Genomic DNA, 72089 nt, shown 5'->3' on the forward strand with positions numbered 1-72089 from the left:
AGATTAGGACTTGAGCTGAAACCAGGAGTCAGACATTTAACCGATGGAGCCACCCAGGAGCCCCGATTATATTTTCTTTATTGAAAACAAATTTGAGCTAGTCAAAACCTCCTGGCAAGGGAATGTATCAGTGGAGCTCAGAGATACAACCTAGAATGCATATGGTGAATGCTTAACTCTTGTCAAAGTGACTTATGAATTGTCCCTTATAATCTTTGTTACATTTAACTGAAGACTAAACCAGTTAACCAAAAAATGAGTGAATTTTTTGACTAAATTTTAATAATTAAAAAGATATGTAGGAAAAACTGATTCATGATCCTGACCTCAAGAATGTATTGATGTTGTCCAGGTGTGAACCAAATATAACATTGCCCACATTTCATATATATTTAAAATAGCTGGCAGAGGTTTTTTTTGTACACATTTATTCAGTAGGGGAAAAATAAATAATTTTAGTATCATGCAAATATATATACTATTCTATAGGTAAATATGTTCTCTAGATGCCATAAATACTCTCTTTAGATGCCAGGGAGGAATGAAGACTATTGTTTTAAAGATGTCCCTCTCCTTAAAATTCAGAAATTTTTGAACATATTTTTACACTTGGTACATTTTGAAACATTGATAACTTTTCGGAAATGATAACATTAGAAACTTCAAAAATAATCCTTCTTAGTGAATTTGACATATAATACAACTTCAGCAAGTTTAAATTATATATACCTATGTCCAACCACAAGATACATACAATACATATAATGCTGTATGTGTGTATGTGTATATGCACATACATAAAATTTTTATATAAAGCAAGAGAGTTGAACCTGCCCTGGTATCTAGGGAAATGTCTAAAAATTGACATCATAGTTTCTGAGACAGGCACAACCACAAAGCTAGAAACCTTTTATCTTTCTGTAGGAATTTGGCACTGGATCCAAGGGATTCCTTTGTAAACATCCTCGCAGACAAGTTAGTAATACCAGATGAGACTTGAATACTCCTAGCAGTACCACAAGAGAGAAGGTGGCAATTTGTCTCCCCTTCTTTCTGCTGCAGAGATAAAGAACTTAAATCAATCCACTCAAGCATATGAGAAGGGGAAAATTTAGTTTCACGACTAAAGCAATCAGATTATTATGCTGTGTCTCGTGGCACTATACCACAAAAAACAAATTTCTGCTTCGTTTTCAAAACTGAAATATGGCAAAAGTGAAATTCTCCCCCCACCTACTCTGTCCCTACACAACACAAACATATATATAATGATTGCTCATGAAATTTCCATTGCAGTTACTGTACAAATTCACTTTCCAGCAGAATTTTGAAAGCAAATGAACCCAGAAAATTGTCAGAAGCTTAAATCTGAATCATAACCATGTTCACATTTAAGGTGCCCAAGAATCTAAGACTTCTCCCTTGGATTTATGGTGAACTTGAATTACAACTGAGTTGAAATAGTATTTTTCTAGGCATCTTATAACATACATTCCAAGTGGGAAAGATGGAATAGGTCATTATTCAGAACAATTTGTTCCTAGATGATGGATCAAAGGAATCACTTGCTGAACAATCACTCATTCTCAGCCAAGACTGTCAGCATTTGGAATGCGGGTTGACAAGAAAGTCTGAAGTGACATTTGTACCATGCCAATGCCACCATCATCATGCGGTGCTCCTTTCTCATTTTCTTATAGCAGTCATGGAGACTGAGCACAAAGAATAAATGACTTGAGAGAAATGAAAAAAATAGGTTGTCGGAGCACCAAAGCTGGAACAGGGTGCGTAAGACAAATATTAATGCATTCCTTCTGTTGGAGCAATGAAAAAAGGGATTGATTCTAAAGACTTGGGATGTCATCACAAAATTAGGAGGCTAAAGACAACAAGATCAAAGCCAAAATTGCTGAGAAACACACCAAGAAAAAGTAGATAATTTTGTAAAAGAAAAGACCTCATCCAAGCTAAAGTTTAGTCTCCATTCTATACGAAGAACAACTTTTGGATCAGCAATCAGCTAGAACCAAGGGTTCAAATCCCAGCCGGGTTGATGCTGCACTCTCTTTCTGCCAAGTTAGATAAATTGAGTTTGGCATGGAACACAGGCCTTTTGGGAAAGACCTTAAAACCCCATCTGTTCTATTTATTCTAAAGATCCCAGTGCAGTTTTTAAGAGTAGGCATTTATTCTGAGGCAAAATTGGGGTAACATGTGAGAATTCAGGGCTGATAGCCATAGCCCTAGTGACAGTCACTTTATAACAATGATTGATACTGGTCACCATTGCCATCATCACCATCGCTGTCATAGCAAGCTTAAAAATTAAAAAGAGAAAATTATCAGAAGCAAGCAGTAGGAAAATAGAGAATAAGCCCTCTTAGATATTGTAAGACATGACTGAAAATAAAATCAAACACAAAACTATTCATATAATTTTGTATATCATTTTATTATCTTTAAAAAATTCAGATTGCTAACCAGGCTGCACTTAAGGAGAGAAGAAAAGGAAACCTTAAAAGACTAAATGTGCCCACTGCTAGTGTGGTTTCCATCATCCCCTTACTTCCTCTGCTGAGGTAGATAGTAGTGAATACACGTTTTAACCCAAACGGAGCTTTGAGGTGCAGTGGCATTTACAGGACAGAGCTAATAATGGCTATGGCTTTTCATGACATCTCTTTGGTACGCTTCAGCATGACCTTGTCAAAGTTAAAAGCTCATAAAATTCCTATTTACTTTTTAAGGCATTACGATTCTGCATAACAGTGCTTAAAACAAAAACACAGTATAATTATACTGTCAATCAAGCAGCTAAGAAAGGCATTTTCCACCAGCCTCATACCTAGCAAACTGTAAATAATTTATAAAACCAGAAGTCATGACTAAGTGGCAGTGTTCGGGGGCTAGTTAAGCACTTGTCATAGTGCCGTGGTTTAAGAGAGCTGGGCACAAAACACTGCTTGTTTACTTTTATCCTGTGAGTGTAAAAAATTGTTGTTTGTGCTTGTCGCCTTTCCATGCGGGCTCTAATAAAAATATCAAATTGTCAATAGAAATTTGAACAGGTGTACAGTGAGAGTAATAATGATGTTTTATTCATATGTATTTCCAGCCCATTTAACTTAATCCAACAAACAACAAAAAATATTTTCTTCATTACCTCCAATTAATGTAAATGTCAAATGTGTTGAATATATTATCACACTGATAATTTGTTGTGTTGATTGATTTGTGGAATGTTTTGGATTAAAGTAACAATTTTTCTTACTTGACTCACAATTGCATGTTGTTATCCGTCACCTCTGGATTATGTAAATAACAAATTTGTTTTCATTAGATCTAGTGCTAATTCTGGTAAACAAGATTTTCAAAGTGTCAATGATTTCTGAGATTTCCAGCTCCTTCATTATTTTGTTATTTTATTAATTATTAACAGGAATTTATCAGCTCTGGAGAAAATATATATATCCTTCATGCTAATGACCAGACAACCCTTTGCAAACCCTTTGTATTTGTAAAGCAGTAGCAAAATAAACTCAAAATAATTAAATTCTAGGTTCCATATTCCTCTTTTTGTTTTAAATTCTATTTGTCTCTTATAACACTCCCCCATAATAATCAAGATGTATATAGAGAAACATTTCTGTCATTGATTTTGTGCTAGGTTTTTTGTTTTTAAACTGCTCTGACCATTACTTAATCTTCTTGTTAAATATATTTAGAATGAAAAATTTGTGGTGAGTTCATAGACAAGATTTAATGGTAAGTTTAGTAGGTTTCTTAATATGATAATGGAGAATTTTTTTTTAATTTAGATATCAATATATTTTATGTTCATATTTAAAGTTAAGTGAGAAATTGTATTTTCTTCATGATTCAGGAGAAAAACCTAGTGTTTTTTTTTTCTTTATTTTACTATCTTCCATTATCTATATATTTCAATTAACTTTTCTTTGTTAAATGGGAAATATAAAGAAGGCTTGAGTATATATGAGCATAGGACTAAATTTTACCTTAGTCATTTTTTAATCACTCTGAGAAGTGGTTTGACCTCCCTATGCCTTGGTTTTCTATTCTGTGAAATGGGTATAATATTTATCATAAGGGGTTCATGAAAACACTAAATACTTGTGAAACACCTAGCTTACACATGGCAGGTAGCCAACAATTAATTTTTATGGGTCTTTCTTCCTTTATTTTATTTTTTATGTGTAAATATCATCTAAATCAGGACACTGCATTCTATAGAAATGTGAGATTTAAAAAATATTTTCTTGTATGTATGTAGCTGGTAAGGACTGCAACCTAACTCCTCAGATAGGTAACAAATAATATTATTTAATTTTGATTTTTTTATAGAGATAAATGAATTAATCTTCAAGTAGATTTTTACTTAAAAGCAAAATAAAATTAACATGGTGAAAAAGATATATGTCATGTGGTGGACATATTTTAAACTAGCTTAATTTCTAATATGAGCTCTTATGTGTTTTTAAACTGAATTGACTCTTGATTTTCTTCTACTTCCCCCATGGTCTGGGTATAAATACCTTGAAGCTTATGTAAGTGTGTGGGTTGATGGGAGTTTGTGTGATGGTGGAGGGATTTTTCCCTGCTATGGGCAAGGACTTCTCACTGCAAGCATTGCCCTATGTCTGTCATTCGTCCAGCTTACCCATCAGTTGTCCATGCTGAGTCAGCTTTCAGTTCTGTCTTCATAGATTTTTCTGGTTAAGGTCCTTCATAGCTATATTACTGCTATTTTTCTTTTTTTTTTTTTTTTTAAGATTTTATTTATTCATCTGACAGAGAGAGACACAGCGAGAGAAGGAACACAAGCAGGGGGAGTGGGAGAGGGAGAAGCAGGCCTCCCACGGAGCAGGGAGCCCGATGCGGGGCTTGATCCCAGGACTCTGGTATCATGACCTGAGCCGAAGGCAGACACATAATGACTGAGCCACCCAGGTGCCCCTATTGCTAATTTTCTACTACACTGGCACAGAGGAAGTCACTGAAGCTCTTTCAGACCCCCTTTATCTCAACACTCTATCCTGCCTTATGGTTTCTGGCATCTCATTAACTCTCCTGGGGTTCTACCCAGGAACGAAAGCACAGGTTCCCTCTAGTACCAGATCCCACAGACTTCTCAGGGATATTCCTCTCATCTCTCCTGAACTTGGAGCTTGGTCTATAAAGCAAGGAACAAGCTCCCTTTCTCAGGGACCCATATCCATTTACTCTTACCATCCTCTGCTTCTTTCCTTTTCCTTCTACCTTTGAGAAATATAGGTTACTGTTTCATGTCAGGTAGTGTCTTGAATGTATTGCTCATGCTTTGCATTTCATTCCAGTCTTCTAAGGCCTAGGAGTGAAACTCAAAGACCAAGAATTGCCTCTTAGTTTTCTTCTCACTTGGTGAAGTAGAAGGTGGCCTTCCTGAGGCAGTTCTATCAGTTTAAGAGGTAATGTAAAATACTGAGCTGATGACATGAGAAAATGGCCACATGGTATAAGGGAATAAAGTTTGAAAAAAAAAAATCCTACCACTAGAAAGGTATGAAAAACAATTGCAAGGGTGAATAATGGAGTAGCATTCATCCTTTGGGAGTCATTTATTCTAGCATCCATTTCTCATCCTACCTTATTTGAGCCTGAAAACCACAGAGTAGCAACCAGATTGGGGTCAAGAGTGAGAGGTATAAGTAGGGAGGTAAAGAGACCGAGAAGAGGAAGGAATTGGAACAGTCTGGGCAAATAAAAGGTAAGGGATTGAAAGAGGAATCTCTTTCTGTACAGCATTGCAGAAAAAAAGCACACTAAGGAAGAAGACACTGGTTTCTTGCCTAGGACATCCTGGACACATGGTATATCACATCACACTACCACGGGGACAGATATGGCAAAAATCACCACTTATTTTCCATAACTACAACCATTTGAAGAGTGGATTCTAAATTTGTAAGAATGCTTCTAGACTCCATTAAATAAAAATAAATATACTTAGAATCATTTAAGTGCCTACTAGCCTTCACATTTCATGTTAGCACACATATTCCAAGGCATATCCGTTGCATTTTCTTTACTCAAGACACACTGTGCCTGTTAGGCTTGGGATTAAGAGAAGGACCATAAAAATAACAAAACCCAACAGCTAAGCTAGCAGAAAATTCTGGCAGTGAGCATAGTGGCTTTCATGACTGGTAGTAGCATTAGGATTTCAGTCGAAATGCCTTTTGTAATCTGTGTAACTTATTGAAGTCTGGTCAAATTTTTTGTGTCACTGACTTAGTCAATCAGGAAGGCATTCTAAACACTTAGAACCCCTATGAACAGTATTCTCAAAGCAATATTTCTTCAAGGAATTCTAGAGACAGAGGCCAGTTATAACCTCTGGTCAGTAGTGTAATACTTATAAGAGCTTCATGTAATGAAGATGTTTGTCTCTGGTCCATATCCTGAGATAAGGGATGAACTGAGAAATTCAAATCAAACTTTAAGAAAAAAAACAATACATACGTATGTGCATGTATACACACATACAAATACACATACTTAATAATAAACACACAGCTGAGACAGTTAATATTTTGTGCTTCTTAAAATAGCACCTTAGTAGTACTTAACATTACTTTATATTTTTTCTACATTGCACACCGTCATCTTGTTGCTCATTATTCTAGGTCAGGTTATGAATGCATCCAAGTAAATGGATGGGCTGCCATATATCATGTATGTCTTATATATTCAGAAAATCTTTTTGTTCACAAGAACTTGCCTACCATAAGAAGTCTCAAAATAGTCAGAGATTCTGGAAAAACAAGTAGTTCCTTGTCACCCTGAAAGGTAAGTGATGTGAATAATCAGTATAGGTTCAAAACAACAACCAAAAGCAATTTGCCATTGTCAATAAATAGAATAAAGACTGTGCAATAAATGAATGAGAAACAAATGACTTTTAATTATTGCCTAGGTTGGGGAAAAACCCAAGGTTTATCTGGAAATTGACTATACAGTAATACTTCTAATATAGCCAATCAAGTGGAAATATTCAAATGCTCAAACTATGATATCAGTAAACTGACCTGCAGTTGAGACTGAGCATTATTAGAGTTGAAGTGCAGTTCACAACAAATATTATGTACCAAGCAGTAAGCCAGTACTTCAATAGGCTCTTGAGACCCACTGTAAGACTGACAGGCCCTGGTGGCTCCTCACTGGAGGGCCATTTTGCCAACTCCAAAATATTTAGAACAAATCAGAAACTTGCCTTTATTTTACCTTTTACATCCAGATTAAAAATAGTCTCAGAGATTTGGAATAAGACAAAATCACATTTAGAAGATGGGTGATAGACATTGGGGGGGGTATGTGCTATGGTGAGTGCTGTGAATTGTGTAAGGCTGTTGAATCACAGACCTGTACCTCTGAAACAAATAATACATTATATGTTAAAAAAAAAAAAAAAAAGAAGATAGCAGGAGGAGAAGAACGAAGTGGGGGAATGGGAGGGGGAGACGAACCATGAGAGATTATGGACTCTGAGAAACTGAGCGTTCTAGAGGGGAGGGGGGTGGAGGGATGGGTTAGCCTGGTGATGGGTATTAAAGAGGCACGTTCTGCATGGATCACTGGGTGTTATATGCAAACAATGAATCATGGAACACTACATGAAAAACTAATGATGTAATGTATGGTGATTAACATAACATAATAAAAATAAATTAATTTAAAAAAAGATGGTATTAAGTCATAACTTATTCATTAGGCCTGAATTTATATATTCTGAGTGTTTATTATGAGTGTTATAGTTGTCAAAATTTGCACTAAAGAAAATCAGATTAATTAGGAAATTTCCAGCATGACAACTAAAATAAAATGTATTTAAAGGTGATCAGAAATTGGATCTAATAGGAAATATGATGATAATGACCAAAGCCAGCTCTCTGAAAATTACATTTACTCATGGAGAAATTTGGAAATTATTTTTCCTGACTTGCATATAAAGTACTTTAAGAAAAGAAATCACATATAAGTCTTAGAAGTCAACCATGTAGTAAAGAGGTTCTGTAGTTTCTTAATAGCATATCACTTTGCTTAATAAAGATGAAAATGTTTAACGGATCATTAGAATTTTTCCTGTTTCTCAGTATATTAATACAAGATATTAATTATACAGTGTCCTTAACACTCTGCTAGAGTTTGTGGTGGGGCCCACATAAATAAAAGGGCCACTTCTTTGTGTGAATCACAATAAGGTTTAAAAGTCAAGTCAATTCATGGGGGAAAAACATTAATATGTAACATATAACAAAATAATAGACTACATGGTATTTTGGAAAAGAAAATAATCTAGAGAGGTAAAGTTTATAATGAGCTAAAGGTGATCAAGAAAATATTCAGGAAAATTCTATTAAAGGAAATGAAAAACCAAACTTTCAAAGAAATAGATGGGAACAACTCAGGCCAAAACATTTTTAAAAATCACGCTGTATAGCAAATATGATAAGGAGAACCTTAACACTAATTAGACTACTAGTATTCTTCTCCACAATATGTGATTAGAAAAAGGGAGATCAATCTGGAGTGGTAAAAATCTGTAATTTCATATAATTTCACATGTAAGACAAGAATAAGTGAAAATTAAAAAGCTAAGGAAATATTTTCTTTTTGAAATTTTTTTTAAATTTATTTATTTGTCAGAGAGAGAGAGAGGGAGCACAAACAGGGGGAGCAGCAGGCAGAGGGAGAAGCAGGCTCCCCGCTGAGCAAGGAGCTGGATGTGGGACTCAATCCCAGGACCCTGGGATCATGACCTGAGCTGAAGGCAGACACTTAACCAACTGAGCCACCCAGGCATCCCAAGAAATATTTTCTGATAGAGCTTTCAATAAGACTTGGTACTGACTTATAATAAAGAGGAAAATAAGTACAAAAATCAATGCACGGTCCCAAGTTTGGGGAACTAGGTGAAATGTGGTCCCATAGACAAAAATGGAATGATGACAAATTAATGTTAAATATGACTCATTGTAAGAGATATTTTCAAGAACGTGGTCTGGGTGGAGTTGAGTATTAGTGGAAGCCTTCCTGGGCAAAAGGAGTATGATCAATATTCTTATTATTTGAACATTTTGCATCTAAAACATGCTTTAATAATAAAAAATTAACAATTATTCAATGCTTATTCTGTGCTTAACCCCAAGCTAAACATTGTATCCATAATATCCCATTTAATCTAATTATACAGTTCTGGGGATTTATAGTGAAGGAGTAGTCAAAATAATTTTCTGGTTAAGCCTGATCTTAGTTTTAGAATAGTCAGCAGTCACCTATACCTCAGAGTATATGATCTGATTTGCATATGGTGGGGATTGGGAGGGCATAGGACAAGGAGCTTACGAGCAGAAGCTTTTACTTCAAGGAGCCTAGAGTCTTAGATGAAAAAAGAAAGGAAAATAAAAGAGTGGTGTGAAGTTTGTTCCCCAGCTTGGGCCCTAAGAATTAATTTGAACCCCTTTAAAAGAGAGGTTTTATGTAGAAACAGAAAGAACTGTTTATACAGTGATGTTCAAGAAACACAAGAAAATATAATTTCACTTAGGTGTTGTTAGGTGTTGACCCAGAATGGGAAGAAATGAACCTTTCACTCCCTTTAGCTGGGGACATAGAGCTTTCTGGCACCACAATAGCTCTAGAACACCTCTGTCATTGCTTGATTATGGAAAAATCTCAGCAGAGCACTGGTGGAGATGAGATGCTAGTATGAGATGACAGATGACTGTGGTGGGAGAGGGAAGGGAGAGTATCCATTTGGTGTCTGATAAAATATTGAAAATGCCTAGTGGAAATAGACTTTTTTGTTTGTACATGATAAATACCCTCTTAAGACCCCCAGAAGTGCCTGAGTGGGGATGAAGGGAAGGGGATGTTGCAAGGTGATAGAAATTCTTATTATTCAGGTGAGGGCAAGAACAGATAAAATTTTGTCTATTCATTTATTTGGCAATTAATTTCTGCATACCTGAAATGCTTCTGAAATTATTCTGGGAATTAGAGCAAACACAGTGAGCAAGCAAGACAATGTTAATGGTCAGTAAAATGGAGATACACATCAATTAATAAATAAATGGTGATATAAAGAATTTATACAACTCAAGAGCAAAATAAACAAGCAATCCTATTAAAAAATGGATAGAGGAACTCAGCAGACATTTTTCCAAAGAAGACATACAATTGGCGAACAGGAGCATGAAAAAGGTGCTCAACCTTTTCAACCACTAACCACTAGGAAAATGCAAATCAAAACCAATGTAAGATATTCCCTCCCACCTGTTAGAATGGCTATGATCAAAAACACAAGAGATAACATGAGGATGTGGAGAAAAGGGAACCCTTGTGCACTTTTGATGGGAATGTAAATTGGGGCAGCCACTATGAAAAACAATGTGCGAATTCCTGAAAAAATTAGAAATACCATCTGATCCAGAAATCCCACTCCTGGGTATATATCCAAAGGGAATGAAAACAGCATCTGGAATAGATACCTATACTACATGATCATTGCAGCATTTTTCACCAAGATATGAAAGCCTAAGTGATCATCAACAAAAGAATGAATAGAGAAGATTACTATATGTATATATTGGATTATATGTATTATGTATATATATGTGGTGTATGTATACATACAAACACACAATGGAATATTATTCATCCATAAAAAAGAATGAAATTCTGCCATTTAGCAACAATGTGTATGGACCTTGAGGGCATTATGCTATGTGAAATAAGCCAGACAGAAAAAGACAAATACTCCCTGGAATCACTTGTGGAATTAACAACAACAAAACTAGTCAAACCCATAGAAACAGAGTAAAAAAGTGCTTGTCAAGGGATGGGTGTGGAGGAAATAGGGAGAGTCTGGTAAAAGAGTACAAATTTTCAGCTATAAAATAAATATGGTCTGAGGATCTAATTAATGTAAAACATGGTGACCATAGTTGATCTGTATTTCATAATTGAAATTTGCTTAGAGAGTAGAACTTAAATGTGCTCATGGGAAAAAAAAAGATAAATATGTGGGGTGATAGATGTGTTAATTAGCTAGATGGGGGTAACCCTTTTACAATATATACATATAACAAATCACCATGATATATATTGTAAAATCTTATATTTTTATATGTCAGTTTCACCTCCATAAAAAAAGAAGAGAGAAAGAAAGAAAGAAAGAAAGAAAGAAAGAAAGAAAGAAAGAAAGAAAGAAAGAAAGAAAGAAAGAAAGAGAAAGAAAGAAAGGAAGGAAGGAAGGAAGGAAAGAAAAATATCAGAATTGTCATTGCTAAAGAAAGAAGTTTAGCAGAGAGCCAAAAACTCAAATGAAGAATGCCAGTGATGGATTTCTGAGGAAAATAATATTTAAACTGAGACCTAAAATATGAGTAGAAATAAGCCAAATAAAAAGATGGGAAGAGGGGAGTTCCATACATGGGAAAAACTTGCATAGATTCTCAAGAATAGAGCTGATGCTTTGAAGGAATCAAAAGCTGGATTAAATGGCTGGAGTGTATGAGGTCAGTAAAGGGAGACATGAGGCTGGAGAGTATAGATTGTGAAGGGCCTTGAGTTTAGACATGATCTTGAAGGCAATGGAAAGTGATTGACTTCTCATTTATTGCATTACATTTTTAAAAGATTATTATGACTGACACATGAAAAGATGCTCAACATCACTCATCATCAGGGAAATACAAATCAAAACTACAATGAGATATCACCTCACATCTGTCAGAATGGCTAAAATTAACAACACAGGAAACAACAGATGTTGGCGAGGATGCAGAGAAAGGGGAACCCTCTTACACTGTTGGTGGGAATGCAAACTAGTGCAGCCACTCTGGAAAACAGTATGGAAGTTCCTCAAAAAGTTAAAAATGGAACTATCCTATGATCCAGCAATTGCACTACTAGCTATTTACCCAAAGGATACAAAAATGCTGATTTGAAGGGATACACGCACCCTGATGTTTATAGCAACATTATCAACAATAGCCAATTATCAATAATTCCAAATTATTATAGCCAAGCTATAATGTCCATCAACTGATGAATAGATAAAGAAGAAATGGTATGGAATATTACTCAGCCATAAAAAAGAATAAAATATGGCCATTTGCAATGACATGGATGGAGCTAGAGAGTATTAATGCTAAGCAAAATAAGTCAGTGAGAGAAAGAAAAATACCATGTGATTTCACTCATATGTATAATTTAAGAAACAAAACAGATGAACATAGGGGCAAAAGAAAGGGAAAGGCAAACCATAAAACAGACTCATAACTAACTTAACTACAAAGAAGAAACAGAGTTGCTGGAGGGGAGGTGGGGGGGGATGGGTTAAATGGGTGATGGGTATTAAGGAGGGCACTTGTTGTGATAAGTACTGGTTGTTGTATGTGAGTGATGAATAAGTAAATTCTACTCCTGAAAGGACGATTACACTGTATATTAACTAACTGGAATTTAAATAAAAACTTGAAACTAGAAAAAAAAAAAGATTTCTGTGATTATCATATGGAGGGTGGATCTAAGGGATGAAAGGCTATAGAGATACAGGCACTGGTAAGACTGGGAGATTCTTTCATTATCATGGACCTAGATGATTGTGGCCTGAACTAGAAAAATGAAGAAAAGCAACAGGTTTGAGAAACACTTAAGTAGTCAAACAGAAGGGACATGGTAATTGATAGAAAGTAGGCAATTAAGAAGAGTTCAAGAAAAGTACTCATACTGTTGAGTTGGGCAACCAGGAGCAAGGTGGTGCTGGTCCCTGGGCTTAGCCCCAGTGAGGAATGTGGGACGAAAGAGGGTTGAATCAGAACTAGAAACCAAACCTACAAGGTTGTCTCCTTATGGATTCCATTGCACCACATTTGCCTGGTTTTTCTCTTAGCACTTCTCATAGCTCCTTGTCAGTTTCATTGTAGGTTTCTTTTCGTCTGTCTGACTTCCACATTTTGGAGAGCTCAGTCCCTGGACCTTTATTCTTTTCTACCTATACTCACAGCAAAGATAATCCATCCACTCTCATGGCTTCAAATACCACCTATAAACTGATAATTTCCAATATCATATTTCTTGCTAAGACTTGAGCACTGAACTCCAGACACATATATCCAAATGCTGACTTGTGTCTCTACCTAGATGTCTGATGGGCATCTCAGACAGTTATCTGAGCTTTATCCAAAACTGAATTTCTTCTTCCATCTCCACCTGTTCCTTTTCATCCTATCAAGTGGCTTCCCCTATGTTCCCAAGTCCTGTCTGGTCTCTACTTCTACCCCTTCCCTTTGCAAGCAAAGGGATCACCACTGAGTAAGTAAGGAGACCACATTGGGGGCTTTGCTGTAAGCCAGCAGAGTGAGGTTGGTGGCTGAACCAGTGTGGTAGAAAAGTGGGTGGTGAGCTGTGGTTGGATTGTGGATATACTTTGCACTTATGAAACATATTTCGGAGTCTTTGCATGGTCCCTTTGATTTAATGCATTCCCAGCAGATACTCCCAGGGCAAACTCCCTTGCCTTCTAAAGGCTTCTAAAGGCCTCCAAATCTTATATTTCACCTTTCCCCACATTTTATATTCTTTTTGCTAATGTATTTCTTTCTCTTATCATGAGTCACTCTTTAACATTCTATATATTTTATCTACCTATAATGTGTTGTTTGTTGTACTCCTGGAACATAGTAAAAGTTCAATACATATTTGTAGAATGAAAGGGTAAATTAATTAATTCCAAAGCATCTGAGAAGGTATAGCATTTAGAAGTAATATATAGACTATCACTGCCAGGCACTCATTTCTCAGATCTTGAGGGACCATTTTGAAAGATCTACTAAGACATTTTCATACCAAGAAACTCTAGAGTGGTTCAACAAAATCTAACAACCATTAATAACATTTGCCATGTTAAGAATTCTGGAATAAAAATAGATCCAAAATTAAGTAGAAGCTTTCTAGATAATAAAATTACATATTTTCCCCAAATGCAAGAGAATGGTTTATATATCTTCAGAAATAAAATGTCAAAACTCTTGATCCCAAAGCAAAGTAACTGCTAAGAGAAATAAAATATTTCAGCAATGATGTTTTATTTTCCGTCCATGAGACACCATTTCTCTCTCTAGCAATTCAATAGAGTGAAACAATGAAAGTACTGCCCTTGACCTGTTGTATAGAGATATTTTGTATTCTAAGGACTTTGTTTAATGAAACAAATGTTTTACTGCTTACAAATGTTAAGAACTTAGACTTGGTCCAGAGACAATAAAACCATTGATGTGATACTTCATTGAATGACATGTCAAGGAAGAATCAAGATTTTTGTGTTCATTTCTTTTTACCAGGATTTCCTTTGCTTTCAAATAAATGTAAAAAGAGAAGAAAGTATAGAAAATATTTTTGTAATTTTAAAATCATAAAATATATGACTACAAAAAACTAATTGCAAATTAAGTATATTGGGCTTACAAGACAAATATATCTGGGTGCTACTCAGGTAGTTTCTCCTTTCTATGTAGAGCACAGATAATGAGTCTCAGTTGTTTTCTGTTATACTCTATCATTTTCCAGGATTCATAAATTATACAATACTCTGCTTAATCTTCTACACCTTCTTTTGCTTCTCTATTCTCTGTTTACACATTCTGAGTATATGTCAGCCAATATCAGCATTTTGATTATAAACAGAACGAAACTTCTTCCAAAGCCTGTTAGCATATAGAACAACATATTTTGTAATATTTTCTGTCTTTTTTTTTCTCTCCACAAATCCATAAGCGGTATAACATTTCTTTTGCCATTGCATGAACTTGGCATTTTTAACTAGCCTGGGATTAGCTTTTCTGTGTGTTCATGAAGCATTAAAGCTTTGCTGAACAAAACAGTTCCTCTGACCTCTGCTAGAAAAATGGAATATCTTTAAGCATGCTCTTTTTATTAATGGATTTTTCCATTTGTAAATCTTTCCCTAAACCTCTTCCCCATGGCTCATGCTGTGTGACAGTGTCTAGAAAAATCATTATTTGTGTCTAGGAAAAATTTTCACATCAATAAAATCTGGGGTCACAATTAAATTATACTATATTTTGTTAATTAGTAAATAGTTTCATTAGATAATTAGTTTATTAATGCAAAATCATCGGGGTCTGGCCAACTTAGAATTAAAATGTGATCCAGATATATGTTTTACATTCCTCTCCAAGAACATGGAAATATTAAGATTGTCATTAAGATATGAAGCATTTTAAATGGAACCAACAAAATAATCCCTTAGATATTGTGAGTGAAATGAAAAAAAGGATAGATGCTTAGACTGGTGAGTAAGTAAACAAAATATGTATATCTATATGGTAAAAAAGAATAAAATATTAATACATGATACAAAATGAATGAGCCTCAAAAACGTTATTCATTTTTTTAACATTTTATTATTTTTTAATTTTCTTATGTTATGTTCCATACATACATATTATGTATGTCACCATACATTACATCATTAGTCAAAAACATTATTCTGAGTGAAAGAAGACACAAGACATCACATATACTATGAATCCATATATATATGAAATCTTAAGAAAAGGCAATTATGTGATACATAAAGTACATTAGTGGTTGCCTGAGCTGGGCATAAGTATGGGGATTAATTATGAAGAAGCTCAAGAATCTAATTGGAGTGATGAAAATGTTCTAAAATTAGATCATGGTGATAGTTGCAAGACTCCTAAGTTTGCCAAACATCTTTGAATTGTACAGTTAAAATGCATAATTTTATGCTATATAATTTATGCCTCAATAAAACTGTAAAATATATAAGTAAATAAATGCTTAGGTCTATGTACAATTAAACACCCATATGCTGTCTTTTAAGGTCATTACTCTTTGCCATGACAATAGCATCCCCAAAAGTCAACCAAAAACTACCACCAAAACAGATAAGTCCTTTAAAATATATGAAAATAGGGGCACCTAGGTGGCTCAGTCAGTTAAGCATCTGCCTTCGGCTCAGGTAATGATCTCAGGGTCCTGGGATGGAGCTCCGTGTTGGGCTCTTCACTTAGAGGGGAATCTGCTTCTCCCTCCCTCCCCCTCTCTCTCTCAAATAAATAAATAAAATCTTTAAAATAAAATAAAATATATGAAAACAATAGGAAGTAGTAGACAACTTATCTACTCTAAGGAAAGCAAAAACCAAATAAAAAAAATAGTGGCAGTTCTCCCTGACCATTGAGTTTCAGAAACCTGTTACTTTGCTGCCTAAATGCATTAATATCCTCATTTATTCTATGCCAACAAATACTAGAAACAGTCCCATTAATACTTTTTTCATATTATTTTTTCTCCAAAACCTGAGTTGAATAAACATGTATTATTCCTTCAGAAACCAAACTAGCAGTTACATCTCTTCTAAAATACCAAATGAATAAATAAATGCATTTTATACACTCGAATAAATAACACTAGCAAAATTTCCCTTCTGGTTTCAAATATCTTAGTGGAATTTGATGATTTCATAAAAATGAACTATATTCAAGATTATGGATAAAGTTATATAAATATTCGAAAGACTTTTTTTTTCCTTTCTGCAAATATGTTTCAATGCTTAGTATATGGAACCATCTTTTAACAAAGCTATCTTTGTCATATCTGTGACCATTTTGAGTCTCTTTCTATACCCATTCTCAAGTATGAGTTTTATTCAGGGGTTATCTATATGTTTTCTGTTTACTTTCTTAGTATTTATGTAGAAATGTGAATATTAATATAGATAATAAGCAATTGATTTGCCTAAATATTTCATTTTCAAATTTATGCATTTTTTAAATTTTAAATGATAGTTTAATGATAATGATAGCCATGGATCAAGTAAGCTGACTTGTATCCAAGGAGATAAAACTTGTGACTTTGCCCTTTTAAGTAGTAGCCAATAATCAACAGAAGTACTCACATCAAAATGCACCTTGTTGGTATCAATGACTGACTTTCCCAAAATAAGTATTTAGAATATCTGTCACCTTGGTATATCATCCACTGGCCAAGAATTTCAGGTTCTAAGCAGATCAGTGCTGTTCAAAGTTAAAAGTAGAAAAGATATATAATATATGAGCTACCTTGGTTATAGATTTCAAAGGCCTAAAGCGTTCATGTATATATCAATAAGAATTTGAGTCTGAAAAACAGATAAACCATTTAAAACGGACACCCATCACCTAGTTCTAATTAAGCTTTGCTACATGGAGGAGGATACCTAGAATGATAAGTTCTTCTGAATTTAAAAGGGAAGTTGAAAAGTTGAATATTCATGTGAAAATTCCCAAATGTTAAATGTTGACAACTAACTCTCAAATTGTAAAACATCATAGATGACAGTATTTACCAGAGGACTGGGTCTCCTAATGGTGAACTCAATCCTTCTGCTTCACAATGCAATCTCATCCATTTTTGTACCTTACAAGATCCTTCATAGTTGAGTACCACATATATACCCAGCTCCTGCCACTGTTGCAGCCTGTCTTTTGCTTTTGCTCATGTTGGTCCTTTGGCTTAACATATCTTCCTCTCTCATTCTTACTTAGCAAACTCTGGACTTTTAAAAAATTTTTTATGAAAGCTTCCATTTATATCTCTGATACTCCTTCATTATAGCAACTATTCCTTTATTAAAGCAATATTTTTTTAAATGGCTGTCTAGTGGAAAACAGTTTCTTAATGTTCCTTGAAAGCAGGGTGCCATATGTTCTCATTTTGTGTTCACAGAATAGTAACTACATATAGTTAACACTCAAATGTTTGAAGGAATGAATGAATGAATAAATAAATTACTTGTATTAAAAAAGATAAAATTCCTACCTCAGCTCTGCTACTGATTTGTTATATAATCTTGGACAAGTCATTTCCATTGCTGGGCTTCAGTTTCCTCACCTATATAATGAATGCACTAGTCTGGATTTCCCCTGCGGTCTTCAATACACTATTTTGATGTTAGTGAGATAGTGATAGTAATATCAATAGTAAATGAGTAATGTCCATTATCAAATCCTTATTGTGCCCAAGGAGCTGTGATAAGTGCCTTCAACACAGTATCTCACATAATCTTCACATGATATTATAAACTAGGTATTTTTATTCCCATTATACAGATAATAAAATATGTTTGGAGAAATGCATTTTGTTGTCATTCATCAAACTAGAAATGCAAAGTTTATCGTCCAGTTTTCTATCACTCCTTTCTTATCAGGGGTTTGTGAATCATAATAACTGAAGTTCCTATGGTTTAAGACCTTACTTACAGTAACTGGCAAGGCTAGTGATTATCTGTCCAGCCCTGTACAACACTGCATTTTTCCTACTCCAAATCACACAGAGTCATGCTACTCAGAGTGTGGTCCATCAACAAGCAACATTGGCATCACCTGGGAACTTTCTAGCAATGTAGAATCATTATCTCCAGCCCAGACCTGCTGAATCAGAATCTGCATTTTAACAAAATACTCAGGGGATTCCCAAGCACATTAAAGTTTCAGAAGCACTGACATAGAGAAAACCTGTTCCTGGTTTATCACTAATCCTATCAATATGGAGGTAGATAAATAGGAAGTGTCTTCAAAAAGGAGGTCTTCAAAAGTGGAGAATAAGAAGATGTAAAAAGAAGTATCAGTGATGTGATCCTGAAGTCATGAGACAATATCTAAATGGCAGTTAAATTCACATTTCATAGATGACAGAATATCCATTTGTGTCCATTTCTACTTTACATAACAATGTCTCTTGATAAATTCATCTGCCAAGTTTAGCATCCAATTGTTGGTCATTTATTTTCTTTGAGAGTTGGTACTCCTATTTTACTGAAGGTTTTACTTATTGTGATTTTATCCTATAGATGGTTGGGACTCACAGTAATTGAAGTTGTATTCTCTTCAGAGACTTTAATTACAGATATTACAAAGAATCAGGGTATCTGTTTTGAAACCAAACCTTCTAGAAGTTGTTTTGTTCTTTTCTCTGTAGACACTTGTATATCCTGCATCAGTTTTAAACCATGATAACAAAAGGTCTTCAGTTGAAATCATTACCAATAATTGCCATTGTGAAGCCTGAACAGATACTTTCTTGAGTGATAACAGGACAAGAAAAGGTTAGGTGCCTCACTGTATTCAGTAACTTAGAGCAACAGGTATATGTGAACTTGAAAAAACTATCTTTCTTTTCAGTGAGCAGAATTTTTTCTGTTTCTTTTTCATTTGAAAAACTGGTGTCTAGCTAGCTGAGAGAGAGAGAACAATGGGGTATGCATCACCTCAGTATCATGTATTTTCGAAAAGAAATGATTCTTCCTTTGTTCTTTGTCTCTTCTGGGCTAATTGGGTATATGAGAAAAAACTTCTCTTGTATAACTCTACAGTCTTTAAAAATGTTCTCAAGTGTTATGTTAAGAACCTATTTCTTTTGGGGATCATACCTCATACTTATCATTGAATTCTTCCTGGAAACAATGGAAAGGAAGAGATTTATTCAAGGGAGGTCACAGTCTTAGAGTAAGGTTGTCCCATTTATAAATACATGGATTGTGCATCTCTATTCTTTCTGCTTTATCAATAAGAAGTATTGTATATGCATTTGTAAAGGATAAATCAAAGCCATATTATACTGAAATTGGCAGATGGTGTCAAGATCAGCTGGACAAAATCTAAAATAACAGTAGTTATAACTTTTGTGGATTCTAATCCTAGAGCTGATCATTGGAAGAACATTAGTTATTTCTTGAGTATTGTTACTAGTATGTAGTCACAGGGTAGGGGGAAGTTTTTAATAATACGTGTGACAAACGGGCAAGGAGAGTCTGAGACCAGACCCCCAGTTGAAACACCAGCAAAGGTTCGAAGCTGAGCTTATCCATCTCAAACATTTTCATTATCACTTAGTTTACCTGTTTCTGAGAGTGTTTTTGTGGTAAATGCTGGGAGAGTAAGTTTTCCATTCTGACTCCTTTTTCTTCAGTGAGTCCCTGTTCTTTCAATCCGATAATACTTTTTATTGCTGAGCATTAGATGGGACTCTAATCATTTATTTGTTTGCTTTGTAGCTAGGTTTCTATTTTTCTTCCTTGGCAATGTAGCTATTTAAGATCCATGAATTTTCAAAAATGATATTTTAAAATAAGAACTTCTTATATGCAAAAGCCTTCCTAGTCAGCAAGTACAGCTGACTTTTCTGAAACATTCTTCAGCAAATCTTGATATTTGCATATTTGCTCTGTCTTATGGTGATTATATACAGCTGATTCTTCCTGAAGAATAATATCATTCTTGTTTGAGTCAAAAACAGCAACAATAACAACAAACAAAACAGTTCTTACTCCTGATACACCAGTTCTTAAGTTTTTGAAAAGTTATTGCCTTTACCAACACCTTCCCTTGGCTCAGAAGGATATAGGTGTGTGGAATCTGAGAGTCCATCATGCAATCAAAAGTTTTGTTTCCTCACCATTCATCCCATTAAATATATAACATACATACATATATACATACATATGTATGTACATGCATATAGATATAACTGCATACATTCATAAACAAATATCATCACTGCTGATTGTGTCCATCTGGCACTCTCCCACTTTCTCCGTATATTCTACCTTGCTCTTTAAAGTTGTGTTTATAGTGAAAACCAATTATTTAAACTTGGAGTCTCTCATCCCAAACACTTTTGCCTTAAACTAGGATATATGTTTCCTAATTTTCTACTTTCATGACACTCTGTTGACATTCTTTGCATTAAATTTATTTTTTAACACACAGTATAAAGTAAAAAGGAATTCCAAATTTTAAGACAATTTACAAGAATCTGGTGGCTGTTTAAATAGTAGCTGCATCTAATCAAATGAATCAACTTAGCTCTCCACAGATTTGCCAATAAAAGCCCATCATTCATGAATTTATAGCCATAAATGTGTTTGGAACGTTTATGTCTTATTTCAAATAAGAAAATTATAAAATCAGAAAGGAACACAATCACAACTCTATTAATCATGAGTCAGACATTTCCTGTGGCAATCATATTACTGTTAGTTCTCAAAGATGATGCACCTATGCACGTATGCATACCTATGGTGGAGATCAAGGCAAGGAACTCTTCATCTCTTTCTGCTTTACTTCCCACTAGAATAAGAGTTACTCATTCATCTATTCATTAATATTTTTGCTTCCTGCTATGTATGATCCACTGTGTTAGCCTTAAATAAAAATACCTGCAAACTAAGCTTGAAGAATTTTTAAATAAAATTTAAAAAATAAAAATAAAAAAATAAAAAAACTGAACTCTTATGGATTAGATACACTCTTGAATTTGTTAATAACTTATTCAGCAAGTGTTTATTGAGCTCTTACTAAGTATGAGACACTATGATAGACACTATGAAGAAGAGAAGGATAGGACCTCCCTTTAATTTTAAATTTTACTGTGAACAAGTAGAAAACTATACTACTTTGTAATCCAATAAGAAATCCAGCAAATTTTTAAACAGAGAATAAAAGTAAGGGGTAATCTACTTCATCTGGAGTGATAAAAGGAAGCCTCTATGAAGAGGTGACTTAGAAGCTGAGAAGTGAAGGGGAAAGCAAAGACCAAGAAAAGAGTAACTTAGGTGCCACATTAGTTATCCACTGCTGCATAATAAATTACTTCTAAAATTATTGGCTTAAAACAGTATACATGTATTACTCATGGTTTCTGCAGCTCATTAATCTAGGCACAGCTTTGCTGGTACCTCTGATTCAATGTCTCTTCAGAGTTTGTGTTTATGTTGTTGGTCTGTGCTGTGGTTTCTGAAGGCTCTACTGGAGCAGGGTTTGTTTGTAATCTCACTCACATGGATATAGTCAGAATTAGTTTGTCACCAGCTATTGGACTGAAGACTTCAGTTCTTTGGTGACTTTTGGTCAAAGACCTCCCTCAGGCCCTGCCACGTGGCCCTCTCTATAGGGCAGCTCACAACACTGCAGCTGGCTTCTCTTCCAGGAAGTAAGAAAGAGCATTCACTCTTTTATACCTAATCACTGAAGTAGCATCCCATTACTTTGCTGTATTCTATTCATTGGAAGCTGATTACTGGATCCAGTCCATGCTCAGGAGAAAGAACTAAACAAGGATGTGAATATCAGGATTTAGGGATCATTGGAGTCCATCTTAGAATCTGCCCACTACAGGTAGAAAAAACAGTGTGGTACCCAAAGTCTTGAGTGAGGAAATAGCTTGGGATATTCTAGAAATTGTCAAGAGACCAGTGTATCTTTAAAGTGGAGGAGGGAGTCAAGAATGTGTAATGAGATTGGGACAATTAATAAAAATCAGATAATTTAGGGCTGTGTGGGCCATAGTAGGAAGTTGTGAATGTAAAAGTGAGAATACCTTTCCAGAAAATCTTCCTTTTAATAAAATATATAGGATTAAAAAATGAGTAAAAGAATGTTGAATATATTCAAATTTATACTTTCAGTGAACTAGGATAGCAGTGTAACCCTGAATCCTCACACGCATACATCCAGTGATGAGGGAAGTATGAATTATGCATGTAACATTTCTCAGCTTCTCACAGTTTTCACTGGAGCCTGCATTTCAACACTGATTGCAAACGGTCCATGAATCCACCCAAAGCTAGATATGCTGAACAAAAGCTGCTGTTGCCTGGGACAACCCTAGCCTTTAAGCATGTTAGGGCATAAATTGTGTTTCTAGGAATTTTACACAGGATTTTTTTTTAAACCTGTCCTTGCAAACCAAACACTTCACATAATTTGAAGTTTCTTGTGAATTTTTCCAAGAATGTTGTTTGTAACACCACTACAGAGATGAATTTTAATGTACAATGGGAGCACATATTCACTGAGATATTTGATTCTGTAATTTATGGTATTGTTCTTTGCATAGTTGACTTTTTCTGCCATGGACACAGCTTTTTTTGGAAATTTTTCTGCTTCCATAAAGTGGGTAATGGAACCTAAGTACTTGCCATATATAATAGAGTCTAGAGATTTATTAGATATAACCTGGAGAGAAAAAAATGTCAAAAAATTAAAAGAATATTCATCTATAGGGAAATGAAATGGAAAAGAGCAATAACTCCCCATAATAAGTATTTTAAAAGACATCCTACCTAAAATCATTCTATTGGAGAAGCCATTCTTTTTATCCTATCATCTAAGTTATAATAATATTTTATTAAGTAAATCAACTGATAAAATTTTTCTTAGCTCTCTGTCTATATATCCATGCATCCATCCATGAAGAAGATGGAGGTCATATTTTAACTTTATCGTGTGCACAAATAAAATTATACCATATTTATAACTGGGAATATCATTTCATTCTAGGTCATAGATCTTTATTTTGTTCAACATTAGTGCTTCAGATATTAATTTTTTTAAGATTTTATTTATTTATTTGACAGAGAGAGAGACAGCTAGAGAGGGAATACAAGCAGGGGGAGTCGAGAGGGAGAAGCAGGCTTTCCGCCGAGCAGGGAGCCCAATGCGGGGCTCGATCCCAGGACCCTGGGATCATGACCCCAGCCAAAGGCAGACGCCCAACGACTGAGCCACCCAGGTGCCCCTCAGATATTAATTATTTTATGTGTCTTAGCAACCCATTAACAAAGAGCTAATTGAAGAACACAAAATAAGTATCAAGTTATTCCCCAAATCCCCTTTCTCAATAGTTGTATCTCCTTTTAAGAGAACATTATCTTTCTCACAGATGGTTGAAGTGATGTATTGTGGGAAATTAAACACACCTGGCTTTTTTCCTGAATTTTCTACTTAGAAACTAAGGCCGCTCACCCCAGAAGTATTATTTAACTCTTCCCCAGATACCTTCCTAATCAACAGCAGTAGGATTCACAATTGGAAAACTATTTTTTTTTTTTTTTTATGGTCCCCAAACACTGTTTTACTTTTTTAAGTATTTGTAACATTTTAGGATAGCAGGCCATAAAGAATATTTATTTTTAATCCAAAGGTAGGATTTAAAACAGACTCACTCATAATCATCTAAAAATTTAATACTGTTAAGAATGTGGAGAAATGTCCCTAGAGATATGAATTGATGTAACCTTTCAGGAGGACCATCTAGCAATAGCTCAACATTTTAAATGTGCAGACTTTTTTTATCTATTAATTCAATTTCTGGAAATTAAACATAAAGAAGGGAAAAGAATATTTCTACACAACAATAAATATAAGAATATCTATTTTAGGTGTTGTTTATAATGATGAAATGTGAATCTGTATGTTCATGTGTAATTGATAAAATAATAATAATAATAATAAATAATAGACCACCTTTACTGAGTTTTTACTATATGTCAGCAATATACTAAGCAATTTACATTTGTTACATCATTTAATTTTCTCTACATCCTAATAATTAATTATCCCCATTTTTTTGGATGAAGAAGGTGAGCTGTAGAGATATTAAGTACTAGCTCAAAGTTATACAACTAGTAAGTAGCAGATCTAAACATATTATAAATTCATATTATGAAATCATTAAGAAAAAGGCTTGACATTTATGTACTTGCATGAAATGGTAATTAAGGATTAAAAGGCTGTAGAATAATATGTTTAATATCACATTTATATAATAAATGTACTTGCATATGGGCTACAAATAAAAGGGCATCCATCAGTCTCCTATAAATTGTGGAGTATGTATCTGTTTGTTCACTCTAGTACATATCTCTAGTGTTGGCAACTAACCTACTCCCCAGCTGGCTCCCATATTTTGTAAAGATGAGACTGAATTTGACATCCAGAGAAAAGCAGGTGGAGCCAGGGTGAGGGGGGAGAATAAGAGAATAAGAGGCATTATTGGCAATACTGGATTTCTAGGGTAGAGAGGAAAAATAATTTGTCCTCTACCCTTCTGGGTTCTTGGCTGAGAACGCCCCTTCTTCCCTCCCCCACTAATAAAAAGATTAACAGGAGAGGAACAAACAAAAGTTTAATAACATGTATACCTCCTGTATACATGGGTAACACCCAGGAAAATGAAGTAACTCTCCAGAATGGTCCAAGCCATCCTTAAATATCATCTCCAACTAAGGACAAAACAAAAATATTGGGAGTTGGGGGGAAGGTCAGTAATGGGAGGTTACCAGAAAAGCAGAGTAAACAAGGGTATGCAAACTTAAGTCTGCATTCTTCATTAATAAGAGTTTCTAGAGATGCCATCACTCTCCTTTTCTGGTACAGAGAAGGATGCTCCCTTACAAGAGATTCCCCTCGTAAATGTAAATGTCTCTCTCTCTTTTTTTTTTAACCCCCAAGAGAATTTTTTTTACTTTTTTTATTGTTATGTTAATCACCATACATTACATCATTAGTTTTTCATGTAGTGTTCCATGATTCATTGTGCATAACACCCAGTGCTCCATGCAGAACGTGCCCTCTTTAATACCCATCACCAGGTTAACCCATCGTCTCATGCCCCTCCCCTCTAGAACCCTCAGTTTGTTTTTCAGAGTCCATAGTCTCTCATGGTTCGTCTCCCCCTCTGATTTCCCCCCCCTTCATTCTTCCCCTCCTACTCTCTTCTTTTTTTTTTTCTTAACATATATTGCATTATTTGTTTCAGAGGTACAGATCTGTGATTCAACACTCTTGCATAATTCACAGCACTCACCATAGCACATACCCTCCCCAATGTCTATCACCCAGCCACCCCATCCCTCCCACCCCATCCCCCACTCCAGCAACCCTCAGTTTGTTTCCTGAGATTAAGAATTCCTCATAACAGTGAGGTCATATGTTACATGTCTTTCTCTGATTGACTTATTTCGCTCAGCATAACACCCTCCAGTTCCATCCATGTTGTTGCAAATGGCAAGATCTCATTCCTTTTGATGGCTGCAAAATATTCCATTGTATATATATACCACATCTTCTTTATCCATTCATCTGTCGATGGACATCTTGGCTCTTTCCACAGTTTGGCTATTGTGGACATTGCTGCTATAAACATCGGGGTGCACGTACCCCTTCGGATCACTACATTTGTATCTTTGGGGTAAATACTCAGTAGTGCAATTGCTGGATCGTATGGTAGCTCTATTTTCAACTTTTTGAGGAACCTCAATACTGTTTTCCATAATGGCTGCACCAGCTTGCATTCCCACCAACAGTGTAGGAGGGTTCCCCTTTCTCCGCATCCCCGCCAACATCTGTCGTTTCCTGACTTGTTAATTTTAGCCATTCTGACTGGTGTGAGGTGGTATCTCATTGAGGTTTTGATTTGGATTTCCCTGATGCTGAGCGATGTTGAGCACTTTTTCATGTGTCTGTTGGCCATTTGGATGTCTTCTTTGGAAAAATGTCTGTTCATGTCTTCTGCCCATTTCTTGATTGGATTATTAGTTCTTTGGGTGTTGAGTTTGATAAATTCTGTATAGATTTTGGATACTAGCCCTTTATCTGATACGTCATTTGCAAATATCTTCTCCCATTCTGTCGGTTGCCTTTTGGTTTTGTTGCCATTTGTTGAAGAGACTGTCTTTTTTCCATTGGACATTCTTTCCTGCTTTGTCGAAGATTAGTTGACCATAGAGTTGAGGGTCTATTTCTGGGCTCTCTATTCTGTTCCATTGATCTCTGTGTCTGCTTTTGTGCCAGTACCATACTGTCTTGATGATGACAGCTTTGTAATAGAGCTGGAATTCCGGAATTGTGATGCTGCCAGCTTTGCTTTTCTTTTTCAACATTCCTCTGGCTATTTGGGATCTTTTCTGGTTCCATACAAATTTTAGGATTATTTGTTCCATTTTTTTGAAAAAAAGTTGATGATATTTTGATAGGGATTGCATTGAATGTGTAGATTGCTCTAGGTAGCATTGACATCTTCACAATATTTGTTCTTCCAATCCATGAGCATGGAACGTTTTTCCATTTCTTTATGTCTTCCTCAATTTCTTTCATGAGTATTTTATAGTTTTCTGAGTACAGATCCTTTGCCTCTTTGGTTAGATTTATTCCTAGGTATCTTATGGTTTTGGGTGCAATTGTAAATGGGATCGACTCCTTAATTTCTCTTTCTTCTGTCTTATTGTTGACGTATAGGAATGCCACTGATTTCTGTGCATTGATTTTATATCCTGCCACTTTACTGAATTCCTGTATGAGTTCTAGCAGTTTTGGGGTGCAGTCTTTTGGGTTTTCCACATAAAGTATCATATCATCTGCAAAGAGTGAGAGTTTGACTTCTTCTTTGCCGATTTGGATGCCTTTTATTTCTTTTTGTTGTCTGATTGCTGTGGCTAGGACTTCTAATACTATGTTGAATAGCAGTGGTGATAGTGGACATCCCTGCTGTGTTCCTGACCTTAGGGGGAAAGCTCTCAGTTTTTCCCCATTGAGAATGATATTCGCTGTGGGTTTTTCATAGATGGCTTTTATGATATTGAGGTACGTACCCTCTATGCCTATACTCTGAAGAGTTTTGATCAAGAAAGGATGCTGTACTTTGTCACATGCTTTTTCTGCATCTATTGAGAGGATCATATGGTTCTTGTTCTTTCTTTTATTAATGTATTGTATCACATTGATTGATTTGCAGATGTTGAACCAACCTTGCAGCCCAGGGATAAATCCCACTTGGTCGTGGTGAATAATCCTTTTAATGTACTGTTGGATCCTATTGGCTAATATTTTGGTGAGAATTTTTGCATCCATGTTCATCAAGGATATTGTTCTGTAATTCTCCTTTTTGATGGGGTCTTTGTCTGGTTTTGGGATCAAGGTAATGGTGGCCTCATAAAACGAGTTTGGAAGTTTTCCTTCCATTTCTATTTTTTGGAACAGTTTCAGAAGAATAGGTATTAATTCTTCTTGAAATGTTTGGTAGAATTCCCCTGGGAAGCCATCTGGCCCTGGGCTTTTATTTGTTGGGAGATTTTTGATGACTGCTTCAATTTCCTTAGTGGCTATAGGTCTGTGCAGGTTTGCTATTTCTTCCTGCTTCAGTTTTGGTAGTTGATACATCTCTAGGAATGCATCCATTTCTTCCAGGTTATCTAATTTGCTGGCATAGAGTTGCTCATAATATGTTCTTATAATTGTTTGTATTTCTTTGGTGTTGGTTGTGATCTCTCCTCTTCCATTCATGATTTTGTTGATTTGGGTCATTTCTCTTTTCTTTTTGATAAGTCTGGCCAGGGGTTTATCAATCTTGTTAATTCTTTCAAAGAACCAGCTCCTAGTTTTGTTGATCTGTTCTACTGTTCTTTTGGTTTCTATTTCATTGATTTCTGCTCTGATCTTTATTATTTCTCTTCCTCTGCTGGGTTTAGGCTTTATTTGCTGTTCTTTCTCCAGCTCCTTTAGGTGTAGGGTTAGGCTGTGTACTTGAGACCTTTCTTGTTTCTTGAGAAAGGCTTGTATTGCTATATACTTTCCTCTTAGGACTGCCTTTGCTGTATCCCAAAGATTTTGAACAGTTGTGTTTTCATTTTCATTGGTTTCCATGAATTTTTTTAACTCTTCTTTAATTTCCTGGTTGACCCATTCATTCTTTAGTAGGATGCTCTTTAGCCTCCATGTATTTGAGTTCTTTCTGACTTTCCTCTTGTGATTGATTCCTAGTTTCAAAGCATTGTGGTCTGAAAATAGGCAGGGAATGATCCCAATCTTTTGGTACCGGTTGAGACGTGATTTGTGACCTAGGATGTGATCTATTCTGGAGAATGTTCCATGGGCACTAGAGAAGAATGTGTATTCCGTTGCTTTGGGATGGAATGTTCTGAATATGTCTGTGAAGTCCATTTGGTCCAGTGTGTCATTTAAAGTCTTTATTTCCTTGTTGATCTTTTGCTTAGATGATCTGTCCATTTCAGTGAGGGTGGTGTAAAGTCCCCCACTATTATTGTATTGTTGCCAATGTGTTTGCTTTTGTTATTAATTGCCTTATATAATTGGCTGCTCTCATGTTAGGGGCATAGATATTTACAATTGTTAGATCTTCTTGTTGGATAGACCCTTTAAGTAGGATATAATGTCCTTCCTCATCTCTTATTACAGTCCTTGGTTTACAATCTAATTTGTCTGATATAAGGATTTCCACCCCAGCTTTCTTTTGGTGTCCATTAGCATGGTAAATGGTTTTCCACCCCGTCACTTTCAATCTGGGGGTGTCTTGGGGTCTAAAATGAGTCTCTTGCAGACAGCATATTGATGGGTCTTGTTTTTTAATCCAATCTGATAGCCTGTGTCTTTTGATTGGGGCATTTAGCCCATTTACATTCAGGGTAACTATTGAAAGATATGAATTTAGTGCCATTGTATTGCCTGTAAGGTGACTGTTACTGTATATTGTCTGTGTTCCTTTCTGGTCTATGTTGCTTTTAGGCTCTCTCTTTGCTTAGAGGACCCCTTTCAATATTTCTTGTAGGGCTGGTTTCGTGTTTGCAAATTCCTTTAGTTTTTGTTTGTCCTGGAAGCTTTTTATCTCTCCTTCTATTTTCAATGACAGCCTAGCTGGATATAGTATTCTTGGCTGCATATTTTTCTCGTTTAGTGCTCTGAATATATCATGCCAGTCCTTTCTGGCCTGCCAGGTCTCTGTGGATAGGTCTGTTGCCAATCTAATGTTTCTACCATTGTAGTTTACGTATCTCTTCTCCTGAGCTGCTTTCAGGATTTTCTCTTTGTCTCTGAGACTTTTAAGTTTTACTATTAGATGTCAGGGTGTTGACCTATTTTTATTGATTTTGAGAGGGGTTCTCTGTGCCTCCTGGATTTTGATGCCTGTTTCCTTCCCCAAATTAGGGAAGTTCTCTGCTATAATTTGCTCCAATATACCTTCTGCCCCTCTCTCTTTTTCTTCTCCTTCTGGGATCCCAATTATTCTAATGTTGTTTCGTCTTATGGTATTGCTTATCTCTCGAATTCTGTCCTCGTGATCCAGTAGTTGTTTATCTCTCTTTTTCTCAGCTTCTTTATTTTCCATCATTTGGTCTTCTATCTCACTGATTCTCTCTTCTGCCTCATTTTTCCTAGCAGTTAGCGCCCCCATTTTTTATTGCACCTCATTAATAGCCTTTTTGACTTTGACTTGGTTAGATTTTTGTTCTTTTATTTCTCCAGAAGGGGTTTCTCTAATAACTTCCATGCTTTTTTCAAGCCCAGCTAGTATCTTTAAAGTCATGATTCTGAACTCTAGATCCAACATTGTACTAATGTCCGTATTGAGTATGTCCCTGGCAGTCGATACTACCTCTTGTTCTTTTTGTTGAGGTGATTTTTTCCATCTTGTCATTTTGTCCAGAGGAGAATAGATGAATGAGAGAACAAAATGCTAACAGGGTAACAACGTGCCCAGAAAATATACTCTAAACAAATCAGAAAAGACCTGAAGCTGGGGGAAAAGAAAGGGAAAGAAAGAAAAAAGAAAAAGAAAAAGATAAAAACAAACAAAAACAGAACAAAACAAAACAAAAAACCAGAATATGATCAAATATGATCAGGCTGGTGCATAGATCAGTGCCACACACTAGATTTTGGGTGAATTTTGGTCTGTTAGAAGAAAGTGCCTCCCAAAATTTTAAAGAAAGAAAAATTTATATATGTACAAAAATAAGGGTTGATATGATGAAGAGATGGAATATGACTGTAAAGATGAAAATTATAAAAAATTTTATAAAAGGCAATTGCTAAGAAGTTGTTTGAAAAAAGAAAGAAGAGGATTTAAAAAAAAAAAAAGGGAGAGAATGTGATCAGGCAGGAGAGTAGAACAAAGCCATACACTAGAGATTTAGGGTATATTTTGATCTGTTAGAAGAAACTGTATCTCAAAATTTTAAAGAGAGAACAACTTATATATATATATATGCCAAAAATAAGGGTAACTAATATGAAGGGATAGAATATGACTCTAAAAATGAAAAATAAAAATGTTTTATAAAAAAGGGATTGATAAGATGTTGGTTGAAAAAGGGAAAAAGAAAAATTCAAAAAAAAAAAAAAAAAGAAAAGACAGTTAAAAAAAATTAACTTTGAAAGACTAAAGAATCATGGTAAAAAAAGCCATGGATTCTATGTGCATTATTCCCCTAGTTGAAGTTCTGCCATTCTCATTGATTGGTAAACTTGGTCTTGGCTAGCTGTTCTTGCTGATCTTCTGGGGGAGGGGCCTGTTGCCGTGGTTCCCAAATGTCTTTGCCGGAGGCAGAATTGCCCTGCCCTTGCCGGGTCGGGGCTAAGTAACCTGCTCGGGTTTGCTCTTGGGAGCTTTTGTTCCCTGCAAGCTTTCCATACAGCTTTGGAGGACGAGAGTGAAATGGCAGCCTCCCAATCTCCACCCGGAGGAGCTGAGAACTGGGGCACCCACTCTTCAGTGCGCCCCCAGAGAAAAGCAGTCAGTCACTCCCGTCTCCCCGGTCTCCGGCCGCACTCCGCACTCACCCGGCCAGTGATGGAGCGTTTCTATCTCTGGCACACGACCCCGTGTGGAGTCTCCAAACCCAGCAGATCCCTGTGGTGTGTTCCCGCACCGCTCCTCCCAGGGAAGGAAGGGGAGTCTCCCCGGATCTGCCGCTTGTTGGGTCCCTGCTGGAGGAACAGTGGCCCGACTGTGCCGCGGATCACAGTTTATGGCAACCCTGAGCTGAGAGCCCGCGCCTCGGCTCCGTCTCTGCAGCCGGCTTCCCCTCTCCGATACCTGGGAGCTCTGCCACACTCAGGCAGCCCTGGTCTTTCTGTGACCCCGAGGGTCCTGAGGCCACACTGTCCCACGAGGGTTCCACCTCCTGCTTAGCCACTGGAGCGACATCCCTCAGTGGAGCCGACTTCTAAAAGTTCCGATTTTGTGCTCCGGGGCTCTATCACTTGCCAGAAGCCCCCGACGGAGGCCCCCTCCCCCGCCGTCTATCCTCCCTATTATCGCCTCAGATTCACTTCTCCGCACGTCCTCTCTTCCAGAAAGTGGTCGCTTTTCTGTTCAGAGAGTTGTTGCTATTCTTTTTGTCGATCTCCTGTTGAGTTTGTAGGTGTTCAGAATGGTTTGATCCCTATCCAGCTGTATTCCTGAGACCAGATGAAATCCAGGTCTGCTACTTCTCCGCCATCTTGCTCTGCCCATCCTCTGTATTTGTTTTTATTGTTTGTGAGCATGTATTTGTTTTCACCTGTTTGCTTATTTTTTATTCTGTGCTATCATTTCATATACAGGTTTCCCCCATTACCTCAAAGTAGAGGGTTCTTATGAAACCTTTTTTTTTTTTAAGTTGAAATGGTAGGAAATAAAGAAGCAATTACCATTAATTTATATGGAAACATTTTTGAGAGTTCCTAAACCCCCAAACTAACCTCTCTTAGGCTTTTTGGTATATTAAGACACATCTTGCAAATGGATTCACAACATAACCAAGATAAAGCACAAATGCTCACAGACTCAGTTCAAAGCTACGGCAGCTTGATGCTGAGATGCTGAGCACGGTTCCTGGGGAAGGAGCCTGGCGGGGCCCCTCTTGCTGCTCAGGGTGCTGCTGCCTCTATAATGGCTCACCGCAAAACAAATGCTGAACACTGTATTTGCTTTTTATTATTATTTTTTTTTTTTGTAAAAGTAAAAATCCCTCTTTGGATTTATTTCAGTTGGGAAATACAGGTACTGATGTAGGTCTTTCATAAAAGCTAAGTGGCATAACATGAACTTTAGAAAAGCAGGGGATACCTTTATGTGAATTTGAAACATTTTTATTGCAAATGTACTAACAAAGCCACTCAAAATATAATTCTTGTCTAACTTTCATTTCCACTTTACTTACTACAATTAGTTGACCAAAAAACGGAAAAATGGGCCTAGAAAGGAACAAAGTGATGCTTATGCATGGTTTATGATGTTTATTTCTTGCATTATTAATTTCTTGATTAGTGATGGCAAATCATAGGTAAGACCAGTGGTTTCAACATTATTTCAATCATGATCCCTACTGGCCAAGAATATTTTTTTAGATTTTATTTATTAGTGATTTGTAATGAGAAAGTAAGAGATGTTCAAAAATGTTATAAAATTTCTCATAATATTGAATATACTTTCTCAGAGTACATATACATATACACAGACATATATACATGTACAGTACACATGAATATGTACACATGCATACACACATCCTTTTGCCTCCCATATCACAAGTCATTTTCCTCCTAGGGCAAACGTTGATTGGAAGTTATACCAGACAGGGTGCCTGGGTGGCTCAGATGGTTAAGCGTCTGCCTTCAGCTCAGGTCATGATCCCAGGGTCCTGGGATCGAGTCCCACATCGGGCTCCTGGCTCAGTGGGGAGCCTGCTTCTCCCTCTCCCTCTGCTTCTCCCCCTGCTCATGCTCTCTCTCTCTGTGTCTCAAATGAATAAATAAAATCTTTAAAAAATAAAAAAATAAAAAAAAATTAAAAAAAAAAAAAAAGGAAGTTATACCAGACAGGTTATGGGTTTACCAGCACTACCTGGAGACCATTAGATCTTATTTAAATACATCAGAACTTCAAATCCTAGTAAGTAACTCAAGTAGTCCTTATTAATCAGATTCCCAGAATACTTTTGGGAACTTGGAACTCCATTATTTCTACTTCATAAGATAAGTATTTTGGAGGAAATATCTAAATTGTGAAATATTGACTTGTTTATTAAAACAAAAATGAAAGAAGCAGCAGTAGTTAGAAAAAGAATACTGCTCCAAACATTCTAAAATCAATATGCAACAGAGCCTCAGTGGACAAACAGAAGATAGCTGTGTTCCAGTCTTCTGGGGCATTTTTCTCCACCACTTTGGGTATAAATTGCCTTGTTATCATGAAAAAGAAAACCAAAACAGCAATGTCTAGAAGAGAAAGAAAGACACATCATACTGCCCAGTAAATTATTAACAAAGAAGATAAATCAAAATGTTTTGTAGGCCCTATTACAACGTTTATGAATTGCTCTCAGTCCTGAAGAGGAATAATAACCCAGTTCTTGGATTTTGAAAGTTATATTTAAATATATTTCTCAAGATTTCCAGACAGATTTGGTTTTGCCTTTCAGGTGGTACATAACAATCATTGCCAAAATTCCACTTGCTTTGGTTATTTCCTTTGAACAAGTTACCATATTATGTACTTATGCTCTAAACACCTGTGTTTTTAATTTGCTTAAAAACATTTCTATTAAATGTTCTTTCCTAAAATTTTGTTAGAAAAAAGTACCTTTTGATATTTACTAATTTTGTATTTTTTTATGTGAAGGTGGCCTCTCATATGGCTCCCAGATTCTTTTATATATTAACTGATATTTCTAAGTATTTATTCAGTTTCCAATCTTTGCTACAAGTTATGTTATGCACTGCCAAGATGACCAAAGAGAAGTAAAGCTGGGAGGAAGCTTTTCATATCAGGTTGAATTTATGATTTGTTGGAGAAAATTAATATGTAAAACAATAATTTTACAATAGTCAATAAGGGCTATAATACTGTGACCATATGACTTGAGAGAACACATAGGAAATTATATATGTTTGCCTGCACAACTTGGGGAAACCGATGAAAGCACTTGGTATATGAGCAGAAGCTTGCTTTCTTTTTTTTTTTTTTTTTAAGATTTATTTGTTTATTTGAGAAAGAATGAGGGAGAGAGAGAGAGAGCAGGGGAAGTTCAGAGGGAGAGGGAGAGAATGCCAAGCAGTCTCCCCACTGAGTGTGAAGCCCTACGCAGGGCTCCATCCCACAACCCTGAGATCATGATCGAAGCAGAAACCAAGAGTCAGATGCCTAACTGACTGAGCCACCCAGGAGCCCCATGAGCAGGAGTTTTCTAAGAGCCATTATGCCACTGTAACTCCCACCACAGGAACTATGCGCTTGCTTTTTCATCTGCCTGGAAAGATATTCCCTTCTATTCTACCTGCATCCTTCCTTTACCTATAAGGTACTCCTCATCCTTTATACACTAGCAAGCACTACCTTTACCCTCTCAGAGAGACCTCTATAGCCCTGCAATTTGAATTAGTTTTCTATTCAAAGACAATTTTTCTTAGCAGTACTTTTCTTTATCTGCTCTTCTAAGTTTGAAATTATATGGACCTTTGTGTGATTATTTCATTACTGTCTGCTTCATCTGCACTGTAAGCTCTGTGAGAGCTGAGGCTCACTTTAATAGCTCTAGCATCTGGCAAAAACCTGGCATATAGTAAGTGTTCAATAAACATTAGTCAGATGAGTGACTGAATGCAGTTTGCTAAGGTTCACTATCCTCATTCATCAAATAGATTACTACTTACCCTATCTTTGATAAATTATGAAATGGCAGATGTTTAAAAAATGACATGTTTATCAACATGTACACTGTTATAGTTACTATCTCATGTTAACTCAATATTCAATACAATTTTGCACATCTTTTAAAATTCAGAACCTATGTATTTGATGTTCATGTCTCTTAGTATTGGTAAATTAAGATCACTGGCCCTCTTACTTGTGGTTTATATTCTTAGGATTTCTTTATAATATTTTTTTTATTTAAACATTTTATTTATTTATTTGACAGAGACATAGCGAGAGAGGGAACACAAGCAGGGGGAGCGGGAATGGGAGAAGCAGGCTTCCCGTAGAGCAGGGAGCCCGATGTGGGGCTGGATCCCAGGACCCCGGGACCATGACCTGAGCCGAAGGCAGACGCTTAATGACTGAGCCACCCAGGTGTCCCTCTTTATAATATTTTTAATAATCCTCCTTCTTTATTGCCATCAGAGTGAACAGAGGCACATTACAGCTCAGGATTTCCTATAAGTATAAAAATCCACAGTACAATCAGTACTATTTTTCTATTTTTCTCCCAAATATCAAAAAATATCATCTAACTTGTTCTCACAGTTATTGGAAATAAGTTATTACTATCTTTTATCATTCTCGGTCATTTTTCAAATTTGTTTTAATATCCCTACATTTCTTCTATAAATTATGATTGAGTGTTTAGCACATGCAAAACAATGTTCAATGCATTTGTAGGTTATGTTGTACTTTGTATCATCACAGGTTAAAACATCTTAAAACTCCTTAGGTAGGGATTTCTATCCTTTTTACATAACACAGGTAGAGAATCCTTTTCCCTGTGAACATACAATTAACCTAGTTTATGCCATTGCTAACACTTTATCTCTGTTCCAATATTACCACCAATTCAGAACCCAGATGTATTTACCTACTTTTTCTCTCCCTTAAATCTTTTTTCCTTCTTTCTCACAATAAGAAAACCAGCTCTCAGTTCACATTTCTAACTATCCTCATTTACATTTCAGAACTAGAATGTTCTGCCTTCGCACATTTAGGGATTTTTCAGCAGTCTGACAGTTTTTAATTTGATCTTGTTTTGCAGGTCATGAATTCAATTTCTAAATGCTTTACTACTTTTCATTTTCTCAAATAGAATAATGTTCCATCCATCAATTGTTATCTCCTTATCTTCAGGTTTTTTTTTTTTTTCATTTCCCCTAAACCAAGGTCAATGTTTGTAAAATCTGCTTTTTACTAATTAAATCTGACATCATTTGATAATATCAATGGTACTTAAATAGCATATAAACTCATCTTCAAGTGAATCCACCCTGGTGAATAGGAAGGTATTAGAGATTACATTTACAATAATAAACAAGTCATGTACATTATTTTCAAAATTTTTAAAAAAAATATTCAAACTCTGTAACTGGTCTGTGAACTGGTCAAATATGTTCTCTCTGGCACTCACCAGAGAGAAAAGGTCTGATCACCTTTTAAAATGGTGTGTGCAAATTTTATTAATTATGTGTCTCCTTAGACTAAAATGTGCTGAATACTGCTTCTCTGAAACAATTTCTGCTTTGTTACTCAGAAACCTGAATTTTAAACGGGAATAAAAAAGTAGCTTAAAAGCATGTCGATTACACTAGCATAAGTTTTATTGGAGGACTTTATCTCACTTTATAAAAAATAATCAATGATGAAAATAAGTATAATGAGTAAACATTATCATATAGTAAGAGAAACCTAGATGTCCTCTCCAAGGCATCCAGGGAGGCTCATCAGGGCTTAAGGCCCATTTTCTGCTGGGTTTTTATGTGCTGAGAAAACAAAAATGCAGACCGCAAGGAGATGTCCTTGACTGCATAAAAGTTCCATCAAACATGAATTTGAAGATACCAAAGAACAATTATGATATTAATAATAAAGGAACATGTCTCTGTGTTTTTTTTTATTTATGTGGGAGAATCTGGTACTAGTTAGCAGAACTGATAACCAAAACTAGTAGGTATTAAATAGTGCATAATATGCATTGCCTTGTGCCTTCTCCTTTCTTTCAGACAAATCCCAGTTTTACATTCAAAGAGCCATGTAATCAGACTACAGTAGTATTGCTCTTTGAAAGCTCATAATTTACTTAGAATTCAAGCCACAATCATGCTCTATGCCTCAGTATATTCAGTGATGAGCCCAATAGCTTCCCATGCTCAGAAGCAAAGCTTAGATGGAGGGCTGGTCATTTGGCTTCAAAACAGAATTGTGGCTGTGACTCAAGACCCACTCTCCTTGGTTGTGGAGCTCATAGATTTTTTTTGCCTGTATAAAACTCAGGAGCTATCTTGTAGTCTCTGTATGTAGATATAGATGAGAATGCCTAGCCAGATTGAATGCAAGGGAGCAAGAATTAAATAATACCTCTTCTCCTTAGCATGATGCTCTTCTTTCCAATGCCTAGGTGTGACAGCAAAGAAAGGGAGATTTAAACTTAAGTTGAGAACAAAAGTTAGAGTTTGGTGACCATCCAGTAGGGTATGGTTGAGAAAAGCATTGATTTAAAAGTCAAAAGACCTAGTTTTCTCCTCTGGCTCTGATACTTGCTGGCTCTTAGGCCTTAAACAAGATACTAAACATTTCAAAATTCTCCTTCCTCATCTCAAGTGAAAGGTCATGAATTTTCTCCTGTTGTTCACACGGAGATCTCTCTTTTTTTTTAAAGATTTATTTATTTATTTTAGAGAGAGCGAGAGTTCGGCAGGGAGGGACAGAGGGAAAGGGAGAGAGAAAGTCCAAGTGGGCTTCCCGCTCAGCACAGAGTCCAACACTGGGCTCCATCTCAGGACTCTGAGATCACGACCTGAGCCAAAACCAAGAGTCCATTGCCCAACTGACTGCGCCAGCCAGGTCCCTCCACATATGGATTTCTATAAGAATCAAATGAAAACCCACATCTGAAGCATCTTCTTCTTTAGAATTGTGAGTGTTAATTGGAATGGAACCATTGTGGCAAAACATTATGAAGAGGGGCCAGGAAAAACTGGATTGCAGTCTGGCTGGGGTCCCTGAGGCATGGAATCTATTCCCACCTCTGACTACTTTTCTAACTGTAATTTTTAGAAAGCCTCGGATGCCTCGTGTATAAAGTGAAGCTTTAATAATATCTATTTCTGAAGAATGTTGGGCAGGTTAAATGAAAGAATTGATGGAAGCCATTTAGCAAATGGTGGGGTACGTAGTGCACAAGAAACACTTGATGCCGCCATTGTTACTGTTGTCATTACACTTATTAAAGGACTTTACCTTGCTCACTCCCAGGCACATTTCTCCCATTTGTTGTATGCCTAGCACCGAACATTGCAATGTTATGATCAGCAGAAGCAAGTATAAGAGGCTGGGACATCTAGTGCTCAGGAGATGCTAGGCTTTGACAGAATATGTCTCTCACACCTTTCAAAGCAGAAGAGAGTAAAAGTTAAAAAGCATTACTATTAATGGGGTTCTGCAAACTACAGCCTATGGGCCAAATCCTACCCACCATTGGCCACTTGTTTTGTAAATACATTTTTTTATTGGAGCACAGCACATCTATTCACTTCCATCCTGTCTCTGGCTACCTTTATGCTACAATTACAGAGTTGAGTTGTGTGGTTGCAGTAGAGACCCTGTGGCCCATAAAAATGAAAGTATTTGCAACCTGAACTGTCACAGAAGAAGTTTGCTGACCCCAGTATAGTTCAGAGGGCTATCGGAGGGAACACAGCACAAGAAGTCAGGGAACCACTATTAACTACAATACCAAACACTGAAGTAATTCATCAGAAAACCAAAATTCATACAAGCAACATTAAGATTCTGAAATTGATTTTTAAGTAAAAAGTCTCACAAACTCCTGCTATGAGAAGACTGACCCCAATGCAAGCCTGGCTTAGGATATACAGCTGGACAAAGGGGCCTTAAACAGCTGAAGGGAAGTGAGGCATAAACATAAGGAAGAACACTGTGGGCTAGTGGTTATATACCAGCCATAAACAGCCATGATGAAAAAAAAAATGAATCCAAAACTCAATGTGTAAATGTCTAACAATGGGTTCATAAAATATAAAGGAGAATTCTATAGCCTGAGAGCTAAAGGCAGTTTTATAATGCTTAATTGCACCTTACCCTTTAGAGAGAGTCTGTGGTGATACATATTCAATATTTCATAAGTGAGCTTTTATTTTTATTTTGTTCTTTCCTGTCACACATGTGCATAGTTGACCAGCTAACTATACCCTTAGCATAAACTGATGATTGCTATGTTTCTCTTAATTGTACCAGATTTATGAGGCCTATCATGTTATCACTTTTAGGGACCAAATAGAATAAAGTATTCAAATGATTACATGGATATTTTTTGCACAAACACAAATGGTGATAATGTGGAAAGTGAACCAATGGTTTGTATATGGGAGCCTCTATGAGATTGCTCACAATGTTAATTGTCGATTGACATGTGAAGAACAAATCCACTGAACATAAGTATCAAGGATTGTTAATGTGTCATAAATGAAAGAAAGGGATTATTTTTAAGAGTCGAAATAGGTTTTTAAAGTTGAGGGGCATCTGTGAAATAATTCCATTTGCCTGTTTTGGGGTATTTAAAAGAATCTCAAATGCAAATTAGTAAGATATAATGGATAATCACTCTTAAAAATATAATTGTTATACTCAAGTATATGCCAAGAAAGGTCTTACTAGTTGTGATCACAGAGACATGACTAGATATTGGGGGAAGGAGTCTTGGAAATCATCTGACCTAATTTCCGTGGTCCTTTAGAAACTTTCTAACTTGAGACTTTCTTTCCTTCTAGAAGAGTTAGCCTCTAAAAACATTAAGCTTAAATTTCTGTCTTTGCCTTTCTGAAGATGATTTATTTAACTATCTATTTCAGTTATCTCATTTGTGTTCTTAGAGCCACATTTAATTGTTCCCATCTCCAATAACATATTTTAGAAATATGTTATTTGTGAAGCTTTCTATTACTGTGACATTGGTCAGGGTTGGAGGGACACACCATATCTCCCTTTAAATCTATTTTACTTAAATTCATCAGCAAAACCCCATTTATGACATTTTTATCAAGCATTGTCAGAATATATGGACTGAATTTTACAATCTGCTTACTAGATTGATGGTTTATATTAGTAATTGACAGAAATGCTGGTGTCTAGATTCCCCTGTAAGCTTTGCAGATCAGAAACGGTAAAATCATTTTATAAAAGCCTTATCCATCCATTATCACTAGACAATATGCAATGGGAAGACGGGAGAGGAATGCCAAGAATCAGACCTGCAGGAACAATTGTGGGATGACTCTCTTCCCACCTCCAGAATCAAAGGGCACCTTGGGATCATCTCTGAACAGCAGTCTGGGCTGGTATCCAATCCTGTCAATTCCCGGTTAGATACAGCTGCAGAATCTCCTAAAAACTCTGATGCCAATATATAGTTTTAAGAAAACAAAACAAATACAATTACATCCATTAAAGGCTATGCTTATTTTCTGAACCAATTCCATGAGAAATTCTAGCTGTGAAGGCCTCAGGCAGGTTCACTGTAATAAGACACATGAGTGGACTGAGCCCCACGTGATATGCAGAAACAAGTCTGACTGTTAAAATGTTCATTACACCCATGGTCACTATGAGTCATCATCTAGCCTGAGACTGCAGAGAGGAGGAAGAGAGAGGGCTAATTATAAATGGAGTTTAATTAAATCTCTAGAGCCAAACTGAGTAAGAAATGGAAAAAAGATTCTTTCACAAAGGTTAACTTAAATTTGACCTCCATCCTAGACCCATAGTTGCAGGCATGATTGCCCCATTTTATCAGATAGAAAAAAACCTCAAAGCAGAGAGGCCAAGGGGTTGGTCCCACATTAAACAGCCAGAAAGAGGCAATGTTAGAAACTGAGCCCTGATTTGTCTGTCTCTACCAACAACCTCTCTATTAGACCATCCCTGTGCTGTGAAGGAGGTTGACGTAGGAAAGCAAAATGAGGAGCCCAGCTACCTGGGTTTGAATCCCACATTTTCCCATGTATGTTAGTGACTCTAAGCAAGTTACTTAGCCTCTCTGTGCTGCAACTTCCTTATCTGTACAATGGGGAAAATAAGAAATAATAGTGTTAGAATTAAATTAGTGTGTATAAATAACCTGGTACAAACTACTCAAGTGTGTACTGTTATCATATACCTTATTTGCTCCCCAATTCTATCCCTTTTTCTCAGAAAGAAAAATATTTAAAAGGAAAATTGTTTGCATAAATTTCCTGAATAATCAAAATGTTCGGACTTTACTTGGTTTGTGGAGATAGAAAAACACACACATGTACGCATTTATACATACATGTGTGTTTATATCAATTTATAAAGTCAAGAATTAATTTTAGAAATAGTAACTCCACTTAGACTATGCTGCATTTTCTTTCCCCAAATTAATGCAAAATCTACATTAGAATGGCTTTCAATGTTTGAAGAAATGAAACTATTCAGGAGTTTACATAGGGAAGCAATTTGCTTGGATTGAATAAGGTAATACATAAGTACGTAAAACCCTTTCTCTGTAAATGCTGTTTTTAATTAGGAATGGAGCTCTGAAAGAAATCCTAGTTATTATACCCACGAATTGAACTCAGGCAACTATTTTAATTGGAACAGAAAGAACCAAAATGCAGAAGATTTATCAAGGAGGTTTAAAAAAAAAAAAAAAACTAGTTCATAGAAAACAACATTTTGTGTTCTTTTTCTTCACTCCAGCACAGAGATTGGAATAATCCCCTTGTCAGAGGAGATGGATGGCGTATATTCGGGATTCTGCAGGGCATTAAGTAGTTGTTGCCATGTCAAACAACTCTCTCCCGTTATTAATACTGAATAAAATCAACGTTCTTCTCCTCATTTCCTTGGCTGGAGCGTATACATATACATGCTCATGTATTCTCCTCCATTCTCAATCCTCCTCCTGTCTTTTCATTCTTAGCATTTGTTGTAGTACTTGCTCTATCGGGGTTTTCTCTTCAGCAACTTCTCTCCCTTTTTAGACGTTAGCTGAAGAAAACTTGACCTCTTTTCATTTTTTTCCCCCTTCCTTTGGCCATTTTGTGAGGGAAAGGGCATGTTTCTGTCATTCTCCCACAAGTGGATTTATCTGATAGAAGCAGTCTGTGTTCTTCTGATAGCCGTTGGACGTCTGGATGAAAGGGAAAAGGAGCAGTGGGTTTGGGCGGATGATAAGTCTGGAAAGGGCTGTAGTGAGGATGACTTCACCTGCTACTCAGCTGAGCCTCCCCTGCCCCCGACTTGATAAGACTGCAGAGCTGATCTCGTGGGCTGTCCTCTTGATCAGGTTCCTCCAATGCCAGGAGGGAGCCAGGGACAGGGATAATTAGCATGCTTCAGGAATTGCGCAATGGGGCACCTGGGTGGCTCCGTCAGTTAAGTGTCCAACCCTTGATTTCCACTCAGGGCATGATCTCAGGGTCATGAGATCCACCTTCACGTGGGTCTCTGCACTCAGGGGGCAGTCAGCTTGAGATTCTTTCTCTCCCTCTGCACCCCCCAAAATAAATAAATAAATCTTTAAAAAAAAGAATTGTGTAATGGTTTAACAACGATTAAGATAACAGTTCTATGTCACTTGGTAATATCTGGGGCCAGTAGAACCACACTCTCCTCAATGACTTCATAAAGAATGAAGTGGGGGCGCCTGGGTGGCTCAGTCAGTTAGGCGTCCGCCTTCGGCTCAGGTCATGATCCTGGAGTCCCGGGATCGAGTCCCGCATCAGGCTCCCTGCTCAGCAGGGAGTCTGCTTCTCTCTCTGCCCCTCCCCCTACTGGTACTCTCTCTCTCTCAAATAAATAAAGTCTTTAAAAAAAATGAAGTGAGAGTTTCCTGAAGCACTGGAAATGATTTTGAGGTAAATGAGCCCTAGAATGGTAACAGCAGGAGCAACTGTGGTAATACTAGAAGTAATAGCATTGGTGGTGTGGTAGTAAGGGTAGGAGTAGTGCTAGTGACTAGTGGCAGTAGCAGGAGTGAATGTTTATTGAGTGTTTACTATATGGAAGGCACTGCTCTAAGTGCCTTAGATGAACTCTCTTGTTGAATCTCTGTAACTACCAGGAGACTATTATCACTCACGTTTAACAGAGAAGGAACTGAGGTAAAGAGAAATAATTTGCTTAATTAAGGTCACATAGGTAATATGTATTTGAGAGGACATTCAAATGTAAGTCTATCTTAGTCCAAAAGTGAGGCTCTTTCCCCTGATTCATAGTGTCTTGTATTGTGTTATGTAAATTTGTGCAGAGTTTTGCGAAAATCCTGAGGAATTGAGGTTCTTCATCACTAGGTGTGTCTGATTTAGAGTTCATGTTTTTAACAACCATATAATGAAATTCTTCTTAAAACTGAACATTTTGTAGTATTTCATGAGAAAAAGATACTGGAGAAGAGTGGGGCAGGGTCTGTGTCTATTTAGAGTGACACATTTACACGGCATGTGCTTCCAGGATTACTTAGAAGGAGGACACTGAGTTTAGATGGCCCTACTGTTGCTAGCCTGTGTAGATTTAGCTTCACAGTTCTTGCCTCGTTATCATTTTACATATTCATCGAGCAAATTTCTGATCTGTATTTAAATAGGCCTCTCTCTTGGGAAAGAACCTGCTGACCAGCTATTTTAATATTGGGCTCCACAGCCATTATATATTCTATTACTCATTATTTAATTGACTTGCTTGTACCAATTAATTTTGGATTTGAGATACCTTGAGATGGTGGTTTTCCCCCCTCCAAGGAATTAATCACATCTGGATATATTGATGATTAAAAACACAGATCTATAGAAGCAACACAGATGTTGGAAAGATTTTTAATAAACATTTGTGGCATTAGAGTTATCACCTTATAGTCTACTAAATGCCCTTACATATATTACATTTATTTGGATGGTCTTTTTATGAATATCAGTGTCATACTAAGCAATTAGTAGCACAAGAGCATGGATCATGTCTTTATTCATCAGTAAGCCCCTCAAAACTGGCATTGAACCTGGCATAGTGTAGGTTTTTGAAAAGCTTCTGTTACATGATTAAAGGCTCTTGTCTGATCCTCACCAAAATTCTTTAATATAGGTAGAGGAGGTGATGTTATCCCTATTTTATAGATGAGCAAACCAGCCAGAGGAAAGTTGAGTAACTTGAGATGGTACAGTTCAAGTGGTCAATTACTAAATCCACAATATTTTCATTCTTATTTTTTTTCAATGTAATAAACAGTGGTGAATATTATATGAGTCCCCTAGCTTATGTAGTTTCCAGGGCTCTCCTTCACAAACAAATAAATAAAACAACACTGCAAGTACAAAATCAAGTAGGGAGTTTGAGAAACTTGTGTCAAGTACTTAAGCTTAAAACTTAAGCTTCATTTGGTTCATGTTTTATCTGTCTCTGATATGCTAGCTTTTTTGTTATTGTTCTAATAATCAGTTGTTAAAGGCTCTGACAGACTCCACGAGAAATGTGATTTTTTCTTGTAGAAGTTTTACAAAGATTTCCTTTTTGGAATATTGGCAGTTCTTTTGTCCTGACTCACCTCCTTAAGTCAGGACATTGGATGCAGAATAATCATACAACCAAGATTTTCAGGGCATTAGATGCAGAATAATCATAAAACCAAGATTTTCAGTGGCTGGAGCCTTTCGTGTGACATCTTTAGTGAGGTGTCTGATTTAGACATGTGAGAGTTGGGGGACCGTAGGTGAGTGGAATCATGTCAATGAAGGTCCATGGATAGTAGAGCATAAAGCATATGAAGAGAATCAAGAATCAGAGAGAGTAATGTTGCAAGCTGTGGAGCAGAAAAATGCAGGATGAGATGGGAGGGTAGGTTTGGTCTCCAGTCCTTAAAGACTGATTAAAATGCCTGGACTTTAGATAATGGGCCCCGGGAAGTAATAAATTTTTGAGTTAGGTGATGATACGATAAAAATTATATATGAAGAAACAAACCCTAGGGGCGCCTGGGTGGCTCAGTCGTTAAGCGTCTGCCTTCGGCTCAGGTCATGATCCCAGGGTCCTGGGATCAAGCCCCGCATCGGGATCCCTGCTCATCAGGAAGCCTGCTTCTCCTTCTCCCACTCCCCCTGCTTGTGTTCCCTCTCTCGCTGTGTCTCTCTCTGTCAAATAAATAAAATCTTAAAAAAAAAAAAAAAAAAGAAACCCTAAAGCATTGTTAAGATGCAATGTGTTAGCACTACATTTCAATCATAAAGTAAAGGAAAGAGGATATCTTGGAAAATCAAAAACATTATCTTTATTGCTCCATTAGGAGTAAGCACACTGAAATTATCGGACAGATATCCTGTCCCTTGGCATGACTATTTATGTGATCTTCCTCATACCTCACCTGGCACTCTTTCTCAGCCTCTTTGGCTTTTCCTCTCTGAGTTCCCTAAATCTCTATCCTGTGTCACTGTCTTTTCTCTGGCTACATTTTCATCTAGTCTCATCACTTTCAATATTATCCATGTGATGATGATTCCTCAAATCCATATCTCCAGCCCCCCCCTTTTATTTAAGCTCTAGACTCATTTAACCAAGAACTCCACCTACATGTCTGACAGGATTTTTATTCTTTCTTTCTGTCTTTCTCTCTTTCTTTTTAAAGATTTTATTTATTTGTCATGTCTGACAGGATTTTTAAAATCAATATATCTAAATAAGACCTCTGAATTTGTTCCCATGTATCCTCTCAGCCACCAGCCTATATCTCTCCTAGCTTTCCCTGTTAGAGAAAATATTTCTGCATTAACTCAGCTATCCATGTCAGATACTTCATAGTTAAATTGGATTAATTTCTTTCCTTCATACACCACATTCAATTCATTAGTAATTTGCTATTGGTAAAATATATTTTGATTTTAGAAGAGTTATCCTCTAAGGATTCTGGAGATACATTGGCAGCAGAAATAGCAGAAGTTTTAAATCTCATGAATCACCACATAAAAACAGGCAAAGCACGTTGAGAGCGAAACCCAAAATCCATGGACAATATTTACCATAAAATTAGGTGACAAAGTGTCCCCTGATCTCCAAAATACAGTGAGCAGATTATAATCCTTAGATAGCATTTCCCACTGAATTAAATCTCTTACAGAGCTCATTTTAGGTCTGGGGCAGGAAATACACAAGTTAAGCCTGGGATATTTTGTGATTCCAGATACCAAGGAACCTATCCAAGACTACTTTGGGGTCATGTTGAAAAAACACTATAGCCAGTCTGAATGATCATTGGCTAAAGATAGGTCTATTTGAATGTCATTGAAATAATAATTGCAATAGATCAAAATCTAACAAATATTGTTTAAATCCATGAGTTGAAAATGGTATTTTTCAATAAATTAGCCCCACTCTTTTCTCCCGCAAAAGGAGTAGAGAATAAAGAGCAGTCTCTCTCTATTCAGACACCTACAGCCATACCACCCTGAACATGTCTGATCTATATATACGTTGCCCTCCTCAAAGTAAATTATTGACCCACCAATAACTTCTCTTTTTCATCTTTATATTTATTTACTTATTTTAAATTTATATACAATATAAATACAAAATTCACTCTTTTGGGTATACAGTTTTGACAAATGCATAGAGTCATGCCAGCACTATCATCATCAAGTTATAGAACATTTTTATCAGCCCAAAATATTTGCTTGTTGATGCTCCTCCTTGCCCTCAACCCCTGGCAATCACTTATTTGTTTTCAATCCCTATTGTTTTGACTTTTCTAGAATGTTATGTAAATGGAATCATACAGTATGTAGTCATTTGAGTCTGGATTCCTTCACATAGCATAATTCATTTGAGATTGATCCACATTGTGTGTATGAGGAATCTGCCTCTTACCATTGCTTAGTAGGATTATATCGATACACCATAGTCTGTTTATCTGTTCACCAGTTATAGGACATTTGGGTTATTTTTCAGTTTGAGTTATTATGAAGAAAACCACTGTAAGTATTCATTTCCAAGTGTTAGTGTGAGCAGAAGTTTTCATTTGTCTTTGGTAAATACCTAGCGATAGGATTGCTAGGTTACATTATAAGTATATGCTTAACTTTATGAGAAATTGCCAAACCTGTTTTCCAAAATGGCTAAACCATTATAATATTTTTAAAAAAGGAAAAAAACCCTAATGTGTTATGTTTGGAATATGATAGGGAAACAATTTGTTATCTTCAAAACTAGCATATTGGTAAAGCATGTATCCTAGCTTTGCTGTCTGCATCATACCATTGGGGAACTAAATAGTAGATAAGAAGAAGTGTCTCTTTATAAAAGTATTTCTGGTAAGAAATGAAATTATACAATTAAAATATCACCATTTTGCAATCTCTAATGAATGAATAGCACTAAGTATAAATAATTATTGGTATCACAAAAAGAGACACAATCATACATAATGTGCCTCCTAATGAAAAACAAAAAACTACCACTAATCTTGATAAAGGGTCAAATCTGAGTCTCATGAAGCCTCTGGATCTAGCTGCCAATTTTCAGGAAGTACAGAGGACAGAGGATCACAAGTGTTCAGCTGCACCATGTTTATGCAAGCCGCAAAATCCAAACTAAGAATATCCTCATTTTAAATAGCTCAGGACTTTTAACAAATATGTAAACAAAAAAAGGAAAAGGAAGGATGGGGAAAGCTGTAATTTAAAGGAAGCTTATAAGATGCATCAACTTTAAGAAAAAAAAAAAAATGAGCTAAACCCAACTATATTGGCTAGGGATGCACACTGGATGATTAAAACTATAAAATTGGGAGGAAGAGGTAAGGGTAAAATTGAGAGTAGTGCTAATTTTAAAAGAGGAAAAGGATTTTTGATAACACCAATATGAGATTTTGTGAAAAAAATGATCTGAGAACAGATCCTTGTGTGATATCACTCTTTATGAGGTAGGAGAACAAATAATAGCTAAAGAAGAAATATTTAGAAGTGTTGAGGAAGAATCTCACATGTTTATGTTGCAGTTGTTTCAACCAGGCAATATTTTCAAGAAAGGACTATTCAAGCTACAAAAGTCTTCATAAATTTCTAGTAGGATCAGCCTGAAAAAGAAATTTGGGTTTTGGAATTTGAGGAGACTTGGGTGACCTAAGAAGCCTATATCCAGAGGGGTAGGGGAGGCAAATTGAGAATAAAGTAACCAAATATCTTTTGTTTATGATGTGTTCCAAGTTTTCCTTCAATAAGCTATTAAAAAAAACAAGGTGGGGTATATTAGGTATTGGATCAGATATACTAGGATCTTGGTTATTTGTTTAATAAATGAATGAAAAAGATCAAAGACATTTTGGAAAAACTTGAGGAAAAGGCCGTAGGAATTATAACACTGAATAGAGTGTGAATTGATACCCGGTTAGCAGGATTTTGTGAGCCATGCAAGACTTCCTCCCAATAGTCAAAAATTAAACTTGTGAAAGTGATCAATATAAATTTGAGGAAAGGCAGAAGCATCAGCTGATGCTCACATTAAAACAAATAGTTTCTCAAAATTATTGGTTCAGAATCTACATTGTGCATATATTTCTAGCTCCAGCAATTAGTTGTTTTATTTGCAAATAAAACATTTTCTACAAAGCACATTTCCATCCACATAACAAAGCTCAATAAAGTGTTTTAGTCCCTGCTGGCCACTATTACAGTTCTATTTTTTAATCAGCAGATGTTCGCTTATTTCTAACTAGGTATAAACATGGCATTGAATGATATCACTGTGGTTCATAGATGTGTGCCCTGCTTATCTGAGGTTTAGCACCCTTTTCTTTTCTCTTCTGAGAAGTAAACAGCATGCAAAGTACCAGAGTTCAGAACATTTGGTTTAAGGTGGATACATTAGTTTGCATAATGGATTAAAACTTAGAAAAGTAAAAGTGAAACTCACAACCCTGCCATGAGACATCTACTCATCGTTGTTGATGCCTACAAGGGACTTGCCATTCCCATAACTTTTTGCTTCTTTGAAAATATGGATATGGTCCTAGTGAATTGAAAAGAAAAAAAAATCTATAATGTCGATAGGAAAATCAAGCACAAAATTTATGATAAAAACATCAAAGGAAATAGATGTCTGCTTTTATCTCTTGTTATAAGAAAACACTTCAAAGAAAATCAAACTACTCTCTTTTCACTTCATTGCATAAGGTTTCCATGGATGACTCTTACATATATCATGCCAGCCATGTTTGAACATGATATAACACATTTGATGGACATTTCATTTATAAAACCTCCTCTCTCAATACACATTACACAGTTGGTTTCTTTGGATATTGGGGTATTTATTTCATCCCACTGGCTTATTCATGCTTTCATGAATGTTTCAAACTACCTGCATTACTTTTTTTTTTTTTTTTTTTTGCAAGTATTTCTCCCAACTTGATGTATTTCTGGATAAATTGATTCCTAGACAAAGAAGCTACAACAAAACCAGGATCACAGCTCTATCTCAAGTCTACATTCTTCCTCCTCCCTTTTAATGCAGCCTACACAGTCTACTTAGCCAGCCACATGTAATGCAATATTTATTATAAATAAAGCTTTGATTCCATTAATCTGGCATGGTCATCAGCATCAGTTTGGAAACCTTTATCTTTTAGACCAATTATCTGAAATTGTGACAATGATTTTAAAGTCATTAGCATTTAGATCTTTGTTTCTGAAACTCAAGTATATTTAATTATTATTTAGCAAACTCCTATATAGTGGCAAGCACTATTCTAAGTGTATTACAATTGTTAACTCATTTAACCTGCATAACAATCCTATGAGGGTGGTTCCGTTAATATCCCCGTTTTGCTGATGAGGAAACTGAAGCACAGATCTAAGTAATTTGTGCATGGCAAATGGTTGAGCTGAGTACAGGAACCCAGGCAGATTTTACTCCAGAATCTATAACCACTATGCTAGTCATAAGAATACCTGGGGATGCTTGTCTAAATATAAATTCTATGGTCTCATCCCTAACAATTCTATGTGATTGAGGCCCGGGAGTTTGTATGACTTTCTGTATTTGTAGGCTTACTGAGCACGCACCTTCAATGTTGCTAACCTGATACGGTTATTTCATATATTTCATTTTTAAAAGGGAAACACGGGCTTAAATAAGTCCTCTAGTCCTGGCTCCCTGCACTTTCAATGTCACTGTATACCTGCATTTATTTTACCCATAGGCAGAAGAAGGGACTTACTACATTGTATGAGTTTTATAGGTGCCAAGATCCCATATGCTTTCCAAGCCCTTTGGTTTTGAATGCAATTCCAATATTTTTCTTCACCTAGACTGGTTTCTTAGGAAAATGCAACATCTCTTCTTAAGTGTAATAACACTTACAGTGTTAATCTATCATTTGTGCGCTTCGTGTAAATGAAGAATTAGAAAACAAGTGTTGAGAACAGGGTTTGGAGTGGGGAGGGGGAGGGTAGGGGCTGCCGAAAAAGGGAGTGGGAGAGAAGGGCCTAGCAGATGCCACCAAAAATATGGAGTGAAGAGCCCAGGAGGATGCTGAGGGTAGCTCTGCCTCTTTGGTTTTGCCAAGGGCTGGCTGTGTTGCTGATACAGACATGGGGTTTTAAAACCTTCTCAGTCAGCTTCAGGTACTACCTGTCCTTTGAATCTTCATCTCTGGGTGACATACCTCTTTGTCAGTAACTCATTTATAGATTTTGCTGAGGTGAATTTCCTTATCTAAACTCTTTAGGCAAATAGGATGTAAAGTAGCCCAGATTGGAGATGCATTTCAGTATTGATCGTGCTGGGGCTGTGTATAGTAAGGAACCTAAAAATCTTCATGTCAGATCAAATGCTATTGAATCAGTCAGGAGAGGGCATGGAACACAGGGTCCTGACTATGGTTTCTTTGCATTTAGCACCTCTATGAAATGGTAAGAGAAAGAAATGGAACCTAACTACTCAACCATTCCTACTTCAGCTGGTTTAAAGCCAGGGTTAATTGTGAAATTTGACAGCTATCGGTTTTCTCACATAATTAGTAGTAACAGTACCTAAAAGCTAAACCTCTTTAAAAAGGAGCCACCATGCTGCTCTTATATAGCTACCCTTAGCCAGTTATAAACTAGTTCCATTTCGGTTCAGGTTAAATTTTTAGTATACTGCGATGGGATAAAAAGTGTAATTGTTCCAGTCACTATAATTTGAAATAATTGACTTCAGTGTTACATCATAGTTTTTGCAATACCAACAAGTAAGAAGGACATTTGTAGCATTACAGTAAATAAGGTTTTCTACCACCAGCTTGTAAGCACTTTTCCCTCTCCCGGGAGTACTAATGTCTGGCTCTGGCTTTGAAAGTAAATGCTACCTTTGCTCCATCATGTTCCAAGTCTTTTTCACTGTAGTGAATAAAGGGAAGGAATTAAATAGCAGTTAGTCATCCCAAAGGTCAAAGGAATATTATAATTCCAGAAAACTTCACTTTGCAGCTAAAACCCTTCATTGTTTTGGCTTGGCAGCTTTACCGGAGAGGACAATTTTTGAGACTGAATTATAGCACCGAACATGCATTAAACACAACAGGCTTGCTATTGTCAAATTATTTATGCCACTTATGAATTTTAGCAATTTGGCCATAAAGAACAAATACTCAGGATTTTTATGAAAAGAAAAATTCAGAAATACTGAAACTATTCACTGGCTTCTTGTAACTCAAACCCAAATTTTTTATTGAGTTAGAGAAGGCATATTTATAATGCGGAATTAGAAAGACATACCTTGAACATTTTTATAAGGTTCTGTTTAAGCTTCTATGGCGTAATGCAGAACAGCATGGTACAGTGGGAAGACCATGATCTTTTTGAATAACATGGGCCTAGGCTTGAGACCAGTATATGCTAACTGTAGGACTATGATCAAATTCTAAGATTCTGTGGCTCATCTGTGAAATAGAGATAAAAATATTACCTATCTCATTTTTTATTGTATAAAACGCAGTAGAAACAGCCCATAAAGAGTGCAGCATAGTATCAGATACTGATTTAGAGCACAATAAATGTCATCTATTATTGTCACTATCATCATCATCTTCATCATCATTATTGCCACCGTTTTTATGGTAATTCAATGAATTTAGTTTTTCTGGAAAAATCTAATAAATTGAACACTGTAGCAAAGAATGAAATAGAGGTGACATTTCTCTTTCAAAGTCATAGCCAGGGGTGTGTTTTCAATCTGATGCGATATTACCTAATTTACTGTAATGCTACTCTGATGTAACCCCTTAGCCAATTATGTCAAATTATGGTGACTGGAACAATTAGACTTTTCTTCAGTAGCAATGTACCAGCTACAGAAATTTCTATTTATGCCTAGCCATACACTAGACTATAATTGTAATCCTCTTTTGATATTAGTTATAGCCATTTGACTGAGTTCTAGAAATGAAATGTAGTTGAAAGTGACATATACCACTTAGGCTTCACACATAAAAACCTCTTCACCATTCTACCTTCTGTCTCTTTCCCAATCTGCTACCTGGAAATTAGCACCCATCCATATACTAAAGATAGATCCCAGTTCCCTGGGTACAACCTGAGCAGAACTTCCCTACAGGAGCAAACACCAGATACCATCAGTTGTAATTTATGTTAGAGAGAAACTAACTTACAAACATAACTGATGCTACTAAGTTTTGAGGGGTTATTAACTACTACAGCTATTAGTGGCTTGAGTGATACAAGCATACTTGTTTACTTTTCTTCCTTCTGAAACATATATTAAAAAATCACAATACAGGAGGGTGCCTGGGTGGCTCAGTCAGTTACGATTTCGGCTCAATCTCAGGGTCTTGGGATCAAGCTCAGCAGGAGTCTGCTTGGGATCCACTCTCTCCCTCTTCCTTTCCCCCCCCCACCCCACTCTTTCTCTTTGTCAAATAAATAAATCTTAAAAAAAAAAAAAAACCAGGTATTGTCAATTGTATTATTGAAAAGCAGGAAGTGGAAGGTGATTGATTTAGTAGATCAGAAAAAGTATATTTTTATTATTTTTTTAGATTTTATTATTTGAGAGTGAGAGAGAGAGAGAACAAGAGAGAAAGCATGAACAAGGTAAGGGGCAGAGGGAGAAGCAGACTCCCCACTGAGCACAGAGCCCAATGTGGAGCTCGATCCCAGAATTCCGGGATCATGACCTGAGCTGAAAGCAGACTGTTAACCGACTGAGCCACCCAGGTGCCCTAATAGATCAGAAAAAGTATAAAACCAAGGGAAAATTTTTTGCTATCTAGAATTCCTTGCCTATCCAAAGTATCAAATAAGAGTGAAAAGCACAACATACACATTTTCAGATGTTTGGTCTTAATGTAACATCCCCCAAGCTGTTGAAGAATATTCTCTATTAACACAAAGAAATAATCAAGAACAATATCCATGAAACAGAGCATCCAATATAGGAGAGAGGTAATGGGAATTCCCAGGATGGTATTGATGGGAGGTACCAAAAAGAGAACTGTACAGCAGTCTCAGAAATCAGCCAGACCACAGCAAAGAAAGAAAGAAATTGAATTATTAGTCACCTTAGTCTTTGTGTGTGAAATAGTACTAGGCATATAGGAAACTAGGTACATGAAAAATGAGACAATATTAATTTCATAGTAGACAAAATACTGCATGAAAAAAGAAGTGCATTCATATCATATAACATGGTTCTACTGTGGTTACTATTTGCATAACAAATGTGGCATAGTTTTTAAATAATCTGATCCAAAATTATGACACAATTATATTAAAAGTCTGAGAAGGTGTGTGCATGTGTGTTGAGAGAGTATTTTAAAAAGATGCATCCTGGGGCACCTAGATGGTGCAGTCAGTTGGGCATCCAACTCTTGGTTTCAACTCAGGTCATAATTTCAAGGTCGAGAGATCAAACCCTTCCTTGGGCTCCCCATTCAGCAGGGAATCTGTTTGAGATTCTCTCCCTTTCCCTTTGCCCCTTCCCCAACTTGTGTGTGCTCTCTGTCAAATAAATAAATCTTTAGAAAAGGTACATCCTTATTTTCCAAGGTAGGGAATACTTAGAAAATATTTAAAACTGAAAAATTATACCTAAAACCACAGTATGGGCATGTTCTATAGAAAATGGAATGTAAATGTAACTTGAAAAATAGATTAAAGCATGGAAAATTATACTCTTGAGAAACAGGAATCAAGGATGGGATGGGAGGGAGTGGGGAAGGCTTATAGAACTAGTGAATTTGTAACATTATATACATATAAATTTGATTTGAGAATTAAAGGTATTTGCAGATGTCAAACACCTCTTCCTCTTCAAATCCTTGTTTTTCTTTGCCTTTTTTATTCTAACTCTCTAGCTCTCCTTGTACAACGCTGATTGTATGCAGGAATCACCTGTAAGCTTTTTAAAACGTAAACTCTAGCCCACCTAGACTTACTGAATTTCTTGATGGCAGACGAGGGTGTTAGTAATTTTAAAAAATTACTACTTAGGCCATTCCAACACTTAACCAGGTTAGGAATTGTTCCGCTAAATTGTGAAGAGGATTATTAACATGACTTATACTAGATAATGTTTATTGAGCATTTACCATGTATCAGGATCTGTTCCAAATGCTTTACATGTGTCTGTCTACTCCTCAAAGTATTATGAAATGTATATGATTTTTTTTATTTACAGAAGAGGTTCAGAGAGGTTAAGTAAATTGCTTCAAGTCACATGGGTCAACAGTGGTGAAAGCTTGATGCAAACCCACAACTAATTATGGATTTGAACAATGTTTAATCACCACTCTATACTGTCATTCTCTGCTAGTCTTACAAAGATCCCCTCATACCTGTTATTACTCCATGGTCTAGAAGGGTCTGGTTCAACTAGACCTTGAAAAATGTTGTCAGTGATCATCATGAATTATGTTAATTAATGTCTAATACTGTTTGCATTTCTAACTATAGAATGAAAGGTTATAATTTTCTGTTAATGGAATTCCATATTTAGTGAGTCAGTTGATAAAGCTATGTCAGACAGAAAAAGACCTTCAGAAGTCCTGTATTTATAATGTGTAAGTCCTCACATGTACCAGGGATTCCTAAACCTGGCTGATTGGAATTCCCTTGGGGTGCTATTAAAAAACAACAACAACAACAAAAAAAAAAAAAAAAAAAAAAAAAAAAAAAACTACTAAATTCCCTTGGGATACTATGAGAAAAACTACCAAATTAAAATCACTGAGTATAACTTGGCAACTATAGTTTCAGAATGCATCTCTGGATATTCCATAATCAACCAGATTTGAAATCATACCACCTATGTGCAGAGTCAGACCAGTCTTTCATCTTCCTTTGTCATGTTTCTTATCATTAGTGGGAATAACATTCTTGTGCTTAGAACAAGGGATTCTAATTACAAATCATCACTATACACTACATAAGGGCCTGGTACCAAATGTGGAATTAACTAAAGCAGAAAGGACATATTCATGCTTTGAAACAAACATTATTAGAATAAAAATTGTGGCATTTCTCAGTGTGTTCAAAGGATTTCTCAAGGCATTTAAAGTGATCTTAGAAATAGTCTAAGTTTTGGTGATACTTAGCAATGAGAGGACACAGTGAAATTTATTTCTATTTTTGTCTCACCACATATTGGCTGTCAAGTTGAGACCCACAACCTGGAACTTCATTTAGAATGTCACTCTACCTTGTTTTGTTCTTTTTGAATTTGACCTTTACTTTATCCAAATATCATTTTGTCTGTAAATATTAAAATGAGTTGCTGGCCACTCAGTGTTGCAAAATATGTGAAACACTTTAAAGGATTTTCTGGATGCACAGAAGCTCTTATTGTGCAAAGTTAATCTTTTGAAAATGTTTTACTATTGACAGCATTGCTTGCCATAATTAGGCAAGCAAGAGAGTCACTCATGAAACTGTAACAATTGGGTATTATGCTTTCATCTCAAATAATTTCAAATATTAAATGTTCATAGAATTGGATTTAAAAAAGGTTTCTGCATCTTAAAGGCCACTTAGGCTATAGTGGAATTGCCTATGCCCAGCATGTGCCAAAATGTTTTTGCATCCTTAGGTAATAAAATTGTGAACTCCTGTGGCTACAAGGTAATTTAAGACATTATCCTGTCCCAAACTCCCCAGACCAGCTTTTGGTAAGGAGGTCATTTACCCCATCCCAGACATTTAGGCATTATTACCTGCCTACTGTGGTGTTTAATAACCTCTCCATCAGGAAATGCTTCTACATATCTGAAATTTACTGATTTTGTTGTTGTTGTTTTGTTTTTCCAGAATTCTGGTGAGGGGAAAAAAAAGAGGGGGCTGCTTTAAGGTTAAGGGCTCTGGCTGCATAATGAGTCTTGGGATTTGTTCTCGCCTTTGGAACGTGGTCGCTATATATTTCGGTCCTTGGCAGCATATCCAGAGCCATTACACACAGTTACGCAGTTTATGCATGGCACAAAAGCACCAAGGAGGTACTGGGGTTGAATTCATACGTACTCCTGTCTAAACTCAACACCTACGAGCAGGTTAGGTCTACTCCCACCCCATTTCCCCCTCCCCCCCACCCAGGCATCTTTCCTAATCTTCTGCATCAAGGAGAAGACCCAAAGGGAGTGTTTCTATTTTTCTGTTTCTATTTTTGGTGTTTGTTTTACCCAGCTTGCTCAAAGGTGCCCAAATAGGAACACTGAAGACAATGGCTACAATAGTGAGTCTCAGTCATAGAGGGCCTAGATTTACCTTGGATACTGTTTTGTTGTTGTTGTTGTTGTTGTTGTTGTGTCCCACAAGAGCAATTCTGATTCAGCAAGTCTGGAACAGAGCCTGACAATGTTTCTGTTTTGTTTTGTTTTGTCCAACAAACAGTCCATGTTACTCTGATGCAGGGGGTCCAAAATCATGCTTTCAGAAAAAGTGGTTGGGTAGGTTAGCTTAGTTAGGTTGGCACCTGGTTGTCTAATGAAGCTACTTCCATTGGGATCATGGAGGCTTTGGCTGCCTAGTTGGACCTCATCTGATTTGTAATCAGAAGCCAGTGGAAATTTTTCAGCTTATCAATGAAGTTGACCAGCATCCCTCAATATCCACAGAACTCTTGTCATTACAGATTTCACTTTATATATGTGTTATTTTCACTTTAGGTGTTTCCTGCATGCTTTCTTTACTTTATTCAAAAACATTTATTAAGCACCTGCTCTGTACAATGCATAGTATTTGAGAGACCCTGATGATCCAATTAAAGTTTAGTAGGCTACTTCAAATATGCATGAAAATACCCCCGATTAAGGTATAAAGTAATAAATTTCATAAAAATTACAGTGCTTTAGAGTATAGAGAAGAGGACATAATACCATTCCTGTTATTGTGACATGATACATGATTTTATACTATCTACAGAAGCAAAGACAGGATTCAGAGATATTAATAATTGGATTTAAAAAAAAAACTATATTCATTGGTTCATATATTTTATCACTATTTTGCTTTGGGGTGTTGTAATACTACTGATAAGTTAAGTCCATTGGCCATGGCATTTCATGTGTGCTATATAATTATAAATTTGAAAGTTTTCCGTTGAGATTTTTATCAGATATAAATGCATAGCATAGATCAAAGTGATAATTCCTTACAGAGTTTATATACTCAGGAGCCTCTAACTTTCAATTTAGATGTTTGTTCCAATATTGATTTTTGTATTGCAACACTAGAAATAAATTCTGATCTAGAGTTGACAGCATAATGCTTTAAATATGTTAGATTATTTTAGCTCCAGCAGTTTATTTTTTAGTTGTTTTGGGTGTGTAACAATATGGCTTAGGTTGTCATCTTTTTAGACTACCAGTATTTAAATAGGGAATGAAAAGCAGGTTGATTGTTTGCCCCTGGGCACCAAAGTAAGAAATCTCATCGTCAGACTATTTTGTAGTTTGTAACCACGTAAGAGGACACCTGTATCTCTTACCTATACCATTGCTCCTACATTTTACATGAGATAATATGAGGAAATGAACAATCCTTTTGAAGCTGTATGTAATAAATTGGGACGTTTTCTTATCTGATGGCAGGATTAGACAAATACATAAAATTGGTGAGGGTAGTAAAGGTGAGTTTGGAAGTTCTTAAAGCTCTCCTTTCATAGTATCTGAGTCTAGCCTGAATTTCTCATTCGTACAATAGGGACAACAGTAGAAGTTTCCTGATGGTTGTTTGTGAGGAAAATGAGATGATATGTTGGTCAGTTCAGTGCTTGCTTGACACAGGATACATGCTTCAACTTAACCCAGTAGATGTTTACTGAATATGTTCTATGTAGCAAGCACATTTGTTTTAAGTGCTGGGGAATCAGAGATAAACAAAACAAAGTCCTTGACCTCATGGGCCTTAAAGCAGGGGAGACATAAAGCTGAAGGTAACTCCAAATACAGAATGTGGTCTGAAAGGACAACCGTTCGAGCCTTATTTATTTCAATTGGTACCTTTCAAACATACTTCTTTCTTCTTAGTCACTCCAGATTTAGTAGCTCCATTTATGACATACCCAATAGTATCCATTACCTGTCAAACAACAATTTAAAGATAGAATCCTATTTGTTCAACTCACCCTTGTTTTTCTTTTTACAGCTTCAGATAAACTCTATTAAGGAGATGATGTAATAGGAAAATTACACACAAGAGTATAATAATTACCTCAATTCTCATTTCAGCTTAGATCAATTTTGAATGACGACTAGAAAAAACACTTAGCTTCTCTAGGATTCCGTTTCCTCAGTTATTTCCATGAAAGTTTACACTTGAAGAAGAAGAAGAAGAAGAAGAGAGGAGGAGAAAGAGGAAGAAGGAGAAGAGGAGGAAGAAGAAAAGAAGAGGAGGGGGGAGAAGGGGGTGGGGAGAAAGAGGGGCATTGGGAGGGGATGGGGAGAGGGGTATGAGGAGGGGGAGGAGAATGAAGAAGAAGAAGGAAAGAAAAAGATAGAAAGAAAGGAAGGAAGGAAGGAAGGAAGGAAGGAAGGAAGGAAGGAAGGAAGAAAGGAAGGAAGGAAGAAAGAAAGGGTTCTTTAACGAGTACTTAATTAATGCCTATTCTATGCCAGATACTGTTTTTTTTGTTTTTTTTTTTAAAGATTTTATTTATTTGACAGAGAGAGACCCACAGCGAGAGAGGGAACACAAGCGGGGGAGTGGGAGAGGGAGAAGCAGGCTTCCCGCAGAGCAGAGAGCCCGATGTGGGGCTCGATCCCAGGACCCTGAGATCATGACCTGAGCCGAAGGCAGCCGCTTAACGACTGAGCCACCCAGGCGCCCTATTCTATGCCAGATACTGTTTTAACAGCTGGAAAATTAGATGAGTCAATAAATAATTAGTTATAATATGTCAGAGGGGCGAAAGAGTGCTAGGAATGGAGAAGGGGAAAACAAGGAAGTGGTTGTGAAGGGGGCTGTGTTTTGGATATGGGTTGTCAAGGAACAGCTTCCTTGAGAAGATGGTGTAGGAGCAGAGAACAGAGAACAAAGGAAACCAGGGGATAAAGGAGTGGAAGAACCTTCCAGGCTGAAGGAACAAGAAGTATAAAGGCCCTAAGGCCAGAGGGATGGGGGGACAGGGAGTGATCTTGAAAGCGACAACAACTTTGTATTATTCTGTGGGTGAAATGAGAAGTCATCTTGAGAGTTTTCAGCAGAGAGATGAGTGTTTGTTGGTGTCAGAAGGAACACGGTGGAAAGGAGACTACAGAATTGGACTGGATGTGTTTTTCTTGACCACTTACCTACAGCAGGGAACTGACAATCTGAATGATGTTACAGGTTTTCCTTTGAAGAAGAAGAAATCACATTACTTCTATATGCAGAATAGATGTATCTAGGCATAGGGTTTTAAGTTTTCTATATTCTTTGATCCATTCTGGATGTTTCAATTTTTTGATCCATTCCTTGTGGTTTTCTTTTAACTGTAGAAAAATACTTGATTGAGGCCATATATCAGAACTTAATGCTTTAGACCAATTGGAAAACTGAAAAAAAAAAAAAAACTCATAATCATTTTAAAGATAAGAGTCAACCTGGCATTGCAATATAAATAGAGACCAATTTAGACAAGAGACATAAGGAGAAATCTGGAAATCTCTTTCAAGATGTGATAATATATCCATGTGTGAATATCATTGCATGTGAAAAGCTTCATTGGATGGAAAACTTAATGCAGTTTGCCCAGGGTTAAAAACTATGGAATTACGTTAGATGAAGGTCCTAATAGAGATACACAGAAATCCTAATAAAAATATTATTGATAGGGGGTTTAGGTATTTAGACTTTTAACTTTGGATTACAGATAATCTGATGTGTTCACTTTGCCTTAGGACTTCAAAAATTTTTAGTAATACTGTTATTATTCTTACAGGGAGACTAAGCATAGCCAGCAGTCATATTGTCCTGAAAATTGCACTGTCTCTTTAAAAAGATTGACATGCTTTGTGAATTGTGAATCTCTGCTTTGTTTTCAAAAACAAATGGACACATTTCCCATTTAAATAGTGGTCTTCACTGTCTGCCCTTTGAATAAATGCTGGGAAAGTGTCTGATGTGCATGTATTTATCTTACAGCTTGACAAATGGAATTAATGCCAAAGTGTTAAGCCATTACTGTGTAGGGGAATAGAGGTCTTACAAATACATTTGCTATTTCACTTTCTCTGCGTGTTCTGTGCATTGAAGCCTGGGTTAATGATATCCTCAGAAATTGTATGGTCTGTTAAATGGTAGTGGTGATGAAATATGGTTGCTACTGCTTCCAAAAGAAAAGCTTTATGTGATAATAAATCCACAATGTTGGAAGGGTGAGGATAGGAGTCAGGGATGGGTATGAGGCAAAGACCCAAAACGTAGGACCAATTAATATCTCCCAGCCTCTGGAAGCATATGCTGTGGTCCTGGAGTTTCTCCCTTTCAGATTAAGAACCAGCCACTACCAGCACCAGTTACCTTCTCATGAGGGTTTCTCATCATGAATGCAAAAACATGGCCACCTTGTAGTCCACATCTCCCAAGATAATACCTGAAGCTAAGAATTGGTTTCATACTCAGCAAACATTAGAACCATCACAAAGACATAACAAAGGTATACAATGCCCTCATTTATGAGAATTCGAACTCCACATTTTGGGGGAAAATATAAGAGAAAAAGAGATAAATCCCTTTAGCCCCTCCCTCCCCCACCACAGATTCCCCCCTTCTCCTCCTCACCCCCATCTCTTCATCTCATCTCCCTTCTCCTTTCCATTTCGAAGTAGACCCAGGCCTCCACCATCCTCAGGGATAGGAAAGCCTCAGGGCAAAGTGAAACCAAAGTACTGTAGTTAATTCTTAGCTTTTGAGCTTCCCCGAGCCCAGGTCCTCCAGATTTAAAGAAGTTTCAAGGATAATTTTGACAATCAGTGATGTTTACCTTAATTTGCCTTGTTGAATTGAGAACCTAGCTCTTGTATTTGAAGATACAATTTCATTGCATATGCAGTCTGCTTCTAAATTAGCTATTTTTTTTAAAAAATCAAAATATCCTGTTTCCTAAGAGTAAGGACTTTCTGTTATATTCATCTATAAAACCTCACAATGTCTAGATCATTGCTTTGGACAAAATAGATACATATTGAATGTTTCAGTTGAATTATATAAAAATCTCCTGCCATCTTTTAAAGAAATTTTAGTCAGCTATGCATCCCATACACTGCCTAGCCCATCTAAGACTATAGATGAAAGGTTTTCTGTACACTTTTTATTTAAAATTACTGTTTTCCCTTGGTGAACAGAATAGAGTTATCTCTGAACTTGTTTTTAAATTGGAACACTAGAATGATTGAAGTTTGGCATTATTTACCAATCAAAAGTTATTCTCTAGTGAATATTATTCCTTAAAAATATTCAAATTTTCTAAAGCCACTGTGCCAGATAATCTAAATCCATAGGACACAAAGTAGCAATTTTATTTGATGCTGACATCTTCTCTAGGTTTTCCTTTAAAAAAAAAAAAGTCTATGTGAAATCCACTGAGCATAAAAAAAGAATGTCTATTTCTACTATCTACTGATGCCTTTTGAGCTTCCCTTGGTTGGGAATTTAGAATTAACAAAGGAATTTGTGATGTCTTATATACTCTATACTGTAATCTAATATTCGTCTGTGATATCATCCATAATTACTATATATTTAAATCTCAGTTTGGAATTCAGGTGTCAAAGGAGAAATAGAACTGGGAAAGTCTTCATTATCAGTTATGAGCTGCTGTAAAACTTACAGTGTTAAAACATCCCTTGAAATAGACATTAGAGACCTGAAAAAGGGATAATATAAAATTGATCAAAACCTGGATTTCAAAGCAGCTTTCCCCACCGTCCAGAAAAAAAGGCTTCAGATAGAAGTGGTTTAGGGTTATTTCATACATGAACATGAACATTTAAAATCAGGCAGAAATTTCTATCCTTCATTGGAAAACTCAGATACATACATACATACATACATACAAACACACACACACACACACACACACATACATATATGGATAGATGGATACAACATATCAGGAGTAAACTCCAGAAATAAACAAACTCACCATGAACCTCATCTCTCTAAGGAAAAAAAAAAAATCACAGAGGCTCATTGACTGCAAAGGTTAATCAAGATTCTGGGGGAACATCTCCTGTGCAGCAGCTGACAAGCATTTCATTAGGGCAGAAGTCTGAAGCTTCAGTGAGATTCTGGAGAACAAACCCACCAGGAGCCAGATTGCTGGGAGGAGGAGAGATCAGAGCTGGATGGGGTGAATGGACTTGAATATTGACAGAGCTCTGAGTCTCTTCCTGAAATGGCACCCATTTCACTCTCCCCAGAAATCTTTCTGCTCAGAACCACACAGCACTTCGCAGCAGCATTACCTATCATTGTGATTGTGTATTCCTGCACTTAATAACTTAATACAGCGTTACTTTTCCCATCAGAAAATCCGCACTAAAATTCTATCTTATCTCTGTGTGTATATGTCCATACACAAATTGTGAATAATATATTTCAGTTATTATTTTCGTTTCAGGTATCACGCATTTCCTCTGCAATATTTTATCATTCCCAGTTTCCATCCATTCCACTTGTTTGGGAAGGAAGAAAATATATATGTACACACACACACACATATTCAAATATACCTGTAAGGGTTTTTTTGTTATTGTGATTTCATTTTATTGTTGTGTTTTTTGACTTATCAGATCCAATCCCTATGTTGACACAGGTATTTTTTTTTTTTATTAGATACTATTGAAAATTAGGGATGAAACTTATTTGTTCAAACAAAGAGACTGAAAATACCATGATTATTTTGGAGACCATAAAGATGTAAAATCAACATTTGAACCACAGCAGAGTGAAATCACAGCTCAGTAACAAGTTCTGATGGCAAGAATTATTTATAATAATTAAGGCCAGATTATTAATTGGAAAGAGAAACAGAGGCAAAAAAGAGGACTTTTCAAGACACATATTATGGGGAATGAGCCAGAATTATTTTTAGATTTATTTTTGGACCATCTGTGTGTAATGTTGTTTATCTGTGAAACCCAGGAACAGTAGAGTTTGGTGATTTCTAAGTTGTTACTGGTGCCTTGGGTAGGCCTATTATGGTTATGTTGTTAAGTAGAGGAGTGTTCCAATAGTTTCCAGTTCTTTTCCTGTCCATTGCCTTATTTCCCTGTACTTCTTTCTGAAGGTAAATGCCCAACACATGACATGCTCACGTAGCAAATGTCTTATGATCTGCAAAGCCAGTCTCCAAAGTAAATAAAACACCAGTCAAATCCACTTTGTCAGCAGCTTATCAAGAAGCATTTTTGTTTTGGTTGGGCTCGTTTTTTCTTTACACTGTGTTTGAAGGAAAGTTTTATATTTGAAAGACTAAATGAACGCTTGGACGGCAGTTGATGGTCCACATCACATTCCTGCTGGATATGCACCCACCTCATTTTCCAACAGTGCAGCAAGGGCTATGAGTTTTCAATATTAGCCCAGATCCCCAAGGATCGGGTACAGCAAAAAAGCTGACAAACCTTTGTTACCCAGAGCTCTGGCCATCAAAGGGGGGCCAGCAACGGGGCCGAATCTCCCTCTCTTGCTCTTTCCCTGATCCTCCAGATAAATTCATTACTTTGATCCTTAAAACAGGAAATCTGACACTTCTCAGCAATACTAAATTCACTCCCTGCCCATTTTGAATAGAGGGACGTTTATAGCCGTTGTCGGCTCCTCAGAATCACAAATCCAAGACTGACGGTGGGACTGTCACCCCTGGCTATCCTGCCGGGATCCATGGCCCAATATGGAGACACATGCATATTTAACAGAAGGCCTTTTAGTGGTGAAAGCAGCACGTCACAGCCGAATACATTTATTATAACATCAAATGGCTAAAACTGTTTATTCTGTGAACATAATGGTTTTCTGTGTCTTTGGTTCATCTTAATCTGTTTTAGTGCCCAGCTTCTCTCAAAAACCTCTTTTGAATGCAGAGTTATTCATTTCAGAGAATAGCTGTAAGAGGAAGAAGAATAAAACAAAATTAGCAGTTGATCAAGAGTACTTTCGGCTGCCACACTTTCCATTAACGATTTGATTTGATGTGAGTGCAATGCTTTCCCTGATACATTATGATAGAATAACACTGACAGAGAGTAAAACCAGAGAAAACTAAAACTTGATCTGAGCTACAGCAGCCCGCCACCCTCTCTATTAGCATTTTAATTTGGTGGGAACTGTGTGGTGTCTTCGTCTCAGTTCCCAGGAAAGGCTTTCGCATTTAGGAGTGCCTTATCCCTATCGAGTCATCGTGAGCTTTTTTAAGAATTTGTGTGTTTGTTTATTAACGATCACCTCTGCTTTCCCATTGGCAATGGAAGGTGTTTATCAGTGCTCTACAGTCGAAATCTAAAGCTGCCTCTTTTTTTTTTTTTTTAAAGATTTTATTTATTTATTTATTTGACAGAGAGAGACACAGCGAGAGAGGGAACACAAGCAGGGGGAGCGGGAGAGGGAGAAGCAGGCCTCCCGCTGAGCAGGGATCCCGATGCGGGGCTTGATCCCAGGACCTTGGGATCATGACCTGAGCCGAAGGCAGACGCTTAATGACTGAGCCACCCAGGCGCCCCTAAGGCTGCCTCTTGATGACAGATTGTAAGTCTTCATCAGGACTAAAGTACTCACTTAAAGAAAAAAAAAAAAAATTCTTCTGATAATACCTTTGTTGAAGTGGCTTCCTGAAAGAGAACTGTGTTCTCAGGAATGAAGCTGAGACATTTATTTGTTAATCCTAGCTCGGCCAAGTCCAATGCTCTCCTTCCCCAGGAGACTTCCCAGAACTGGGCTTTGTGACCTGGCTTCCCACGTCAGATGTGGGGTTTGAGAAACAGTGTGTTAGATCCACCGAAAAGGAATGTTTTTCTTCTTCTGAAGTCTTAAACTCAGAACGTTTTATTCTCTTGCCTGATTGATCAGTTATTAGCCAGAAACAAACTATATACATCCAATTAGACCCCCTTAAGGGTGACAGAGCTCCTTTTTAAAAAATATCTGTATATATGTTTTATTCCCACCCCTCTCAGCAACCACAGAAACTCAAAACATTTTCTATACCTTGACATTTGGAAGCAGTGCAGATCTGAACATTTGAGAACAAAAAAATAAGTAAATAAATAAAGGAATATATATATTTTATCACTATCATTTTTATCCAAAGGGAAAACTCCTGTTTCTTTGAATTTCTTAAGTTGCCACCCAGTACAGATACGGCTCTGAATCACTGTATTTTTCTATTTTTCTGAGACTTTGTGTTAAAGCTTCCCTTTTCAAAATCATTTCTCATATGCATATTCCCTAACTAAGAGTCTTCCACATCAAAGTTACACTTTGAAGCTTTCTAGCAAAGTAGCAGCCCGGCAATCTGTGACAATAGCAATAATTTAGTTGTGTGGTTTTATTGGAGAAAAAGTTTCATCCTTATTTAAATAGTGGTTTTAAAGCCTAATTAACTAAATTGATAGCTTTATGTATGTAAATCGCCATAACAGAAGAAGGGAATATGCAAGATGGGGTGGGTGAAAGTGAGGGCAGTCTGCCCTTGTCCTATAATGCCTTTTTATTAAGCAGATCTCTACGCTCCCTGGGTATTCGGAGGCCTGTCTGTGGCATTGTAATTTTTAACAGGGGGATCTGTGCGGAGACAAGGTCTTTAAACGTTTAGAAGCTAATCTAGCCACAATCTTAGGAGGATGAGACCTGTTCATTATTTGGAGATTTATTACTTTGGTACACTAATGCCCTTTAAAAATCAGATTCTTGAAAATAAAATATTCTCACCCAGTCAGCCCAGAAACCAATGGTAGGGTACATAATGCCACCAAAGTTTTTCCATTATCCTGTAAACACCTGTGTGTCTGGTATATATATTGTAAAGCTCTAATAACAGCTTAGATCTGTATAAAACACAGCCATGTACAAACATATTTACCATATATTTACCCATTAATATTTCAGTATTGTGCTATTAAACATATGATTTGTATACATTATATTAAAATGTTATTTTAACTTACATAAAACTTATTTAATATATACTTATTTGTAAGCTTATAATAAAGTATTTATTAGATTAAACCAACTGAAATTTATGGCACTCAGCTGTCTTTGACCTATAAAATGGTCATTCTATGTGATTCAATGTACGGTATATAAAAATAAATAAAATTTCAGTTGATACATATTCATTAAAAATACTTGGGATCGTTTTCTTTGATCATGAATCTGATGAAAGCTATGGATTTCTCCTTAGAAAAATTTAGAGTGATATAAAATTTTGCATATTATAAATTTAGGGTGTTCAGTGCTTTCCGATGAGCATCACGTAATTTATCCACTGTCTCTTAACAACCTTCACACGTTGTCTGAGATTGTATAGAAAGGCAGACGGCAGAGAACCAAATGGTGTCTGGCTGATCTGCTGGCCTAAGGGAGGGTTAATATGAAAACAAACTACAGGTCTAGGACCCACAAGGATTTCTAAATGACCACTTTGGGGAGAAAAACTACAGTGTAAGGATATTAGAGTTTATTCTCTGGGTAATTAATGCCCCCCCTTTGGCCTCTTCTGGCTTCTTTCTTTGAGGCTTGGGTTTTCTTTTGGCGAGGAAAGCAAGAACAATTGCTCTTTCAGACCTCCGAACTGTAGACCGTGGACTGAATTTCATCTTTGTCTTAATCCGCCAATTTTTCCTAGTGTGTTATTTCGTCCCCGAGACCATTTCCTTGGCAATCAGAGTAAACCATGGGCATGAACCTAAATAAGGCACTCTAGGAAAAGGTAGGAGAGAGTGATGAGCGCCCAAGATAAAAATCTTTGAGAGTTAGTTTACCTTGGAAGAGTAAATAATGTAATGGGCTCTTTCAGTTTAAACAGCTCTTACAAGCCGCCCATCCCCATTCACCTCTTTGAAATGCATGGTGACAACACATTGATATTGCTGAGGTTAATGACTGACTGATTAACAACAGAGAGCACATTTGCAGGCAAATGAGCTGTAATAATTGTTGCGGGAACTCCTTTGAAGAAAATGCTTTAAATAGGCTTATAAAGGCTCTTGAAATGGCTTCTTCGCTCCATCCAGACAAGCCGCTCCCTATTCCTTTCTTGCCTTCTGTGCTCTTTCCAGGATAGTGGAAGAGAGAACTCCATCAAGCTTGTCCTGAATAATCTAAAGCGTGGTACTTGTTCATCCAATCTGAGGTATTTCAGGCAGCAGTCTCTTTAACTGGGTGGAATTGATACTTTTAGCAGCTTTAATCTTTAGTTTAGGTTTGCTAATTTAGAAACCATGTGTTAAAACTTAAAATCCAGGAAGACTCAATGTGCCTATTTTCCTATGCCTCAGAAAAGGAGTTGGACGTTTATTTGAAACAGTGAAAATGCAGGTATCGGCAGGTATCACATACATGGAGTTACAAAAGGAGTGTTTCTCCACCTCTTTTAAAGTCATGTACTGTTTTGTTAACTAGAAGTACTTAATCCTCATGGTCCCCAAATTCCATCAGATTTAGGATGATTCTCATCCTCTCGTAGGATTCACAACTTTGGCCACGTCTAATTGCCAGCGTGGCAGCAGGCTTCAAAATTCAGCATGCGTCAAAATCCCCTAGAGGGCTCTTAAAAAGAAAAGGAAAGAAAAGAAACGGACTTTGAGGTCCTGCTCCCAGAATTTCTACTTCAGTAGGTCTAACAATTTGCATTTCTAACACATAAATTTGATGCCGATGGTGCTAGTCCAAGAACCCTCCTTTGAGCTCATTGTTCTTGAGTTAACTCCTCAAGTAGAGATGCCTACAGCTGGTCCTAACCCCCCCCCCCCCAACCTCTAACCCACCATCCTAATCTTCCCATACGCAGGGGCAGACATCAGCAGGTCAACTACTTGGGGTAAACAATCGGTCAGTCACCCTCCCTTTCTTGTTCATATGCTAGGGTTTTCTTTTTATTCTTGTTTTTAGTCATTCACTTAGTCAACATGCATTTGACAACTTCCCAAGCATAGGCATTAAGTTAAGGTCCTGAGTTACAAAAGTGACTGCTGACAGACAGTCTGCAGTCTGATTAGGGAACCTTCCTGAAAGCGCTGCATCCTGGGTAAGAAGGCAATACATTCAGGTGCCTCAGATAAATGGAATCATTACGGCATCAAGGGGATGGGGATACAGTGATCAAGCTTCACTAATCCACACACTATTTCTGTAGTATTTTTCTTTCAATTCCTTCTCTTAAAAATATATTAAATTTATTTTAAAGGGGATCATTATATCACTACCACAAAAGTTAAAACAATACAAGTTCTCATGAACAGAAGGTAACCAAAAATAAATAAAGATATCTACAACAAGACAAGCCATTAAATTCTGGCTAGATATTGTTACCTACAGAAAGGTCGGTACCTGGGGTTTTCTTAGTGGAAAAAAAGGGAAATGAGCAAATGCTGGGAGGATATTAAAGACATTCTAACAAGACATGAAATGTCCACTTTGATGTTGAAAGAAAATGGGGAAAGGGAGCATTTTTCATTATGTAATTTGTTGTTATTTACTGCTGTGTCAAAAATGCTATCCATAATTTTATTAGGACCGCCAGTATGATTTACCTCCCTTTTTCAGAAAATAAATAAGTAAATAAAACTCAGCTGGAAAGAGCCAGAAAAAAATGGGATTGACAGACTGGAGTGATAGTCTTTAACTACTAAGAAATTGAGAAAGCCAGGGTGAGGAGGATGTATCAAAATGTGGTGTACAGGACAGAAAGATGGACTTGTAGCATGAACTGTGCCTCCTTTAAGGAGTCACCTCAGCTCATCTGTATTCCCTCCCAGCTTGGAAGGATACCTTTGACTCTAATATGTTTTGTTTTTCAGTTTTATTGAGATATAATTAGCATATAACATTATATTAGTTTGAGGTGTACAACATAGTGATTTGATATATGTATATATTGAGAAATAGTTACCACAATAAATTTAGTCACCTCACAGTTTTTTTTTTCTTGTGATGAGACATTTAAGATCTATTCTCTTAACAACTTTCAAATATACAATACAATATTGTTAACTATACTCATTATGTTATACAGTACATCCCCAAAACTGATTAATCTTATTACCGGAAGTTTGTACGTTTTGACCATCTTCATCTGTTTCCCTTGTCTCCCACTCTTTGCCTCTGGCAACCACAAATCTGTTCTCTGTTTCTGTTTTGTTTTTAGATTCTCTAAGTGAGATCATCCAATATATGTCTTTCTCTGTCTGACTTGTTTCACTTCACATAATGCCCTCTGGGTCCATCCATGTTATCACAAATGGCAAGATTCCATTATTTGTTATGGCTGAGTAATATTCCATTTTATAAATAAATACATTTTCTTTATCCATTTATCCATTGTCTCTATGCCCTGTCTATTGTAAATAAATCAAATGGTAAATAAATCCAATAGATCAAATTATAAATTTGAATCTAATGCTCTTAATGCAAAATAATGGCCAGCTTTTCATGGGAAACTTTAACAAGTATTTCAAAAGGTGTTCTCATTGCCTGGAGTATCTGTCTTACCATTGCATGAAAGTGCAACTAGAACAACAATATCAGGGATCACATTTTATTATAATGACTGTATATGTGATCCATGCTTCTGATGTAGGAATTGGAGAATATTGTATCATTGAGAAAGTACCCATGGATGCAGTTTACCACCTTAGCTATGCAGAAAAGTAAAGATATCGACTTCTTTTCTTGGCCACTAATGAAAATTGTGAGTTGAACTTAGAATGAGAAAAGCAGTTTGACATCAACAGTAAGAGTAGCTAATACCATCACTCTACCTCTAACACCATTACATATCATTTAAATCCATATTTACTGGATGGAAATAAGGAGAAGAAAATGAAGAAGATGACGACAATGATGAAGAAGAAGAAGAAGAAGTGGAAGAAGAAATAAAACTTATTTTATACTAATTTTTTCTAACTTTCACATGCATTATCTCTATTTTTAAACTCATTTAGCAAATAATGAAATTTGATCCCAGAGACTGTGTTAATTTACACAGGTCACCTTTTCAATTTGTCACTATTTGAAGCCAATTCTGATTCTCAGTCCCCATTCAATGATAACTAGTTGTAATAATTATAGTATTTGTAATAGTAATAATAATAGATAGCATCTGTTGAGTGCTTATTATGAGCTCTTTTACATGAATTATTTAATTTAATCTTGACAACAGTCTATGAAGCAAATATTATTATTTGTCTCCTAATTTTCTAGATGAGGAAATGATGCTCAAAAAATTTAAGTAATTTTCCCAAGGTTATATAATAAATGGCAGAGCTGGGACCATACACAGAATCATTTTCATTTTGTGAACTTTGGAGTTCTTATGTGTCTGTTCTCAAACCATCTTGAATGTATTTTGAAAGCATATCTAACTCCTGGATATAGACATTGTTATGGAACAAATATCAGCTATTAATGTTCACATGCACCTCCAAGAACCAAAGCTCTGAAGTTTTCTCTGAATCACCTGGGGCATTATCCTGTCTCTACCTCCCATTGCCACATACTCAGGGAGGCATTAACCATTAACTCCTCTCATTAAATGAATTCCTGCTAGGGGGTTAATAAGATGCTGTTGTGGCTTTGTAATATCATTTGCAGGCAATATTTGCATGTAGGATTTTTTATTTCCTGATCCCAAAACAAACAGCTTCAGGTACTCCTAACTTGATGGTGGGGAATATGATCTTCTATTCCCCATATTCCTTTCTGTGAAGTCAGTCCCAAAATGTAGGCTCTTAACCAACCATACCATAACCAAAATGCTTAAAAGTTCTACAAAACCTGACTTCTTAGTTTTAACAATATCTACCTCCAACTTATAGCAATTATATTGCTTTTTTAAAATATCTGATTTTTTTTTTAAAGATTTTATTTATTTATTTGACAGAGAGACAGCGGGAGAGGGAACACAAGCAGGGGGAGTGGGAAAGCGAGAAACAGGCTTCCCGCCGAGCCGGGAGCCCGATGTGGGACTCC

This window comes from Halichoerus grypus, chromosome 2 (genome assembly GCF_964656455.1).
Source record: "Halichoerus grypus chromosome 2, mHalGry1.hap1.1, whole genome shotgun sequence".
Taxonomy (NCBI): domain Eukaryota; kingdom Metazoa; phylum Chordata; class Mammalia; order Carnivora; family Phocidae; genus Halichoerus; species Halichoerus grypus.